General features: G+C 44.4%; 1 protein-coding gene and 1 pseudogene across 3 annotated transcripts; one reads left to right on the top strand and one right to left on the bottom strand.

Moving 5' to 3' along the window:
• Positions 1-3822: 3822 nt before the first annotated feature.
• Positions 3823-28283, bottom strand: LOC115158461 (dimethylaniline monooxygenase [N-oxide-forming] 5). Of its 3 annotated transcripts, XM_029707425.1 has the most exons (13): positions 27657-28283; positions 26578-26652; positions 23846-24212; positions 10993-11131; positions 9335-9523; positions 9067-9232; positions 8692-8834; positions 8264-8463; positions 8031-8166; positions 7709-7928; positions 7506-7578; positions 7027-7279; positions 3823-6901 (listed from the first exon to the last, which is right to left on the bottom strand). In XM_029707425.1, the coding sequence occupies exons 1-13, from the start codon at positions 28147-28149 to the stop codon at positions 6749-6751; spliced, it is 2607 nt and encodes an 868-aa protein (XP_029563285.1). In that variant the 5' UTR covers positions 28150-28283; the 3' UTR covers positions 3823-6748. The 3 variants fall into 3 exon arrangements, with proteins under 3 accessions (XP_029563285.1, XP_029563286.1, XP_029563287.1); XM_029707426.1 differs by lacking the exon at positions 26578-26652 and having other exon boundaries at positions 27657-28282; XM_029707427.1 differs by lacking the exons at positions 23846-24212; positions 26578-26652; positions 27657-28283 and adding an exon at positions 18264-19417 and having other exon boundaries at positions 3824-6901.
• A 4795-nt stretch (positions 28284-33078) lies between these two features.
• LOC115158962 (peroxiredoxin-6-like) lies at positions 33079-35445 on the top strand (annotated as a pseudogene).
• The last annotated feature ends 25503 nt before the right edge of the window (positions 35446-60948 follow it).

Below are 60948 nucleotides of genomic sequence, written 5' to 3'. Positions count from 1 at the left end.
CATGGCCAGTATATTATCTACCTCTTTGCTCTCTCTCAGGTGAGACCATGGCCAGTATATTACCTACCTCTTTGCTCTCTCTCAGGTGAGACCATGGCCAGTATATTACCTACCTCTTTGCTCTCTCTCAGGTGAGACCATGGCCAGTATATTATCTACCTCTTTGCTCTCTCTCAGGTGAGACCATGGCCAGTATATTACCTACCTCTTTGCTCTCTCTCAGGTGAGACCATGGCCAGTATATTACCTACCTCTTTGCTCTCTCTCAGGTGAGACCATGGCCAGTATATTATCTACCTCTTTGCTCTCTCTCAGGTGAGACCATGGCCAGTATATTATCTACCTCTTTGCTCTCTCTCAGGTGAGACCATGGCCAGTATATTACCTACCTCTTTGCTCTCTCTCAGGTGAGACCATGGCCAGTATATTATCTACCTCTTTGCTCTCTCTCAGGTGAGACCATGGCCAGTATATTACCTACCTCTTTGCTCTCTCTCAGGTGAGACCATGGCCAGTATATTATCTACCTCTTTGCTCTCTCTCAGGTGAGACCATGGCCAGTATATTACCTACCTCTTTGCTCTCTCTCAGGTGAGACCATGGCCAGTATATTACCTACCTCTTTGCTCTCTCTCAGGTGAGACCATGGCCAGTATATTACCTACCTCTTTGCTCTCTCTCAGGTGAGACCATGGCCAGTATATTACCTACCTCTTTGCTCTCTCTCAGGTGAGACCATGGCCAGTATATTATCTACCTCTTTGCTCTCTCTCAGGTGAGACCATGGCCAGTATATTATCTACCTCTTTGCTCTCTCTCAGGTGAGACCATGGCCAGTATATTATCTACCTCTTTGCTCTCTCTCAGGTGAGACCATGGCCAGTATATTACCTACCTCTTTGCTCTCTCTCAGGTGAGACCATGGCCAGTATATTACCTACCTCTTTGCTCTCTCTCAGGTGAGACCATGGCCAGTATATTATCTACCTCTTTGCTCTCTCTCAGGTGAGACCATGGCCAGTATATTACCTACCTCTTTGCTCTCTCTCAGGTGAGACCATGGCCAGTATATTACCTACCTCTTTGCTCTCTCTCAGGTGAGACCATGGCCAGTATATTATCTACCTCTTTGCTCTCTCTCAGGTGAGACCATGGCCAGTATATTACCTACCTCTTTGCTCTCTCTCAGGTGAGACCATGGCCAGTATATTACCTACCTCTTTGCTCTCTCTCAGGTGAGACCATGGCCAGTATATTACCTACCTCTTTGCTCTCTCTCAGGTGAGACCATGGCCAGTATATTATCTACCTCTTTGCTCTCTCTCAGGTGAGACCATGGCCAGTATATTATCTACCTCTTTGCTCTCTCTCAGGTGAGACCATGGCCAGTATATTATCTACCTCTTTGCTCTCTCTCAGGTGAGACCATGGCCAGTATATTACCTACCTCTTTGCTCTCTCTCAGGTGAGACCATGGCCAGTATATTATCTACCTCTTTGCTCTCTCTCAGGTGAGACCATGGCCAGTATATTATCTACCTCTTTGCTCTCTCTCAGGTGAGACCATGGCCAGTATATTACCTACCTCTTTGCTCTCTCTCAGGTGAGACCATGGCCAGTATATTATCTACCTCTTTGCTCTCTCTCAGGTGAGACCATGGCCAGTATATTACCTACCTCTTTGCTCTCTCTCAGGTGAGACCATGGCCAGTATATTATCTACCTCTTTGCTCTCTCTCAGGTGAGACCATGGCCAGTATATTACCTACCTCTTTGCTCTCTCTCAGGTGAGACCATGGCCAGTATATTACCTACCTCTTTGCTCTCTCTCAGGTGAGACCATGGCCAGTATATTACCTACCTCTTTGCTCTCTCTCAGGTGAGACCATGGCCAGTATATTACCTACCTCTTTGCTCTCTCTCAGGTGAGACCATGGCCAGTATATTATCTACCTCTTTGCTCTCTCTCAGGTGAGACCATGGCCAGTATATTATCTACCTCTTTGCTCTCTCTCAGGTGAGACCATGGCCAGTATATTATCTACCTCTTTGCTCTCTCTCAGGTGAGACCATGGCCAGTATATTACCTACCTCTTTGCTCTCTCTCAGGTGAGACCATGGCCAGTATATTACCTACCTCTTTGCTCTCTCTCAGGTGAGACCATGGCCAGTATATTACCTACCTCTTTGCTCTCTCTCAGGTGAGACCATGGCCAGTATATTACCTACCTCTTTGCTCTCTCTCAGGTGAGACCATGGCCAGTATATTACCTACCTCTTTGCTCTCTCTCAGGTGAGACCATGGCCAGTATATTATCTACCTCTTTGCTCTCTCTCAGGTGAGACCATGGCCAGTATATTACCTACCTCTTTGCACTCTCTCAGGTGAGACCATGGCCAGTATATTACCTACCTCTTTGCTCTCTCTCAGGTGAGACCATGGCCAGTATATTACCTACCTCTTTGCTCTCTCTCAGGTGAGACCATGGCCAGTATATTACCTACCTCTTTGCTCTCTCTCAGGTGAGACCATGGCCAGTATATTATCTACCTCTTTGCTCTCTCTCAGGTGAGACCATGGCCAGTATATTACCTACCTCTTTGCTCTCTCTCAGGTGAGACCATGGCCAGTATATTACCTACCTCTTTGCTCTCTCTCAGGTGAGACCATGGCCAGTATATTACCTACCTCTTTGCTCTCTCTCAGGTGAGACCATGGCCAGTATATTACCTACCTCTTTGCTCTCTCTCAGGTGAGACCATGGCCAGTATATTATCTACCTCTTTGCTCTCTCTCAGGTGAGACCATGGCCAGTATATTACCTACCTCTTTGCTCTCTCTCAGGTGAGACCATGGCCAGTATATTATCTACCTCTTTGCTCTCTCTCAGGTGAGACCATGGCCAGTATATTATCTACCTCTTTGCTCTCTCTCAGGTGAGACCATGGCAAGTATATTACCTACCTCTTTTCTCTCTCTCAGGTGAGACCATGGCCAGTATATTATCTACCTCTTTGCTCTCTCTCAGGTGAGACCATGGCCAGTATATTATCTACCTCTTTGCTCTCTCTCAGGTGAGACCATGGCCAGTATATTACCTACCTCTTTGCTCTCTCTCAGGTGAGACCATGGCCAGTATGTTACCAACCATCAATTCAATGATGGTGAATTGGTTAAATTCATAAACAGCGCATATGTTATCACTAATTTACTCATATCAATGTTTATTTGGTATATGCACAGGATACAGTGGGGTGTATACGGGAATATGACATTGCATTGTACTGTGTACTATTGAAGTAACAGTTTGTTTAATGTTTTCCCACACAGTGCCAACAACCTCCAAAGACTCAGACTCGTCCCACTACCAAACAAGGAAGAGTTTCTCCAGGAACATCAGTGCTAAGGGCTTGGTAAGAAACTTTTGTTCATACAGAATGGCAGATATTACACTTGCTACAAGTATTTGACCTTTTCCTGATGAAACTTGAGAAATGAATATACAATTACATTGAGTTTACAATCAATAATTTATTTGTGATTTCAATGCATTTCAGTGATGCTTTTCTCCCCCTTCAGCATTAACACTGCCGGAGTAACAGAACCTTGGATGACTTGGACTACTTGCGGCATAATAAAACATTTAAAAACGAATCACAAATCTTTTGTGTAAAAATCCTCAGTTGTGCACTGGGGCCTCCCACTCCTCTTTCTATTCTGGTTAGATCCAACTTGCGCTGTTCTGTGAAGGGAGTAGTACACAGTATTCTACGAGATCTTCAGTTTCTTGACAGTTTCTCGCATGGAATAGCCTTCATTTCTCAGAACAAAAATAGACTGACGAGTTTCAGAAGAAAGTTCTTTGGTTCTGGCCATTTTGAGTCTGTAATCAAACCCACAAATACTGATGCTCCAGATACCATCTTGGAAGCCTTGCAAGGTTTAATACTTTTAAATGTCTTACTCATGTCGGCCACGGAGAAGGAGGGCTCACAGTATTTGTGTCTGAGTATTTTTACTAAAGTACTTTATATCACTGTCTATGGCTGACCTTTTCCTCCATCCAACAGGCCTAAGCTATCCTGTGCATTATAGGTTGACATTTGGAAATGAGCAGAACTACCTGTTTTTTCCCTTAAGATTACCATGTGCCAGAAAAAAAAACTAAAATGTTTGTTCCTCTTCAAGAGACTAACACTAGGTTTAAATTTTTTATTTATTTATTAGGGTGTTTGGGATTTTCAGAGTTATGTAATTTGAGTTAAATGATATCCTGTTGTGTGAAGAGAGAATGGATTGAGTCCAAAAGGACAACTTTACAAATGTCTCTACAGTATTTAAAAATGAACAGTCACAAGAACAGCAAGTATAGAATTATCCCACATTGAACAAATCTACCACCTCTCAGACTTGCTTTCATTGACCACGTTTCCATCCATAGTTGGTATGCATGTAAAGTCATACTATATTAAGAAATGTATCAGTTTCAGTACACTTTTATAAATGCAGACAGAATTTGTTCGTTTGACATGGTGGGATCTTTTTGTATCAGTAACATTAATTATGTGAAAAATGGCGGCGTAATCACCTTTAAGCGCAAATATTGACATAACCATCATATTGATGTAAACTTGGAGTCACTAGATGATATGGTGTGTGGTCCTTCCACTATGACTCAGGAAACCATACAGTTTATCTACAGATGGAATCAATTATTATAACCTTCCCAGGGTGGTGAAAGTGCACGGTAATATTGATGCTCCTTTCCAATACGTAGAGGGCCTTATTCTGGTGACATGATAGTCGATGTTTGACTGCCATTTGACAAATAAAAAATGAATAATCTTGCTGTGTAGACTAGCCTACCCGCACAACCTACTCGCACTGTTTCTTCGAGCTGTTGACTAGAGCGCATGTGCCAGGACCAGAGAAGGCACATGCGATTTAATGCAACAGTTTTTGTGCGAGGTAGTTGAAAATGCGATGGAAACAACTTTTAATCGGCACATGAAAACTTAATTGGAAAAGTACATTTTGTGTGCACTGTCATCACGCTCTGATTTTTAGACGCAACAAGTCCATTTGGTGGAAACACCACCGATCGGAAAATGTGCATATTTTATTCGTGGATTGTAGAATACTCGCATGAAAATCTGTCGCCAATTGGATGAAAACCTAGTTACTGAGAATGACGTTTCTATAACTCCCGTTTCTATTGGATTTGGTTGGGTCACCCAAAAAGCTGTCTACTGCACCTTTAAAGGGAGAGTTGCTCACACATTGCTTTGGTTTGATTACTTTTCTTCAAAATCATGAAAACATCATGGAACAACACAAATACATTTGTCAAACAGTAAACTTTGATGTTGAAGAAGTTGTGCTTACCTCTATTCTATTGGACACAGGGAGAATCTCAATTGTTTACCCCTTGCTTCCTCAAAACCAATTGGATGAGAAAGCAAGGTCTCTCCCTTCTGACCTTCTCCAAAGGGTTTTGAGAAGGAGGCAAGGAGAGAGGAGTATGCAATCGAGATTCTCCCACAGGGGTGGAAACAAAGAGTATCTATTATATTGACAAGATAGTGGAGTGACCGCTCTAACAATGGAAATACATGTCCTCAAAGATGGAAGCGCTATTCTGTCTTTGATGGAAGGCAGATCGAGATCAGGTGGGACCATTCTAGCCAATGAGAGGGCAGATGTGTGTGAACAACAGGCAACTCCAATATAAAGTTGTATTTTTTTCAAAGTTGCCGAAATGCTACGTGTAAAGGCTTATATCAGTGCATTCGTAACAACCTAACCATTATGAAACTTATATTAGATCAAATAAGTCTCACGTAGCAAATTAGCAATCCAAAAAATTGCTAACCGAATTCGACACTCCTTGACCTCTGACAAGGTGAAAAATCTGTTGATTAACCCTTAATTGCTACTGTGCCTCCATTGATAATCGCTGACCCTGGCTGTGAACCCATTCTCCAAGGGTGTCTCAGGGGAAGGTGGGATATGCAAAAACAAATTTCCATTTAACACATGGGTATAATACACACTTGTACATGTACACGTGAAACCGGATAAATATAATCACCCACCAAGTTATTTATTATCTTTTGTAAACCTGAATAACAATGCCAACTCATCTAAATCTGTCACCCATAGATTGTACCCACCTGGTCCAGTGAGTGGACCCAGAAGCCTGTGTGTTGCCTGCTGTGTTCGCTGATGTGGAAAACCTCTGAAACTCTCAGTCAAAACCCAGATTATTATGTAACCCCAGTCAGTATGTCAGTCATGCAGTCAGGGGAATAGACTTTGCTCTCTCTCAGCTGGAGTAGTTTTGACTGGAACTGTGTCAAATGCAAATGTGCGTTCAGTTCGCTTAAACATTTGCTATGTTGGTTGAACATTGGGAAGGTAATCAACATTTATGAAATTTAATATGGGGTATTAAATTTAACAGAAGTTTTTTTTCTACCCAGTTATACACAAAGAGCAGTCCAGTTACAATCTTTAATAATACCAATAATATACTTCACAGCAGAGGAATGGCTCTGAGAATCATGAAGATCACATGAGGAGAGGAGTGGAGGGTGGTGTTCAGAAAAGAGAGGAGGGAGGTGGTTTAGGATGAAAAGAGGGTGGTGAGCCTGAACACCTCTTTTCATCCTAAACCACCTCCCTCCTCTCTTTTCTGGCTCTCTGGGGGTTGAGGGTGGAGAGGAGGGAGGTGGAGGAGGATGGTGTTCAGGCTCTCTGAGGTGTGAGTTTGGAGAGAAGGTAGGTGAGGGAGGAGGGTGGTTGGAGGTGGAAGTAGTAGGCCGCTGCTCCTCCCACCATCGCTGTGAGGCTGAGCTTTAACAGACGGCCCACCACAGAACATCCCTGCTTCTCCTCCACCTGGTACAAGGATGGGCAGAACAACACATCATAGTATAATAACCTTTTTGATACCAATGTACATTTATCTTAAATACAAATATCTTCGATGCATCTTCAGTGTGAATATATAATAAATATGTCACCTGTCTGGTCTTGAAGGGCTGGAACATGCGTTCAAACTGGGTGAAGATGGCTTGGCGTGCCCCGGACCATTTCCCTGGGCCGGTGATACGGTATTGGTAGGCGGTGACGGGACCCCACAGAACCCTCTTGAACAGGGGGTAGTCAGTGAAGAACAGCCAGGCCAGGCTGGGTCTGACCCCCACCTCCCCAGCGATGTCATCCATGTAGGACACAAAGTCCACCTGCAGCGGCACCAGCTTGGATACGATGTAGCTGTGGACAGGATAGAGCAACAGTCATCAGTTATTAGTTATTCAGGATATTGATTAGTAATACCAAGCTTTTATTTTTTTATTTAATCCATTTTAGAATAAGACTGTAACGTATCAAAATGTGCAAAAAATCAAGGGGTCTGAATAATTTCCGAATGCATTCTATTCATGTATGTATGAAGCTTAGATATTATATGGCTTTGGGATGGACAGCCAATCTATCTCACTTCTTGTCCATGTCCTTGGTGTCATACTCCACAGCCTTCAGCATGGCCTGGTTGGACGGTAGCTTCTTATGACCTGAGAAACACAAGACAGAACTAAGACCACTCCTCTGATCAGAACTACACAAGAAGCAGGTGGGGGTAGAAGCAAATGATGTGCAGTAATGGATCCTGCTACCTCTCTACTGGCTATCACTCAGTCTGACCTTTAAAGACACGTGTGACCCAGCGGGACTGCATCTCTGCCTGGGGCATGATGGCTCCCAAGGCATGGATGAAGCCTACTACGGCCATGGTGGGGTGCTCCAGGGTGGGGGGAAACACATGCTTGTACAGCCCCACCCGGTGGCCAGACTTATGCATTACGTTGGAAGGCAGGAAGGGAAAGTCGTAGTTGTAGCCCGTAGCGAACACAATCACATCCACCTACAAAACGAAACACACTTAGAGAGGTTAAACGTTAATAGGGTGTGTGAATGCGAGCATGTATGTTTCAGTGTGTGTATCTGTGTCTGGCTGTGTGTCCACCTTGTCCACCACACTCCCATCCTCAAACACCACACTGGAGCCTCTGATCTGTTGGACATTGGGTTTGACCATGACTCCACCGGTCAAGATCTTATTGGGAAGCTCATCATTGATTACTGGAATCGTACTGAACAACCTAGAAGAGAGCGGAAGGGATGAAAGGAGAGGATGTATACATGTATTGTACACACACACACACACACACACACACACACACACACACACACACACACCTGTGTTTGGGTTTGAGGGCGTACATGGTGTGGTCATACATGGCGTTGAGCTTCTTCTCTCCGAACCAGCTGAGCCAGTTAACTGGCAGCAGTTGGAACAGGATGTGGACAAAGCGTGTGTTATACTTCATGTCCACGGGCAAGCCGTTGTCCGACAGCACACGTATGACCCACGCACCGCGACGCGTGCTCAGATACACCTGCAGAACCGGAGAGAGGAGGGACGGGATAATTAATTTATGATTTTTATTATCATATTTAAGAGAACATTTTTCCCCCAGCTCACACTTCATTCACATACCAAGAAAACAGTCAATAATAAACAAACAACCCATACAAATAAACACAGAAACTATGCCAATTGAAAATCAGACCCTGTATTAGTGGTTACCTGCTCTGAATCTGACCTTGTATCAGTTGTTATTTACCTGCTTGGCCACCCGGCTGGACTCCACAGCGATGTCTCCTCCAGAGTTGCCGATGCCGATCACCACCACCCTCTTCCCATAAAGGTCCTCTGGACCCTTATAATCCCAACTGTGGAAGTACTTCCCCTCAAACGACTCAATACCTGAAACCAACAGAATAATCGATTGGCATGCTCTACTGTGTGTGTGTATGTATATATATATATATATATATATATTTGTCAGAAGATAATAGTCTCAGCTCTGAGAATGGTTCAAGGAGTTTTTTCTTGCCATAGTGCTAACTGCTTGCTCTAGGGGTTTAGGCCAGGTTATTGTAAAGCACTTTCTTATAAAAATGTGATTTTTATTTGTTGATTGATTGATTCTGCTGACCTGAGAAGTCTTTAAGTGGAAGGTGTGGGTAGGAGTAGTGACCAGAGCAGACGATGACAGAGTCAAACATGTGTCTCTCCTCCTGTCCCTCCCTGTTCTCTGTCACCACCTCCCACTGGCCTGAATGACTGAAGTCTGGCCTCTGTCTCACACTCCGCACACTGGTCTGAAACGCACGCACGCACACACACACACTTAACCAACCTTGAACCCACCAACCAACCCATTATTCCCCATAATTGGGTTTGTAAAGTCACTCTGCTGTTACCTGGAAGCTGATGTGCTGCAGCAGTTTGAAGTGTTCAGCATAGAGCCTGAAGTACTGAAGGATACGGGAGTGGTGCATGTAGTTGGGGTAGTCAGCTGGGATGGGGAAGTCGCTGAAACACATCATCTCCTTGGAGATATTGATGGTGAGGGAACGGTAGATACTGGCTCTGTTGGGCTCAGAAACTTCCTGGAAGGAGGCAGACACGTTTAAGTCATAGCGCTGTGATAATATGATCATCAATATAAATATTATCATCTGATAACTGACTGCACCCTCGTGCTTACAAAATACATAAGATCCCACTCTGTGATCATATTAGGTCAACTCAAACATGGGACTGTTTCACCCATTTATAATCATTACATTATTTTAGCTGCGCTAGGCACAACAGTGTGGTAACTATAGATTGATACATACAGATATATAACATGGATTTGGTCTCCTCCCCTTTGATTCTATAACACCCTCCACTCTTCTGGAAAGGCTTTCCACTAGATGTTGGAACATTGCTGTGGGGACTTGCTTCCATTCAGCCACAAGAGCATTAGTGAAGTTAGGCACTGATGTTGGGCGATTAGGCCTGCATTGCAGTTGGTTTTCCAATTCATCCCGAAGGTGTTCCATGGGGTTGAGGTCAGGGCTCTGTGCAGGCCAGTCAAGTTCTTCCACACCGATCTTGACAAACCATTTCTGTATGGACTTCGCTTTGTGCATGTGCAGGCATTGCAACGCTTGAAACAGGAAAGGGCCTTCCCTAAACTGTTGCCACAAAGTTGGAAGCACAGAATTCTCTAGAATGTCATTGTATGCTTCACTGGAACTAAGGGGCCTAGCCCGAACCATGAAAAACAGCCCTAGACCATTATTCCTTATCCACCCAACTTTACAGTTGGTACTATGCATTGGGGCAGGTACTGCAGCATTCTCCTGGCATCCACCAAACTCAGATTCGTCCGTCGGACTGCCAGATGGTGAAGCGTGATTCATCACTCCAGAGAACGTCTTTCCACTGCTCCAGAGTCCAATGGTGGCGAGCTTTACACCACTCCAGCCTACACTTGGCATTGTGCATGGTGATCTTAGGCTTGTGTGTGGCTACTCGGCCATGGAAACCCATTTCATGAAGCTCCCAACGAACATTGCTTCCAGAGGCAGTTTGGAACTTGGTAGTGAGTGTTGCAACCGAGGACAGAGGATTTTTACGTGCTATGTGCTTCAGCACTTGGCGGTCCCGTTCTGTGAGCTTGTGTGGCCTACCACTTCGCAAACTGAGCTGTTGTTGCTCCTAGACATTTCCACTTCACAATAACAGCACTTACAGTTAACCGGGGCCGTTCTAGCAAGGCAGAAATTTGACGAACTGACTTGTTGGAATGACGGTGGCATGTTGAAAGTCACTGAGCGCTTCAGTAAGACCATTCTATTGCCAATGTTTGTCTATGGAGATTGCATGGCGGTGTGCTCGATTGTATACACCCGTCAGCAAACGGGTGTGGCTGAAATAGTTGAATCCACTAATTTGATGACCACATACTTTTGTATATTCTGTCTACCTTTGGACTGTTGGTGCCAACATGGCGACCATTATAACAGCCTGAATAAATCTGAAAACTATGTTTGCCAAATGTACATCAGTCCCTGGTCCCAGGCCTTGCCTTGAACTTCCACAGCCCCCCGATGTCATCACTGCTCTCAAAGCAGGTGGGCTCCAGACCCTCTTCCAGACAGCTCTTGATGCTGGTCAGACCTGAGGGACCTGCCCCGATCACTGCTACTGTACGCACCATGATGGAACTACAGAGAGAGAGAGTTATGGTTAGTATGGCGCTACAGGGAGAGACGCACTTCAAGCCCCTACCCCCAGACAAGGGAGAGGAGAGAGGGAGGAAGAGTAGGAGAGGAGAGAGGGAGGGAGAGTATAGGAGAGAAGGATAGACAGCAGAGGTTGTAGGTAGAGGAACTCCTTTTAAAAGCAGTTTGTTGTGCAAATCTTAATTGCTCTAATTGAACTTACATACACTGAGTGTACAGAACATTAGGAATGCCTGCTCTTTCCATGACATACTGACCAGGTGAAAGCTAGGATCCCTTATTGATGTCACCGATTAAATCCACGTCAATCAGTGTAGATTAAGGGGGAGGAGAGGGTGAATGTCCAAGGCAAAAGATTTAAGTGCCTTTGAACAGGGTATGGTAGTAGGTGCCAGGTGCACAGGTTTGAGTGTGTCAAGAACTGCAACGCTGCTGGGTTTTTCCACGCTCAATAGTTTCCATTGTGTATCAAGAATGGTCCACCACCCAAAGGACATCCAACCAACTTGTGGGAAGCATTGGAGTTAACATGGGCCAGCAGTGGAATGCCTTTGACACATTGTGCAGTCCATGCCCCTGACAAATTCAGGTTGTTCTGAGGGCAAAAGGGGGTGCAGCTCAATATCAGGAAGGTGTACACTCTGTAGATGATGTCCGGCAGGAGAGTGGAGAGATGTTCTTTAGTTTTATGATAAAAATAGAATGCTGAAGATAAGGTCACAGCAATCTCTCCATGTCGTTTAGTTACATTTAAATCTGACAATCTGACTTTTGAGCGATAACTATGCCACACCCTGCAAACATTGACCAGTTTGAAATTAGGCTAAACATTAGAAAAAGCACAGACCAAACTTGCACGCCTATTGTAATACCAGGTGCATGGAGAAAAACTGCTTGCTGATTAGAAAACAAACTGCTGCATGCTGGTGATCTTAAAGGGGAACCCACCCACTGATTTGGCCTTGTCTTTTGGCTTGCTCCTCATGTAATGCTGGGAGCCGTGACACACCCATCTGTCAGAACCTGGCCCGCAGCAGTTTCCCCCCACTCAATCAAAACAAACAAACAAACAAACAAACAAACAAACCTCCTGCAGGTTGAGTTCAATTCACAAGTTTAATGACCAGACATGAAATGAGTTTAGAATATTTTTTGAAGGAATGGCATGTGACACAAAAAAGTGGAAGGAATCACTGTTTGGTCAGGTTTAAGTTGGGGGGTAGTGGTGATTAAGAAGAGTGAAAACAGGGGTGGAGATTAGCAGTTAGTAGCAGCTGGAGCTTGTTTAAGGAGTTACGTTCAAGGCAAACTAGTAAAGTGTTGCAAAAAATAGGCTGTTTTGCAATGGTTAACAGCTGGTGCTTGTTGAGTTGCTAGGCAACTAGTCTGGTCCCTTCTGAATTTGTTAAATCCTTAACACCATTTCACGAGTGTCAGGACTAGACATGAAATGGGTTTAGAATATTTATTGAGGAGATGGAATGGAAGTGAGAATGAGGATTCAGCGGGGAAATGAGAACGGACCGGATGAAGCCAAGGGCTGCAGATGAAGAATCAGGAGGGGTTGACTCTGTAGGGTGTGGCTTGGAGCCTCAGGTAGACATCACCGTCAGGTCGTGGTACAGTAGTTAGGCAGTATCCCCAATAAGAGAGCACCAAGTTAGTTGGACCCTGGATAGGAAGTGAGCTGTTCTGGACTTCATGTGCTGAATGGTTGGCGATATAGTTGAGGTGGAACAGTCATACGGACTAGGTGCCCATGGAGAAAACCAACCATAGGCCCCAGGAGAGCAAGCAGAAGCAACTGTGGCAAGGAAAAAACTCCCTTGAATGAAAAAACCCTTGAGGAACCAGACTCAGCTGGGGAACAAATCCTCTTTTTGCAGGTTGGGCAGGATACAGTGCGTGAAGTAGATGGTGTTCGTGAAATGAGGCAGAGACTGGAGGACTATGCCTGAGTTAATGCAGGTTCTGAGAGATTAGCATCTTGTGGGCTGTCCTGATGTTTATGTCAGAGCGGATGTAGGAATGATAGGCTTGAGAGGACCAGTGGCCAAGGAGTTGTATGGTGTGGTCTGCGATGCTGTGTCGGGATGCCATGGAGGTGGCAGGTGTGTCCAGAGAATTGGTCAACAAGATAACCGGACAGGGATAGTATTTGTCTCAGATGGGAATGGAATCATTGACGAGAGGCGATGGAAGCAGAATCAGTAATGAATAGTGGGTCGGATGGAGAGGCATGTTGAGATTGTCTGAGCTGCAGGAAGTAGGTAAGTGGTTCATAAGGGCTGAGGGTAGATGGTAGCCGGAACTGGTAGACTGATGTGGTCCTGCCAAACTGATTGAGGATGGGAACGTCTGACACACAAGGATGACGAGAAAGTTTGTAGATAGTAGATGAGGATGTAAACTCTGAACATTGCAGGAATCCCAAAAAATGTCAAAAGATACATTGATTATAGTGTGGAAGAGACTGTGATGGAGATGTAACCAGACCGCAGCATCTGGATGCAGGCAGACAGGTTGTTGAGTGTTATGGACTGGCGGCGAGGGGGGTGGTGGACTTCTTTGCGTTGGAAGCCCTTGAGGAGAAGGGAGACTGCAGGTGAGTGGAGGAACATGAAGACCCAGTGAGCAACTTGAGAAAGAATTTGATCCTGGCCAGGTACATCCGAATGGATGATATCCGCATGAAGAGGGATGAGCTGGCATGGGTGATGAAGGCAGACATGGTGACCAAGTCATTGGAGGAAAAAGGCAGGTGATACAGTGCATTCAGAAAGTATTTAGACCCCTGGACTTTTTCCACTTTGTTACGTTACAGCCTTATTCTAAAATTGATTAAATAATTTCACCCCTCATCTATCTACACATAATACCCCATAATGACAAAGCAAAAAAAGTTTTTTAGAAAATGTTGCAAAAAATATAAAAATGAAAAACTGAAATATCACAGGACCAGTGATTACTTTTTTAAACCCTGTTTTCTCCCCAATTTCGTGGTATCCAATTGGTAGTTACAGTCTTGTCTCATTGCTGCAACTCCCATACGGACTCGGGAGAGGCGAATGTCGAGAGCCGTGCATCCTCCGAAACAGAACCCAACCAAGCCGCACTGCTTCTTGACACAATGCCCACTTAACCTGGAAGCCAGCCGCACCAATGTGTCAGAGGAAACACCATGCACCTGGCGACTGTGTCAGTGTGCACTGCGCCTGGCCCGCCACAGGAGTAGCTAGTGCACGATGAGACAAGGACCTCCCTGCTGGCCAAACCCTCCCCTAACCCGGACGACACTGTGCCAATTGTGCGCCGCCCCATGGGTATCCCGGTCGCAGCCGGCTGGACTTGAACATGACAGAGCCTGGACTTGAACACAGAATCTCTAGTGGCACAGTTAGCACTGCGATGCCGTGCCTTAGACCACTGCGCCACTTGGGAGGCCCAATTTCACATTTACATAAGTATTCAGACCCTTTACCCAGTACTTTGTTGAAGCACCTTTGGCAGCGATTACACCCTCGAGTATTCTTGGGTATGACGCTACAAGCTTGGCACACCTGTATTGGGGAGTTTCTCACAGTCTTCTCTGCAGATCCTCTTAAGCTCTGTCAGGTTGGATGAGGAGCGTCGCTGCACAGCTATTTTCAGCTCTCTCCAGAGATGTTCGATTGGGTTCAAGTCCAATCTCTGTCTGGGCCACTCAAGGACATTCAGAGACTTATCCCGAAGCCACTCCTGCATTGTCTTGGCTGTGTAATTAGGATCTTTGTCCTGTTGGAAGATGAACCTTCGCCCCAGTCTGAGGTCCCGAGCGCTCTGGAGCAGGTTTTCATCAAGGATCTCTCTGTACTTTGCTCCGTTAATCTTTCCCTCTATCCTGACTAGTCTCCCAGGCCCTGCCACTGAAAAACATCCCCACAGCATGATGCTGCCACCACCATGCCTCACCGTAGGGATGGTGCCATGTTTCCTCCAGACGGGACACTTGGCATTTAGGCCAAAGAGTTTAATCTTAGTTTCATCAGACCAGAGAATCTTGTTTCTCATGGTCTGAGATTGCTTTAGGTGCCTTTTGCAAACTCCAAGCGAGCTGTCATGTGTCTTTTACTGAGGAGTGGATTCCGTCTGGCCACTACCATAAAGGCCTGATTGGTGGAGTGCTGCAGAGATGGTTGTCCTTCTGGAAGTTTCTCCCATCTCCACAGAAGAACTCTGGAGCTCTGTCAGAGTGACCATCGAGTTCTTGGTCACTTCCCTGACCAAGGCCCTTCTCCCCCGATTGCTTAATTAGGCCAGGCGGCCAGCTCTAGGAAGAGTCTTGGTGGTTCCAAACTTCTTCCATTTAAGAATGATGGAAGCCACTGTTTTCCTGGGGACCTTCAATGCTGCAGACACTTTTTGGTACCCTTCCCAAGATCTGTGCCTCAACATAATCCTGTCTCGGAGCTCTACAGACAATTCCTTCGACCTCATGGCTTGGTTTTTGGTCTGACATGCATTGTCAGCTGTTGGACCTTATATAGACAGGTGTGTGCCTTTCCAAATCATGTCTAATCAATTGGATTTACCACAGGTGGACTCCAATGAAGTTGTAGAAACATCAAGGATGATCAATGGAAACAGGATGCTCCTGGGTTCAATTTTGAGTCTCATAGCAAAGGGTCTGAATACTTAAGCAAAGGTATTTCTGTATTTTTTAAGGTCATCATGGAATAAGGAGGGACTGGGGTTGGTAGGGGTTCTGCATTTGGGGCCAAGTGCCGTAATCTCTGAAATTGGAGACGGGACAGATAATCAACGATTGAGTTACATTGGCCGGGTACATGTACAGCTCTGAGAAGGAACTGACAGATGTCTAACCTGGCTGTCTTAGGAAACTCATGATAGGGAGGGAGTCAGAACGGCCCTGGTTAATGATGGCTCTTCTGGACCCTTCATTCCCCCAGAGAGAAGCGGTTACGGCAGCAAACCAATGACCGCTGTAGAAACCTCCGTACCCAATGGAAGAGGCAGTGTGGTGAAAAGCTGCAAGTCTTCAGGAGAAGAGACAGTCATCATAGAAAAAGGTGATACTGTTCCAATGACTGAGGAGAAGGTGCCAAAGCCTGAGCTCCGAGAGGCACGAGGGATCGAAGACCACGGTGTGAAGCAGGGAAGGCACGGAGGTGGCCAGGGAGAGAAGGTGGGACAGGAAGGAACTGCCTTGAGGGGTGATCCTGATGGCAGAGATCAGGTGGCCCAGCAGTGAAATCCGCTGACGTTTAGTGCAGTGGGGAGATTACAAGTAATTGGACAGCGGGAGGGAAATGCGTTGAAGTTTGTAGAGAGGCCAGGAGGCCTGAAAGGAGACTGTGTCCAGTATGATTCTGAGAAATTCGAGGTGAGTGGAGGAGCCTTCGGTCTCTCCTCAGAGAGAGGTACACCAAGGGGGCTGATGTTGGAATATTGAAGAATCTTAAATATACATGCACACTACCATTCAAATGTTTGGGGTCACTTAGAAATGTCCTTGTTTTTGAAAGAAAATATCATTTTTTGTTTATTAAAATAACATCAAATTGATCATAAATACAGCAGAGACATTGTTAATGTTGTAAATGACTACTGTAGCTGGAAACGGCAGATTTTTTTATGGAATATCTACATAGGCATACAGAGTCCCATTATCAGCAACCATCACTCCTGTGTTAGCTAATCCAAGTTGATCATTTTAAAGGCTAATTGATCATTAGAAAACCCTTTTACAATTGTTAGCACAGCTGAAAACTGTTGTTTTGATTGAAGAAATTAAAAACTGCCCTTCTTTAGACGAGTTGAGTATCTGGAGCATCAACATTTGTGGGTTCATTTACAGGCTCAAAATGGCCAGAAACAAAGACCTTTCTTCTGAAACTTGTCAGTCTGTTCTTGTTCTGAGAAATGAAGGCTGTTCCATGCGAGAAATTGCCAAGAAACTGAAGATTTCATACAACCCTGTGTACTACTCCCTTCACAGAACAGCGCAACCTGTCTCTAAACAGAGGACAAGTACATTACAGTGTCTAGTTTGAGAAACAGACGCCTCACAAGTCCTCAACTGGCAGCTTCATTAAATAACACACACTGGACAGAGGAACTCTGCCTAGAAGTCCAGCATCAGAGTCGCCTCTTCCCTGTTGGCATTGAGACTGGTGTTTTGCGGGTACTATTCAATGAAGCTGCCAGTTGAGGACTTCTGAGGTGTGTTTCTTTGAAAAATAACTTTCACAGAACGTTGTGGGAACATTTTTTTTTCTATAGAACCAAAGGAGAACTTTTAGGGAATGTTCATTTCACAATGACGGTCAAGGAACAGTGGGTAAACTGCCTTGTTCAGGGTCAGAACAACAGATTCAGCTCGGGGATTTTATCTAGCAACCATTTATTTACTGGCCCCACGCTCTAACCACTAGGCTACCTGCCGCCCCAGACTTGAGGACCGACAAACTCCATACTAGGGTCCTTTGGCAGGGTATGCAAACCATAGAACTTTGGCTGTGGAGGCATGGTCAATCTGTAGCTATAGGACACATGATCCTTTGAACGCATTTGGGGGCGATGAAACAATGGAGCCCCATTCAATGAAGGGAAGCGAAGTGGGCGGAGGGGTGATTTGCACAGAGCTTGGCAAAAGAGGGCATCATTGTAATCCAAACCCAACCTTCTTTATGACTAAAATGATCCTATTTACACGTAACTTTTAACACTAGAATAAATGTTTCTGACTCATATCAATGTTAAATAGGCTGTTTTGAAAAGGATTAGTTGCTTTTTAGGGGCAGTCACTCTTTAATGCACCACAGAATTGATGGCTCTTTTTTACCCACATTTCGAATTCAACATTCATTGTTTAAATCAAACATGAAATCTAAAACTCATTAAGACTATCCTACCTGCAACACTTCAATTTAGACAAAAGGCTTTTCCATCATTAAGACATAAATCTAATAACAGAACATCTACAGAATTCTTTATTCCACTGTAATTGCAGTATATTTTCTGCATAATAATGTACAGTGCACATGACATTTCTACATAGATTCTAGACAATTCCATATTGTGAAGCAGTAATGTCTACTCTAATGCGACTTACCTTTGTGTTGTGTGTCGGCAGGTGAGGGTTGTGTGTGTGTGTGTGTGTGTATGGGTCAAAAGGGAAGAGCTCATCACAGCCTTTTATGCCGAGCAAAAACAGTGACGTTTTTTTAATCATCACAAGTAATAAGACCTGGATTAAAGTCAACATGTTTAACATTGACAGGAGTGCAATGATCTGGGTTATATTGGTGGAGGTTAGATATTACAGTCAAAACAAATATCTGGCTTCGCACCACATCTGGTAAATTTCTATGACGCAGATTCTACCATACTACTTATTCTATATCAGATTTAACTCAAACAATTCTGCAGAATAGCATCAAGGTCCATTTAAAATTCCACTTTGTCATTTCTAGTTTTCAGCTACTTATATTAAGCCACAAAAGATAAACCTGCTGTAATTTTGTCCCAGATAACTAAAAATAAACCACATGGCGAGTCAAGGTCACAACTTGACACATTTAATTAAAAAAATCAATAAATACAAAATTAGTGCAATCATTCTGGAGTACGCCTCCAAAATCCATAGAATAAAGTCAAATTTGCTACCATATACAGTCAACCCAAAATAACAATGCTGTATTCATCTTACCATTTATGTGCATACATTGACATTACTTCAGATGAAGGATTATACAATAAAACAACACTACAATAGATGAAAGTTAGAAGTCAGTGTATAAAGCTGGCGAGATCACGTGAGGAGGTGTTTGTGTCTGCAAACTTTGTCTTTTGACTGTACAGAGGCTGAGATGGCCAAACTGGTGGCGCACAGTTCCAAACAGACTACTAGCTCCAAGCCCGGGGCCTATAGAGTTCTGGCCAAAAGTAGTTTGGGACTAAAAGTTGTCAAAAACTCCAGTCACCCAAGTCATAGACAGTTCTCTCTGCAAGCAGTATCGATGCAGTCTGGAAGCAACAGGACCTCCTCCTCACAAGCCATAAGACTGCTGAACAGATTGTTAAATAGCTACCCGGATTAACTCTTTTGACTCATCACATACGCTGCTGCTACTGTTTATCTAGCCTGTCACCGAGACACTTTATCCCTAACCACAGTATTATTTATTTATTTATTTAACCTTTATTTAACTAGGCAAGTGAGTTAAGAACAAATTCTTATTCACAATGACGGCCTACACCGGCCAAACCCGGACAACGCTGGGCCAATTGTGCACAGCCCTATGGGACTCCCAATCACGGCCGGTTGTGATTCAGCCTACCACTCAAAAGTTTGGACACACCTTCTCATTGCAGTTTTTTCTGTATTTTTACTATTTTCTACATTGTAGAATAATAGTGAAGACATCAAAACTATGAAATAACACATGGCCATGAGGCCAGTGGTGACTAAAATAGTTACAGTTTAATGGCTGTTATGGGAGAAAACTGAGGATGGATCAACAATATTGTAGTTACTGGAGTTAAGCACAGGCAAAATCCTAGAGGAAAACCGGGTTTAGTCTGCTTTCCACCACACACACTGGGAGATAAATTCACCATTCAGCAGGACAGTAACCTAAAACAAGGGCAAATCTACACTGGAATAGTTTACCAAGAAGACGGTGAAATGTTCCAGAGTGGCCAAGTTACAGTTTTGATTTAAACCTGCTTGAAAATATATGGCAAGACCTGAAAATAGTTGTCTAGCAATGATCAACAACCAATTTGACAGAGCTTAAAGAATTTTAAAAAATAAATAAATGGGCAAATGTTGCGCAATCTAGGTGTGGAAAGCTCTTCGGACTTACCCAGAAAGGTGGTTCTAACATGTATTGACTCAGTGTTGAATACTTATCTAAATTAAAATATATTAGTGTTGAATTAATGACTTTTTTAAAACAAATGTTAGAACTTTTCTTCCACTTTGACAGAGTATTTTGTGTAGATCGTTGACAAAGAATTACAATTAAAACCATTTTAATCCCACTTTGTAACAAAATGTGGGAAAAAAAACTCAAGGGGTGTGAATACTTTCTGAAGGCACTGTATCTACCTCAATTACCTCGTACCCTGCACATCAACTCGGTACTGGTGCCCAGTATATACAGCCAAGTTATCGTTACTCATTGTGTATTTATTCTTGTGTTATTATATACTTTTTTGCATTGTTGGGAAGGGCCCATAAGTAAGCATTTCACTGTTAGTCTACACTTGTTGATTACGAAACATGTGACAAATAACATTTGATTGGGCATAATATTCTCAAACATATGTTAGTGAGTAGATAGATAACACAAAACAGAATGAGATGCATTCTTCCTTATTGCAATGTTAAGAGAACCATGATTGCTTTGGCTGGTTGTTTCTCATCAGAAGATAACAGGAAGCAGTTTCTGGGGATGCCATGTCATAGGTCGAATCGTACCGATTCAAGAACCAATCACTGGTTAGCTCTAATCTCTACTACTGCATTATTGCTGAAGAAATACAGCTTGTATGTGTGTGAGAGAGTGAGAGTGAGAGGGAGAGAGAAACTGTTGTTTACAACAGTCAGAAAAAAAGGCCCTACTGATGTAGACCATCTCTCAGGGAATAGTACATGAAGACTAATCAAGACCAACTCATGTGTAGCTGCACTCACTGCATTGTAACATATACCAAATCTTCCCCAGAAAAATACTTAATGTTTAGTTTGGAGTCATACTTGAGCTTGGATGCAACATAACAGTAGATGAGCGAGGGGGAGTCAAGGGAAAGGGTAGTGATTCAGCTGGAGGGAACACAAGATAAATGGTGAAGAACAGCTGAGGAATGGAGCGGTAATGGAGTCTGACTCTTCTCTCTGAGCAGAAATAGACACTGGGGGGCAAGAGAGGGAGAGAAAGCTGTAATAGCGTGAGGGTGGGAAGGTAAGAGAGAGAAAGAGAGACGGGGCTAATAAGCTGCTCCTCCATATTTAACCACGGCGGACGTGTTTGAGTGGGTGGTCTCCTCACTCACTCTCACACACACCTCTTCCAGGTTTCTCTCAGTTACAGCAGAATCCACTCAGCTGAGAGGAGGTTAGGAGAGAGAGGTGGTTTTGGTCTCAGAGTTTAGGAGAGAGAGAACAGTGGCTGGGGGATAGAAGAGGGAATATTAATCATCAGAGTCAACAAAAGATTGTTCCGTCTGCCATGATTAGGGTCTGTGCAGGATCTTCACAATGTGACAACAGCCAAATGACAACAGTGGTAACGGCACAAAATGGCCACCGTCTGTAAACAACCAGAAACATTCTAAACACCCAGGACACCTGGGAACTCTCTGACTGGGTCTCTCACTCCTGCCTCACATGCACCAGAGAATGTACATTCATATAGAGGGGAGGCCATGAGTGTGTCAGAGCAGAGAGCAGTTTAACAGTAGGGCAGTTAAGGACACGGTGGAAAGCACTTGGCCACTAGATCCGGCCCACAGCTAACCAGTGGCTAAGGCACGCACCATGGTTACACCATTACCACCCTTAGCGGAGTTGCCAACAACCAGATGTATCCCTTAAACATTGAAGGGGGATTTGTATTTTTTACCTTAGAGCAGGAACAGCACCATTTAGTGGTCAGAACCTGGTAATATCAGAATGTAGGATGGGATATAAACCTAACAACTTCAAAGACTAATCTCTCTGAACAGGAGAAAAGAAATCATCACCAAATTCACTGAGAATGTATTACATAGGATGAAGAAACAATACTCCGAGCCGCAGCTCCATACCACTTGTCAAACATATAAAACTGGTACTGTATACTTGTTGGGTTGAGAGTGGCGTGGGGTGTGGTGGTCCGTGGGTGGCTTTTCACCATTTCTTTGGAATCCCCATGTCTAACTCATTGTTCAAATTTTTGGGGGTCCAAATCAGATGTTATGTAGTATATTTAATGAATCCTATAATTTAAAATGGCCAATTTGGGTGCAATCACACAATGTGTGTGTGTGTCAGTTACACCTGTAACAAAACAGTACAGCAGTAATGAGCAACCAGTCTTGGACATTCACCATCTTGTGATCTCAAATACGGAAGACACATTTCAGTTGAAGGCATTCAGTTGTACAGCTGACTAGGTATCTTCCCTTTCTATCAGAAAGACAAAAAGCTATTCTACTTCTACCATCTCTGGGACTGAACTATAAAACCTGCCCTGGCCTCTCCGGTTTTCCCTCCAACCACTGCAAACCTGTTGCAAACCTATTTAGACAGTTACTATAAGGAATCAACTCTCCACAAGATGAGAACCATCTCCAGGATCAGGTCTCAGAGCCATAGATAAGGAGAGATCACGTTTAACACATTAAAAGGTTATAAAATGAATGAACTACATGTTTGATGTCAGCGTAGCTGTAAAGTTGTTGGGTAACCTAATTTGGAATGAAAACCATGCTTCCTGTCTCTGGTTAAAACATCATCAATGTTAATTATTTTTTAGCATTCACCCATCTGTAGAAAACTGGTGTTATTCCTCAAGATCCGCAATAACACATTCAGGGTGACTATATTTCAGTAAGAAATAAAAAAGTGGTCAAACAAGTTAATTGTTCCAAACATTTTTCCACCATTCATTTTAGAAACACTTAAAATAAGGGCTGTGTATCATGTAGGCTTACCTTGGCGTGACATTTAGATAACCGTGTAAATCGCTCTAGGACAAGGTGACTTTTATCAATATATTTGCCTGTATTTACCCCCCGAAATGTAAGCGTCAATTAGCTGCTAATGTGACTATCTTAAAAAACTACAAATGCCATGATGATGTGGACGAGACTGCCGAATCGAGGCAAAGGTAAGAGTCTCTAGATTAACTATCTAATGTTAGCTAAATATAGTAATGAATAAATTGGCTACATTTCTTTAAAATTGACAATTCTGTGAACGGTTTGGTGCAAGTTTTAAATTGACACAATACCTGTTAGCAAAGGTGTCAGTTAGAGATGACGTGCTGGAGCTTACAGGGATTTGTAGTCTTGCATGATATCTAGTTTGATGCCAATTAGCATTTTCAAATCAGAGTAAATAGAGCGGAATATATTAATAAAAGTCACCTTGTCCGAGAGAGATTTAAACACAGCCCTAATTTAAAGTCTTTCGAAAATTCCCTATGGGAAAAATGAATGGTGGAAAAAACGATTGGAACCATTTCCCTGTTTGACCGTAAGGTTCTATGGCTGTTATGACACCTCCACTGTGAGGCTCTATACCTTACAAGTTTAAAATAAGTCAATACATGATGTGTCCTCCATAAATTACATTGCTCTTTTCAGAGCACCCCACAGACACCATAATCAATTCATAAGTTTTAACCTATAGCATTCATTCTCCCCTTTGAGAACACATCTCTCTGAGACACACACACAGACACACTTTCTCTCACTCCCCCTCTCTTTTATCGCAGTATGGAAGAGCACCCTGCTCCTAGGTACTTCTGATTGCAGTTACATATGGGTGGATGGTTGGTAGGCTTTGTTGTAGTTGTTTGTCTTGAACAGGCAATGATGAGTGACCACAGTGTCAGTATGGGACAGGATCAGTCAATGTTTCATACATATTGGGACAGGGAATCTGTCTCCCACCTACCACACCCTCCCATCCCCTCCTCTCACCCCTGGATGAGCCCCAGGAACCCCTGCATGCCCAGCGATGATACCCAGAGCATCTCCACCAGGTTGTACTGGCAGTAGCCCATCAGGAAGCCAAACAGCACATCGGTCATGTTGTGTCTTCCCAGCAGCACCCGGCTCAGCCCCACCAGACCAGACCACAGGAACACAAGCACCCGCAGGGGGGCGGCCAGCACCAAGTGGGCCAGCAGGAAACGGGCACACATGGTGGACCGGGTGGCGTGCCCCGAGGGGAAGGAGTAGCGGTCCACGGAGAAGGTGGCGAACATGTCCATGTGGTTGTGGGATGGGCGGCGCCGACGGACGACCACTTTCACGATGCCAACCAGGATCAGGTCAAGAATGAGAGCTGAGGGGAGAGGATGCAGAACGGGGTGGGAGATATGAGAGAGAGGGGGAAAGAGATGAGAGTAATTACATGGTTGGCAAACAGACCAGTCAGTAAACAGTATACAGTACCAAAACAAACAAATGTATGCACACACAAATACACTAACACCCAGCATATAGTATTAGCAAAAATACACATTGCACCCACACAAACGTATAATGTTATCACAGTATATGAGACAACAAACTCTACGCCTGATTGAGCCGAACCTCCACACAAACACACACTGACACACGCGCTCAGTAACAGCTTTGGCCTTTTGCCAGGAAGGGAAAGACAGACAGAAGATGTGTGAGGAAAGAGAAAGAAACAAAGAGAGAGCTGCAGTCTTTTTCTCCAAGAGGTGTCCTTATCTGGGCTGTAAAGGAGCAGCTGTCATTGGCTCCTCCAGCCCTTCTGGCTGCATCACACAGTCACACAACAGGGACCGCCTCTCCCGTCTGCTTGCGTCACAGAGCAACAGACTTCTGCCGACTGAGTGGTACCGGCACACTCTGCTACTGTACTGTAGATTCTAGCTCCGGCTGAACCTTGTGAATACTTATACTGCACAGAGGACCCCTCGCTCTCTGTAACTCTGTTTATTTTTCTGACTGTGAGACCGGCAGACATTCACTCTTTCACCCCAGGACCACTACACACCAACAGGGGACATTCTCTGTCTCTTCTAGTGTCTGACTGTTCATAGCGTTGGAAGACTTGAGACGACAAGAGATGGCACACTCTGCCTGATCCCCCCTGGATGTGTATTTCTAGCATCAACATTGTAAGTGTGTGAGAGAATCTGGCACCAGCATCTGAAGAGTGTGTGTGCGTGTTTACTAGTGATGCGCGGGTCAGCCGTTTGTTCACACGCATTTGTTAATAACCCATCCGCAACCACCTGACTATGTGATGAATTGAAAAGCTGTCCTGCACCCAACCCTAACCTGCAAATAGGCCGATAGAAAATGCTCTGTACAGTCGGAGACGGCAGAACAATTTTTGGACAGGTGGAGCGTGATACATTTTTTATACTTAATTTAGATATGTTTTTGCTTATAATTTCTGACATTTTGGTAGAATATTTGTTAGTCAACTTATCTATAATTAGATACATGCAGTTTCTCTTCTGTTATTATGCCCTAGAAGAAAAAAATAAACCCCTTGCTCACTATAATGTCATAAATCGATGAATGCTTTACTCTAGTTGACATTGGTAAAGTTCCCTTTCATCTCTGCTTCTCTTGCGCAGCAGCCATTTAGGGACCGGGGAGAAAATGCAATACCAAAAACACTTTCTGTGCAAAATATTCTAATGACATCAGTTTGACCAGTTAGGGAAATTAAAAGCAGTGAAAACCACCCAACATGTTTAATGAAATTTAAATTCGGCTTGGATGCATATTTTGTGGTTGAAATACTATCAGCTTTTATGACGCTGATAAAGATGGCACCTTTACAGACTGTCCCTAACTGCACATTCATTCTTTAAAGATGCTGAAATAAATAAATATTTCTCCACTCTTGCTCCCGAGTCAAAATGTACATTTGGTGTATCGTTTTACTGCAAAATAATGTATAATTCTGCAGGAGTTGATATTATATTAGGCTATGTGAGAGTTTATATTCAGGGTCCAGACTTCAGTTACTATTCAATTTAAACCATCTGAACAATAGGCTACAGTTTCCTTGATGTGCCATATTTGAAGTCCCCATCTTGTGACTCTCGAATTTGTATAGCGCCTCACAATCATCACACATAATATAACTTTGGTGAAGTGATATCATGCTCTTTTACCACTTCACCAAATCTTTCCCAAACATTACTGTCCTGGCCCTCCCTTTTCTTTATTTTCAACTCTCCATTTCACAGCTTTTCTCTTATTGAATTCAACTCCGACCTTATGCTTTTTCCCTGAGTGGATCGACATGATCTTTTTCTGCCCAAGTTCCCAAAAGCATTTGGTGATTGCCGTGCATTTGGTGTGCGTAGTTAGGCCCTAAAGCATAGGCTTATGCAATTATTGAAGATAAAAATGATGCAAGAAAAACCTCAAATGTAGCCTATAGATATGAATTGCAAAATTATTATACATGTGGATTTTTAATGCATTGCTTTCTCTTTATTCAACCCACCCGCCCTTCATCCATACAATATTTCATGACCCTAAACCCACCTGCCCCGTGGATATAACCACAGGGACGGCTGGTTATGAGTCAACCTGTGCTGTAGTATTCAAGATAGATGCTTGGAATTAAGCCTCCAAAATATTTCCTTAAGTGTGCTAGATACACTAGGGCGCATAATCATATGGAATTATAATACTGTACTGTGTGTCACCTTGCCTGAACTGTTGTGAAGAGTGGAGCAGAGAGACAGATCTGCTGGGTGTGGGGATGGAGAGAGGGATGGCCTCTGGACAGGAGTGAAGGAGAGAAACAGATGGATCACAGGATGAACGGAGGGATGACCGTTACAGGTAAGGAGCTGGCACCAAAGGAAAGGAAAGAAACGGAGAAAATAGAGAAAATATTGTGAAGGGAGGGGTGAAATAGTGTGTGTGTGTCTCTGCTGTAAGGCATGGGTAGATGAGGAGGCATATGCAGGATAGGCCTAATTAGAATAAGGTGCCAAATCCTTTCCTCCTCTCATCTCAGACTAATCTAATCTGTACTGCCACTGATCTGAAAGCACAAGACGGGTGAAAAACAATAGGGTGGGTTGATTCCTACCAAGGATGTGCTTTCATCTTCTACCTCTTCTACCATCATTGCAAATGGAGGAGGGAGAAAAGGAGCCTCTACAAACTATAAATATGTAGGCTACCTACTGATCTAATAAAACACCAATATAGACATTCATTATTAAGCATGGCATCCTCCTTGTGGTCTGTGGGTGCAGTGATTGACTTGTACTGAAATAGGTGCCAGTACTATTCATATTTAGGTGCAGCAACTCCTCAATACTGTTCAGCTAATATTATATATGAGGTGCAGCAACTCCTCAATACTGTTCAGCTAATATTCTATATGAGGTGCAGGAACTCCTCAATACTGTTCTGCTAATATTCTATATGAGGTGCAGGAATTCTTCAATACTGTTCAGCTAATATTCTATATGAGGTGCAGGAACTCAAGCAGATGATTACTTCAGGTGCTGGTACTCAGTTCCAGTGAGCTCCTGTCCAAGTCAAACACTCTGTGTGTGTGTGTGTGTGTGTGTCTGCTGTAAAAATGCAGGGGATAGGGATGAGTGGTGGGATGCATGACAATTACAATAGGTGGTATGGTGGCAACCTTAACATTTGAATTCTATTTCTATGGAAGAAATCTAATCGGAGCCTTCCGGCTGTCTACACTGGAGGCTGCCTGTCAGAATTACTATGAATAAACCCATTAATATGACATGATCATATTTACCCATGAAGAGATTGAACATAATTTCCTGTCCTGCGGCACTGTCAGCCTTGTACAGGCAGTAGGCTGTCCCGACCAGCCATGGTATTCCATGTCCAGAAATCTCTATCAGTTTCATCAATGGTCGAATGCTGCCCCAGGATGAATCTTCACAGGCACACACGCCAAGCCGCTTGGAGAGCCACAGGTCTATGGCGAGGAGGGAGCTAAGGGCTATCCCGATAAAGGAAGGGTTGAGCCGCATACAGTCCTCTTCGGGCATGCCTGTGTTGGAGGAGGTGGAGGACCCGGAGCCTCTTCGCCGGGTAGGGCTCTCTGAGGCCCGCAGTCTGGCTGCAGCGGTTTGGTCGGAGCCCTGCCGCTGGAAGAGAGTGGCTGGAGGGGTTCGGTTCAGCGACATGAACTCGTAGCGTCCGTTGCCATTGGTGCTGCCACTGAGACCTGGACTCCCACCTCCACTTCGATTGGAGCTGTTTTTGGCTTTAGGAGAAGGCATTTTGTTTGGCTTCTGTGTTTGAAATTAGGTTTAATGTCACCGCTTCACAGGTGACAATGCCTCTTACGTCCTCAACAACTTTCCTGAAACGCCATTTTTGTTTTTCCTAGCGCAAGGCACACTGGGAGATTTGCTGTCGTTGAAAGATTGCGAGTGAGGTAAACTGAATAATTACCTGACTATTGTAAATGTGTATAATTATGATCAAAACACGGTTATTGAATGTTCAATCAAATCCAATTGTATTTGTCACATGCGCCGAATACAACAGGTGTAGATCTTACAGTGAAATGCTTACTTACAAGCCATTAACCAACAATGCAGTTTTAAGAAAAATACGTGTCAATAAAGTATTTACTAAAATAAACTGAAGAGCCAATAGGCATAACAGCAAGCAGAGGTTTGGGAGTGGAGGTGCAGGGACTTTTTTATTCGCAAATGGCGAGGAGGATGGGGGGGGAGAATTGTTTTTCCGTCTCTACATACGGCTAAATTGGTCACTAATATAGGAATAGTATAGGCCCAGTGCACTACTTTTGTGGGGGTGGGAACAACATTTTATTTTATTTATTAATAAAAATCAAAAAATTGATTTTTCAGGATGTGCTGCAACACCCCTACCTCCCACGGCTATGCCAATAGGCTGAGTTTAGAGTGCATTGACTGCAATACATTTTTCTATTAGCGCTAGCTAGTAATCGAGCCTAAAGGCCGTATTAGCATGGGCATCGCCATTTAGGGCTTTCACAATTTTTATGTAGTCAACTGAGTGGGACTACCACCTTCATTAGCTGATCCTTTCTAGTGACCTGGTTGGAGTCATGTCCAACTGGGTCATCAGGAGGGATCAACCAATCGTGAAGAAGAAAATGGACTACTTCAAAATGGAGATTGCCTCACTGCTGCCCATGCAATCACCGATGCTATAAATGGCACAGATACAAAGATGAGTCCTCCATCTATCTATCTCTATGAGCCAGATTTATGTCTGCTACATTAGGTTACCAAGCCATGGCAAGCGGTACCGGTGTGCCAAGTCTAGGACAAAAAGGCTTCTCAACAGTTTTTACCCCCAAGCCAAGAGACTCCTGAACAGGTAATCAAATGGCTACCCGGACTTCAGAGGCCAGCCAGCAGTGGGATACGCTGGCTGTAAATGTTTAGTCATTTAGCAAACAGTACTTACAGAAGTAGTTAGGGATAAGTGCTTTGCTCAAGGGCACATTGACAGATTTTTCACTTAGTCAGCACAGGGATTCGAACCAGCAACCTTTCAGTTACTGGCCCACTGCGCTTAACCGTTATGCTACCTGCCACCCCATGTAAAATTAGAGGTATGTTTTTTCTAGGCTAGCCCTATACATTGTAATTCTTTCTGCAAAAACATCCCATTTAAATTCAGTCGTTGTGACCTGAGCGTGTGTGTGCGTGCGTACAGCTATATCCAGCTGCCCCCTCCTTCATTTATAGGTAAAAATGTTTAGAGGAACACAATAACACCAGCCTGTTAAACCAGCCTGCACTGAGAATGTGTGACTGACCAGACAAGGCTGCCATTGTTTAGGGGTGTGTCTCAGTGCTTCAATTCACTTTTGTCTCCAAGCCAGGTGACCATCCAAAGTATTTTTCTTTCAGTTTATTAATTTGACCATTTAATAAATAAAATGAACAAGCACACAACTTGAAAAAGCTTAACCTCTCTAGGGTAGGGGCAGTATTTTCACGGCCGGATAAAAAACGTACCCGTTTTAAACTGGTTACTACTCTTACCCAGAAACGAGAATATGCATATAATTTATAGATTTGGATAGGAAACACTCTAACGTTTCTAAAACAGTTTGAATGGTGTCTGTGAGTATAACAGAACTCATATGGCAGGCCAAAACCTGAGAAGATTCTGTACAGGAAGTGCCCTCTCTGACCATTTCTTGGCCTTCTATACTCTCTTTATCGAAAACAGAGGATCTCTGCTGTAACGTGACACTTTCTAAGGCTCCCATAGGCTCTCAGAAGGCGCCAGAACGTTGAATGATGACTTTGCAGCCCCTGCCTGAAAAAATCAAATCAAATCAAATCAAATTTATTTATATAGCCCTTCGTACATCAGCTGAAATCTCAAAGTGCTGTACAGAAACCCAGCCTAAAACCCCAAACAGCAAGCAATGCATGTGAAAGAAGCACGGTGGCTGGGAAAAACTCCCTAGGAAAAACTCCTGAGAAAGGCCAAAAACCTAGGAAGAAACCTAGAGAGGAACCAGGCTATGAGGGGTGGCCAGTCCTCTTCTGGCTGTGCCGGGTGGATATTATAACAGAACATGGTCAAGATGTTAAAATGTTCGTAAATGACCAGCATGGTCAAATAATAATAATCATAGTAATTGTCGAGGGTGCAACAAGCACGTCCGGTGAACAGGTCAGGGTTCCGTAGCCGCAGGCAGAACAGTTGAAACAGTAGCGCATTTGGATAGTGGTCGATCTGAGAACAATAAGACGGGTGCGCGTGCGCACGTGAAGAGGCCATTTTACATTTTCAGTCTTTGAATGAAAAAGACGTCGCCCGGTTGGAATATTATCGCTATTTTACGAGAAAAATCGCATAAAAATCTATTTTAAACAGCGTTTGACATGCTTCGAAGTACGATAATGGAATATTTCGAAATTGTTTGTCACGAAATGTGCCCGCGAGTCACCCTTCGGATACTGACCTCAACGCACAAACAAAACGGAGCTATTTCAATATAACTATGGATTATTTCGAACCAAAACAACATTGGGTGTTGAAGTAGAAGTCCTGGGAGTGCATTCTGACGAAGAACAGCTAAGGTAATCCAATTTTTCTTATAGTAAATCTGAGTTTAGTGAGCGCCAAACTTGGTGGGTGTCAAATTAGCTAGCTGTGATGGCCGGGCTATCTACTCAGAATATTGCAAAATGTGCTTTCGCCGAAAAGCTATTTTAAAATCTGACACCGCGATTGCATAAAGGAGTTCTGTATCTATAATTCTTAAAATAATTATGTATTTTGTGAACGTTAATCGTGAGTAATTTAGTAAATTCACCGGAAGTTTGCAGTGTGTATGCTAGTTCTGAACATCACATGCTAATGTGAAAAACTGTTTTTTGATATAAATATGAACTTGATTGACCAAAACATGCATGTATTGTATAACATAATGTCCTAGGAGTGTCATCTGATGAAGATCATCAAAGGTTAGTGCTGCATTTAGCTGTGTTTTTGGTTTTTGTGACATATATGCTTGCTTGAAAACATGGCTGTGTGGTTATTTCTGGCTATGTACTCTCCTAACATAATCTAATGTTTTGCTTTCGCTGTAAAGCCTTTTGGAAATTGGACAGTGTGGTTAGATTAACGAGAGTCTTATCTTTCAAATGGTGTAAAATAGTCCTATGTTTGAGAACTTTGAATTATGACATTTTGTGGTTTTAAATTTGGCGCTCTGATGTGTCACTGGCTGTTGAATAGTGCGGGACGATTTCGTCCCACCTACCCGAGAGGTAAAAAAAAAAAAATGGGCCTCAGGATCTCGTCACTGTATTTTTGTGCATTCAAATTGCCTTTGAAAAAATGCAGTTTGTGTTCATTGTCCATATCTTATACCTGCCCATACCATAATTCCACTGCCACCACTGCCACCATGGGGCACTATGTTCACAACGTTGACATCAGCAAACCGTTCACCCACACGACGCCATACACATGGTCTACGGTTGTGAAGCCAGTTGGACATACTGCCAAATTCTCTAAAACGACAGAGGCGGCTTATGGTAGAGAAATTATCTGGCAACAGCTCTGGTGGACATTCCTGCTGTCATTAGCCAATTGCATGCTTCAAAACTTAAGACATCTGTGGCATTGTGTTGTGACAACTGCACATTTTAGAGTGGCCTCTTATTGCCCCCAGCACAAGGTGCACCTGTGTAATGATCATACTGTTTAATCAACTTCTTGATATGCCACACCTGTTAGGTGGCTGGATTGACAGCTAGTTGCCATTTAGGTAGCACAAAATTCACAGCAACTTCCAGGCAACTGCCATTAAGTTGCTGTGAAATGCACACTAACCTCTTATCAGTGCAGCTCTTTGTCATATGCTCTTAAAACGATAGCAGAACTGAGTGTTAAAATAAGTGCTCAAGCTTTGACAACCATCAACCACTTAAACTGGTACAACACTTCCACCAATGGTTGGCACAAATACACAAAATGCATTAACTTGTTTACCGTACTATGATTGCGACCAGTAGCCTATAGTGTACTGTAAAATTATAGGAACTTTTTAAGTGCAGCATTTCATTGAATAAAGGAAAATGTGAAGTAAAGGACAGGATGGTTCTTTACTACCATCTCAGCAGTAAAGAACCCTTCCTGATATGCAAATAAACATTTGGTGAAAGTGATTACACATCACATTCACCCCTGACAAAGAACCCCTCAAGAACACTTTTCTTTTTAGCGTTTGGAGTCAATGTGTAATTTAGCCTATTTTGAACACAGTGAGAATTGGGCAGGTCTGTTGCCAAAAAAGTACCGTGTAGTTAGCTACACTACTACATGGCAAAAAAGCAATCAACTACTGAAAACACTACCAAGATTTAATTTGACAACCAAGTTACCTCAATGTAATTAAATTACTAGTTAAACTACTTGCCGTTCACTACTCCCCAACACTGAATACAGAATGATGTGCAAATTGTAGTACTTCAGTAAAAACCTCAGACAGTGGTCACAATTACTGTCTTGACCTGTATTGTCCTACCAAAGACCACCTGTTACAGTACTTTGAACAATTTTTCCAACCTCCATTCTGTCCCAGTCTGACACAATGAGTGGTGAAGGGATGGGAGGAGAGCAATGTTTAGAGAGCTTGCTTTAATAACCCATGACCCAGTCTATTGTTTTGATGTAATATGATACTAAAAAGGTGTGGTTCTACGAAGCATCTGTTACCAGTACCACAGGTTTTCCTGTTATTTTCTTCACACACTGTTGCATCATTGGTCAACCACATATTCCAGAGACTGGTCACCAAATGTTCAGTCTTTCCATCCACCTTCCCTTACGTAGTCTGACGTGTTAACGGCTAAAGTGAAACACACACTGTAATGATTTAGGCCTGAGTCTGTTCCCACCCCTACCCACTTGTTGCTCTCTGGCTGAAGAGCATTTGGACTAGTATTTCCTCTAGTCTGTCTTGAGACCTACTGATGGCTTCTCTCCTCCAGATGGGGAGTCCTGTTCTCCCACCCCCAGGACTTTACCCCAGTGTAAAGAGCTGGCCTCTGCTGCCAAGATCAGCGACGAGTTTAAGAAATGCAACGTTAAGATGATCGCTCTGCCCATCGACAGCGTGGCCGACCATCTTGTCTGGAGCAAGGTTTCTCTACCTGTCTCTCTGCATCCATTGCCTAAGTGGTTAAAATGTAGAGCACATTGCCTAACTACAATATGGACAGCCTCTCTCACAGATTTACTACCATATTGTAACACTGTCAGCCATGTCTAAATCAATATTACATGCACACACCCTGTGTACTCCCCCTGAGACTGGTTTAGTCTGCACAGCTGTTACTCTGGCTCAACTGCATTCACAGATGGCCATTTCTTTACAAAAATATATTGTGTAGAACATGTTTGTCTGTCATGTACAACAGGGAATAATGTTAGCTCTATTCATTACATTTTCTATCTGCAAGGTCTTAAACATTTCACCTCCCGCCAAAGCCTCTCTCAGATCCAACAGGGACAGAGTTCCTCTGGCCTGGCAAGTTATCAAATCTTACACTGGGGTATTGGTGATGGGCCATATGGTTAGGTTGCTAGGTTACAGCAACACCACCCCCGTCTTCCAAAGTTCGCAACAAGTTTTTGGGATGAAAAGTTAACTAGGTAATGAAAATCTGTCCTGTGAAACCACTTGCCCCAACCCCCTCTCCCTACACACACATTTCTGTAACCGTGTGACTAATGGCAGCCTTCCTTCCCACAATGAGGAGCAGTATTCATTTCATCTGATGTCCAGCCATTCTGCTGCTGTGAACACAGGAACTTTCTTCACCATTTTACACTTGAAAATAAAAACATGCACTCTGGCCACAACCTGCTCTAACCCAGTCACCCTAATGTTGCTGTGTCTGAAAGCGCAGTGTTACTTTGAAGACATTGGACTCTGATCGGAGTGTCAGGTTCTATAGCTTACATTTCAGACTAGTTCTCAGGTCTGTAGATTAAACTACAGATAGTCTGTTTGTAGTTGACACCATGATTACATGAGTGAGTTACTGAACAAAGAACGGACGCTTTTACTCTACTAGCAGTGGAAGTCTAAAGATTTAAATGATCGAAATCGGAGCCACTAAAGGTGATACGGTCCCCTGCCCTTCCCCATCATTGCTGACCCCTGAACTCTAACCTCTGTCTGTAGGATGTGATGGTGTTTAACAGTGAGAGGGGGTGCTCTCCCCTGCCCTTCCCCATTATCGCTGATGATGAGGGAGCTCTGTTAAACTGGACCCTGATGAGATTGACATGGATGGCATGCCCCTCATTGCACTCTGTGTAAGTGAGGTCACACACATCCATGAGACGTAAAGGGCAACATATTTTTGCGGAAGAAAATTAAGATCCAATTGGTGTTTGTGACCCTCCCCCAGGTGTTTGTGGTTGGTCCAGATAAGATGAAGCTGTCCATGTACCCGGCAACCACTGGGAGGAACTTTGACGAGCTGCTCAGTGTCATCGACTCTGCAGCTCACTGCTCTCAAGAAGGTGGCCACACCTGTTGACTGGAAGGTACACACATACATGTCGACTGGAAGATAAACACTCATTCTCATTTCGATATTGAAAAGGTATGACACATTTTATGAAGTGACCTTTACAGGTGCCATCTTGGGTTTTTACTTCATATTTCTCCTTCTGTGTATGGTTATTCCCTCTCTCTGGTGCCGAGGCCGCTGAACTGTTCCCCAATGGCGCCACCACCAAAGAGCTAAGAGATACCTGCGCTACACGCAGCCCTAAACTTTTGGGGGGGGGGGTTTAGGGCTGAGTCACAGATGGGCCCACTGCGAGCGTATCCACTGCTATTAATCCAGTTATTTTGTGACTTTTCATAGTTGACAATCTTGTATGTTTTAGATGCACTAATCAAAGTATCTCACTGATACTTACATCTCGACTACGCATCCATTCATAGTCATGTCTTCTGTGGAGCAGGGCTTTAATGTCCGTATCATTGTACAGTGCCTTACTACCCCAATAAACACGTTTGTAACGACCACTGTGGGATGTATTTGTTTTGGTGGAGAAGTTGGAAAGCCATGTTTAACTGGGTAAAATACAGGTCTGCTTCAATACTTAGTTAAATTACACCAAAGAGAAGCCATGAGCTTACCACAAAGGAAATCAAGCAATCTCATGAATTGATGTAATGTATACAAGTGAGCAGACACCTAAGGCAATTTATTCATGAATGGTTCACGCCTGATGCTCTCAATTGTCCTTCATGACTGCTCCCATAACCTATAATTCAGTATTTCTTTGTGACTAACTTGTAGACCAGAGAAGCCACATCCCTGATTGGCAGATGAGTGGCAACCCTGATTAGAAGCACCTGGTGCTCACCTGTGTTCACTACAAATGCTGTTTTGAATTAAGACTTGTACCTACACACTGGAAAAAAGCTGAAACGTCTGTGTACACTATCTGTGATGCAGTGAAAACACTAAAAATAAATAAAATTGAACTAAGCTTTATGCAGCATATGATTGTGGTCCATCCCAACTTTGTTTGTCTGCTTCAATACTTGGGGAAGGCATCCTTCTTTCCGGTAACTGAATAGTAACTTTGCTTTCACTTGCTCACTTATGTAATCTCCTACAGATCATTGATGACCTCAAGGAAGGATCAATTTGACCAGTATACAAACAGGCCCAGTCCTTTACTCTGAATTACCTCCTGTAATGATTGTTATCAGCTGGAGTACCGAGGCCTTAGAAAATAACGGACAGTCCATTAAGTGTTTTTGATAGAGGCTAGATAAGATTGAACACACCGTCCACCCACAGGTGTATAGTCTGTGGGCTATTATTCCTGTAGAGCACTGGTGCCTAAATTATGGGTTGGGTCCCTGCAGAGGTGGGCAACTCCAGTCCTCGAGGGCCTGATTGGTGTCACACTTTTCGCCATCCCTAGCAAACACAGCCGATTAATCAAATTGCATTCTAAACTGATTAGGTGATTATTGGAGTCAGGTGTGTTAGCTGGGACTAAACTGTGACACCAATCAGGCCCTCGAGGACTGGAATTGCCCACCCCTGCTAGTGGGTTCTCCTGGGTCACAGCACACTACTGAGTTATGCATGGAAACATGAATTTGGTAAGTACTTGAGTCACAAAGACCAGAAGCTTTAGTTGGGTCCAAGCACCCTAAAAGATAGGAAACCACTGATCTAGAGCTGTTGCTGACACACTGCTGAAACCCTCCAATGCTTTACTGTTTTACCAGCAGATGGCAGTAATCCACTAATGTAAAGTAGGACTTTAGAGCCATAGAGGGCTACAGTAAACTTGAGTTTGGCTCTGTTTTTAGTCTGAGATGTAAAAGTTTATAACTCACTGACTGGTAATACTTTTTTCTGGAACCAGATGGAGAATAGGGAATAACCATTTGAAATTGAGTTATTATATACTGTATATAAGTCCAGGAAAATACTAACTGGGAAAGTAGCTTTCAGTGTGGCATGAGAGGAACTCTAGTTAATAATTGACATGTGAACCTGATCAAGTGTTATAACTACCATTTTGTGTGTGTGTGTTACCTAACAAAGGTATTCAACCCACAGAGCATAGTACTGTAAAGGACCCAGAGGCCTGAACACACGCACCCATAGAGGACACTCGCTGCCAAGGATTATTTTTCCTGCTGAACTCCAAGGACAAAGAGGGGATTCCATTTGTGTGCGGAACGATAGAATGTCTTTGAAGACTTAGGCCATGCCCCCTGACCCATTCTGTTGCCAGGACACTGCGAATCAGAGAGCATGGCATCTTTTCAGTTTTACTCCACTTATCTCCACTGCCATTCCCACAAAGTTTAAGTGCAATACAGTTAACCAGTCCCCTATATTACATTATTTCTACTTGCTCCTGATCACTACATGCTCTGGTGTAGTGCACACTGTCAGGATAGTCCCAAGTACCGGTAAGCGCATGGAATCGCCTGTCTTTGTATTACCAAAGTCTTCTAGATCCTGACTGTTCTGAGAAGGGGTGTGTATGGACAGTAAGCCTTTCCTTATATAGTATATCCTCTAGATGGCAATGGTGCAAAAGTTGACTCACTGGGGCAACAGTACATGCATACTAATAATTTGATATTAAACTGATTATGGCGTTAGTCATGTAAACACCTTGCTGTGCTTCTCAGTCGGCATGAAGTCATCATTGCATTTTATTCAACTAATCAAGTCAGTTAAGAACGAATTCTTATTTACAATGATGGCCTACCAAAAGGCCTCCTGCAGGGATGATGTGCTGGGATTAAAAAGATAGGCAGAAACACACCTCACGACAAGAGAAATACCACAACACTACATAAAGAGAGACCTAAGACAACATAGCATAGCAGCAACACATGACAACACAGCATGGTAGCAACACCACATGACAACATGGTAGCAGCACAACATGGTAGCAGCACAAAACATGCTACAAACATTATTGGGCACAGACAACAACACAAAGGCAAGAATGTAGAGACAACAATACATCACACGAAGCAGCCACAACTGTCAGTGTCTTTGAATGAAGAGATGGAGATAAAACTGTCGAGTTTGAGTGTTTTTTGCAGCTCGTTTCAGTCGCTAGCTCCAGCGAACAGAAAAGAGGAGCGTCCCAGGGATGTGTGTGTTTTGTGGACCTTTAACAGAATGTGACTGGCAGAACGGGTGTTGTATGCGGATGAGGGCTGCAGTAGGTATTTCAGATAGGCCTCACTCCCCCTAAGAGGGTTTTATAAATAAGCATCAACCAGTGGGTCTTGCGACGGGTATGCAGAGATTACCAGTTTATGGAGGAGTAGAGTGCAGTGATGTGTTCTATAAAGAGCATTTGTTGCAAATCTGATCGCCGAATGGTAAAGAACATCTAGACCCTCGAGAGCACCCTTACCTGCCAATCTATAAATTACGTCTCCATAATCTTGCATGGGTAGGATGATCATCTGAATCAGGGTTAATTTGGCAGCTGGGGTGAAAGAGAAGCGAAAACAAAAGAGGAAACCAAGTCTAGATGTAACTTTAGCCTGTAGTTTTGATATGTGCTGAGAGAAGGACAGTGTACCGTCTAGCCATACTCCCAAGTACTTGTATGAGTTGACTACCTCAAGCTCTGAACCCTCAGAGGTACATTTACATTTTAGTCATTTAGCAGACGCTCTTATCCAGAGCGACTTACAGTAGTGAATGCATACACTTATTTTTTATTTTTTTTATATATATATTTTTTCCGTACTGGCCCCCCGTGGGAATCGAACCCACAACCCTGGCGTTGCAAACACCATGCTCTACCAACTGAGCTACAGGGAAGGCTGTATTAGTCACACTGGTGGGGAGAGGGGTATTCTTCTTACCAAACCACATTACCTTTGTTTTTGGAGATGTTCAGAACAAGGTTAAGGGCAGAGAAAGCTTGTTGGACACTAAGAAAGCTTTGTTGTAGAGCGTTTAACACAAAATCCAGCGAGGGGCCAGCTGAGTACAAGACTATCATCTGCATATAAATGGATGAAAGCGCTTCCTACTGCCTGAGCTATGTTGTTGATGTAAATTGAGAAGAGCGTGGGGCCTAGGATTGAGCCTTGGGTTATTCCCTTGGTGACAGGCAGTGGCTGAGACAAGATGTTCTGACTTTATAGACTGCACTCTTTAAGAGAGGTAGTTAGCAAACCAGCAAAAAGACCCCTCAGAGACACCAATACTCCTTAGCTGGCCCACAAGATTGGAATGGTCTACCATATCAAAAGCTTTGGCCAAGTCAATAAAAATTTCAGCACAACATTGCTTAGAATCAAGAGCAAAGTTGACATCATTTAGGACCTTTAAGGTTGCAGTGACACATCTCTAACCTGAGCGGAAACCAGATTACATTCCAGAGAGAATACTATAGACTTCAACAAAGCCATTCTATACCAATTTACAGAGAACAGGTCATGGAGGAAAGCTTGCTCATTAAAGTTTTTTAGCAAGTGTCTATGACAAATCAGGACAAGTCGTTTCACTGAGGAGCCATTATGAACACAGGCTGTAAAACAGTGATCACTAAGGTCATTACAGAAAACACCAGACTGATACCTATCAGGATTATTTGTGAACATCAACAAGAGTAGCCTTTTCTGGGTGTTTGGAGTCATACCTTATGGGATTGGTAATAATCTGAGAAAGATTTAGGGAGTCCCATTGCTTTAGGACTCGGTCAGGTGGTTTAATCATGTCCCAGTTTAGGTAACCTAGCAGGACAAATTCAGACTTTGTGTAAGGGGCCAGGAGAGAGCTTAGGGCAGGTAGGGTACAGGCCGGTGCTGATGGTGTACGATAACACCCAGCAACAGTCAACAAAGAGCTATTTGAAAGTTTAATGCTTAAAACCAGCAAATCAAATTGTTTGGGGACAGACTTGGTGGAGACAACCGAGCACTGAAGGTGATCCTTGGTAAAGATTGCCACTCCACCACCTTAGGAATATCTGTCTTGCCGAAAAAGGTTATAAACAGAAAGGTTAACATCACTGTTCAAAACACTCTTTCTTAACCACGTCTCAGTATTGACCAACACATCTACAATTGACTGTATGTTTGTTAATTCCATGTGTAACTCTGTGTTGTTGTATGTGTCGAACTGCTTTGCTTTATCTTGGCCAGGTCGCAGTTGTAAATTGTTGGGTTATATTTTCTTAAACTAGTTGTGGTGCATAGCTTATGAATACATTAATGTTAAACATAACAGGTTTGTGCTATGCTGACATAGATTGAGCACCATATAATACGATGTGACTAATGAGAGGGCTACTAGGGTGTAGGCTGAGTAGACTCGTGACACACACACACACACTATCTCTGTCAGAGTATTAAAAAGAACTTTGTGTTTGAACAGTTAGTTCTCTGTTTGCCCTGTGTGGTGTTACAGTGAACCCGTGTACACAAAGATTGTATTTACCATTTATTAACTAATTGCTAATTATAGCTAATAAAATCAATTCAAATTAATAAAAGGCTAAGAATATATTCTGTGACTTAGTGTTAAGTTCTGTTCTGATACCAGGTTCGATTAACGCAACCTAACAAAATGAGAACTTGTTCTCAACTAGTCTACCTGGTTAAATAAAGGTGAAATAAAAAATAAATAAAATGTTTAAGTTTTAAGAGTCAACAACAACAAGATAATTTGAGAGAGTAGCTTCCTATGAGTCAAGTAGGCGATAAAAGAATGAGATCAAGTAAAGAAATAGTGGGCCTATAATGTTAATTAAAGTGTTTCTGAGTAAGCTCACATAATAAGCTTCACAAGTTAATTAGCCTACCTAAAATTCCAATCAGTCCAAAGTCTGCGGTGTGTGTTTAAGTGTGTGTGTGCTGGAGGCAAGTGAAAGCTCAGAGGAGAAGGGGAACTTGTACCAGACAGGGGGAGACAGGCCAGGCCAGACAGTCAACAGATTGCCAGGTGGAATCCAAGCAGCGGTGCTGCAGGCAACTGGAGTAGGTGTCACACCCTCTTGGGAGAAGCTTTTTTTCCAGGAGGCAGATTCCTTGTAGAAAATCCCAGCTAGCTAGCTAACGTAGCTAGCAAGTCTCAGTCCACCGTTTTTTTTCCAATGTGCAAAAGGAGGTTGTTAGCTAGCTATATCTTTTCAATTTTGGCGAATGATCCTTTACGACGTCCAAACAAAGTTGTCCTGTGGCTGTTGTATTTTGGAGATTGCAAGGAGGATATCTTCTGATGTGATCCAAGCAACAATATTGTTTCTTATTGAGGTAATTTACAATGGAAGTGCATATCAGTTCAAAATATAGATGAATCCAAGGGGTACTGTATTGTAATGACCTCTGCACAGAGGGAGGGCGCTTCAAAGGCCTCTGCATTTGGGTGAAGGAGGCTGTGAAACTCTCCTGCCATTGTTGGGCTCAAGGGCTTTGACACCTCTCACTTCACACCTCAGTGCTAATTGAAGATGCAGCCGGATTTGTTTTGCCCTAGCAAGCTTGGTAGCCTTAAATTAGCATTCAGTCCTTATAAAGTAAAATATGTCATTGTAATTTATTTTTCTTATTGGCTTTAAAAGTAGCTTCAGACTAAACATTACTCACTCAGTTCCAGGTTGGATGGTGTTTTCAGGTTTCTGTTCTGCTTATTTTGCTGGTCATTAGCTGTATAGTACTTGGAAATAAAAATATTTGGTAGTAGGATTCCTTCCAGGTAATTTTGTCCAAATCAGGTTGTAGGTTTGTAGTTTTGTTTTGGAGTGAAGGTTATGTTGTGGAGTGTAGTATCCTGTATATGTCCTTGTGGAAAAATCTATATTTTTGTAAAAACATGCTCAAAATGCAGGATCCCATCTGCTCATGATCTCTCTCTATTCTTGGCAGCCTTGTAAACATACACCGCTTAAAACAACTGGTTTCTGAACAATCTTTTGAATTATTAGGACAAGCGAACAGCTTAAAGAGATTCTACGGTCATTTTGTATACTTAGCCAGTAGTTCTGAAAGTAGCTCTCACTGGCCAAAAATGGTCCACCACATCATTGCTATCATAGATTATGCATGAACTACACATTGACACATCCGGCCCAAAGGGAGGTTTAAAACATATTTAGTAGTCGCCAAAGTTCTGGAGCATATCTTTAATCGGAGATCCAGCAGTGTATTTGATCTGTGCATGTGCCAGCACTAGCAGTGCAAGCCTCCCTCTTAAATCAATGTATGCTTACTCTGGCAATGCGGTCTGGAGGCTCCATATGGAGAGTGTGACGCAATTGCGGAGCCTCCGTAGGCTTGCAGAGGCAAAATAGAGCTCCTTACCGCATCCCTGTGCGCCTCCCAAATTTTTTACAATGTGGAGGGCTCCGTATTGGTCCGTATAGCTCCACATTGACATGATTGGTTGACGGGAGGTGGAGGCGGGAGGTCCTGTATAAACACAAACTCACTTCCTTGACAACTTCCTTCACAGAAGGAAGCATGGAGAGGTCAGAGATAGCCCAATTTACAAGTCTGGCTAAGGAACCGAAGTGGAGTTTTGGAGAAACACCATCACACATCTGCAAGCAATGCAGCGGATGAAGGCGTGGCAAGAGCGTGGGGAACGGATAGATGTGGTTATGGACAGCGAGGAAGAAGGAGAAGAGCCGAGAGTAGTGGGAAGATGTGTGTTGAGGAAGAATGGCGCCAGACATGATAAAGAAGAATCTGAATCAGTGACGGTAACTTGGAGTGGACTTGTAACATTCGTTTGTTCTTTCTTACCACAGGGAGCAGGCGCTCCGTGTCACGCAACTTGGGTCAAGATCTGTTTCTTGCTTTGCTCTTAGGAACAGGGCACCATTGAAAGGAGTGATTTCTGGGGTAGCGTTAAGTGTGAAGGTGGAGTAATTGAAGTTGAACATTCCTGGTGTTTGTGACACCCAACCTTTGGTGCGATGCAGACCCGGTGGGGAGCATGGTGAAACAGAGGAGTCACTGTCAGTACTTTTGAGTTTTGAGTCAGCCTCTACCAGGCAAAGTAGAGGTTCAGGTGCAAAGTTTATGGTAATGTTCAATAGTATGTAGGAGGGATATTCCAAGATCTGGGAAGTGTGCAGGAGGGCATGGGACAGGGAACTGTGTAGTTTCGGTGGGTAAAGTTGTGTGTGCCAACTGTCTGGGTGCTCATGTTGCTGGGGATCGTAAGTGTCCGGTGAGAGAGAGGCAGGTTGAAGTGGCCAGAAGGTATTGTATGCTGAGGCAGTGAAGAAAGTAGCGGAGGATGGGTCAAAGGTGAGGGATCCTGAGAGGATCCCAGTGAGAAGTAGATTTGTGCCAGCACACAGGAATAGGTCAAAGAGTGATTTATAAAATAGTGGAATATACACTAAAGTTCAAAAGTTTGGGGTCACTTAGAAATGTCCTTGTTTTTGAAAGAAAAGCAATTTTTTTGTCCATTTAAAATAACATCAAATTGATCAGAAATACAGTGTTGACATTGTTCATCTTGTAAATGACTATTATTGCTGGAAACTGCTGATTTTTAATGGAATATCTAAATAGGCGTAACGAAGTCCATTATCTCAACCATCACTCCTGTGTTTCAATGGCACGTTGTGTTAGCTAATCCAAGTTTATGATTTTAAAAGGCTAATTGATCATTAGAAAACCCTTTTGCAATTATGTTAGCACAGCTGAAAACTGTTGTTCTTATTTAAAGAAGCATAAAAACTGTCCTTTAGACTAGTTGAGTATCTGGAGCATCAGCTTTTCTTTCAAAAACAAGGACATTTCTAAGTGACCCCAAACTTTTGAACGGTAGTGTATGTGTAGGGTTAGTTGGTGGTGCAATTTTTTTTTTTTTTTGAGGAACAGGAATAATGAAGATAATTTAATGTAGGTAGTCCGAGACTGGCCTCACACTTCAGTACAGTAGGTGGCTGTGTATGCACTTTAAAGTTGGATGCGATCCGGCAACCCAATCCCAAAGAAGAAGAACTTCCTTCACAACAGCTCTGCTCCGCGAAACGCAAGAAGTATGAATGCTCTGACTTCTGCTAAGGCCCCATCAAAGTAAATGTTGTACTGCCAATGCAGAGCCATGCACAAGTTCAGAACAAAATGAAGTATGCATGTTAGCCCTCTATTGCACATCGTTGCCCTCAGGCAGCAACAGAAAATATTTTTGCCCCTCACACCCGCCTATATATATATTTTTTAACAATTTCTACACATGACAATATGTGATGACATATCCATAAACAATCTAATGAGGTGCAGAAGTTGGTATGATGTATCAATTAGGGAAGGGTCCTTCTTTCAGGAAGCAGAGTGACATGAGTGCAATGTGTGAGAAAATATTTGCATTTAGTTACATAGCATGTTTAAATAGATAACTTCACAATAAAATTATGCTATTGTGTAGGAACCTCCAAAATAATCATTTGATAGGTTTTGAACATTTCTAGTTTTTATTAGAAAAACATTTAATTTATTTTTGTGGCCCCAGGGCACATTGCAGTTAAAGGCTGATTCAGATTTAGGAATTCTCACCTTTTCTAGCATGCCTTTTCTATGCACTTCTCAGTATTCAGACTTACCTTATTCAGCCGTGTAACACGCTCTGCAGGTGTGGCTACCTTGTGCGCTCTGAATACATTTCATTCAACCGCTGAATACCCTCCCACTTGCTGGCCAACAGATTTTCTTATGGAGTTTTCATTCAATAGTGTTTTCAGTAAAGGTATCTTAAGCCATCCCTTTAAATACAGTGTACCTTTTAATTAGAATTTTGACTACAGACTCTAGAATATATTGAGATAATGGGTACATAATTTTTGGGATCAATGAAAGAAAGCCATCTAAATATATGCATATTTGTCTCCGTTTTAGCACCAATTGGTAGATTTAAAAATACTCTAACCATGTATTTTATTTAGGTTAAGGTAAGTATTTATGAATCATTTAAAAAAAAAAATCGAGAGTCTTTACACACAAAAAGAAAGAAAACGGTGGTTTGATTAATTCTGAAAATTGCCACATTCAGTTCTTCAACCCATGGTAATGTTGGAAGATAAGTGTACGTATAATTATTTTAGGGAGAATATTGTACAATAGTAGGCTATACCCTAGTCTAATGCCTGCACTAATAATGGAACTGTGGGATGTGTCGGGTTCAAACATTTAGGATTTGGTCTGCGCTCTGCTCCATAACAATTTATTTAGCATACATGTTTTAAAAAATAAATATATTATCTACTGTTACTAATGATCCTCAGCAACAACCATACGGCAGTGACTGTGTTTACAGAAGAAGCAAATGAAGGTAAACGAAACAATGTAATTAAATGGAATGATAATGTATGCTATACCAACTGAAGGGAACAAACAGTAAATTGGCAGTTGAATGTGTGGTTATTAGGCCTACTGACAGTCGATACTGGTTTGGGCTCATTTTTAACATGATAGAAATAGGAAATAGAAAAAGTCTGGGCAGCCCATAATTGAGACATTCAAGAGTGCCCATCCCTGCAAGTTAAAAGGCCTAACAATTTCAATTCAGGATAATGGCACAGCATTTCATAAACTTTACTGTAGGAAAGTTGATATGTTGTTGATATGCTTCAGTTTGCTGCCATTTGACTGGTTTCACATTTGTTTCCAGCGATTTTAAGGTCAAATAGATCTAGAACAAGTGTAATTTATATGTACAATTCCTTTATCCAAACGGAGTACTCACTTACCTAGCTTTTATCAATAGCTAAAATTGTAAATTATACAGTGGGTGAAAAAAGTATTTGATCCCCTGCTGATTTTGTACGTTTGCCCACTGACAAAGAAAGGATCAGTCTATAATTTTAATGGTAGTTTTTTTGAACAGTGAGAGACAGAATAACAACAAAAATATCCAGAAAAACGCATGTCAGAAATGTTATAAATTGATTTGCATTTTAATGAGGGAAATAAGTATTTGACCCCCTCTCAATCAGAAAGATTTCTGGCTCCCAGGTGTCTTTTATGCAGGTAACGAGCTGAGATTAGGAGCACACTCTTTTAAAGGGAGTGCTCCTAACCGCAGCTTGTTACCAGTAAAGCAATCAATCAATCAATCAGAAGCAATCAATCAATCAGATTCCAAACTCTCCACCATGACCAAGGCCAAAGAGCTCTCCAAGGATGTTGGGGACAAGACTGTAGACCTACACAAGGCTGGAATGGGCTACAAGACCATCGCCAAGCAGCTTGGTGAGAAGGTGACAACATTTAGTGCGATTATTCGCAAATGGAAGAAACGCAAAAGAACTGTCAATATCCCTCGGCCTGGGGCTCCATGCAAGATCTCACCTCGTGGAGTTGCAATGATCATGAGAACGGTGAGGAATCAGCCCAGAACTACACGGGATGATATTGTCAATGATCTCAAGGCAGCTGGGACCATAGTCACCAAGAAAACAATTGGTAACACACTACGCCGTGAAGGACTGAAATCCTGCAGCGCCCGCAAGGTCCCCCTGCTCAAGAATACATATACATGCCCGTCTGAAGTTTGCCAATGAACATCTGAATGACTCAGATGACAACTGGTGAAAGTGTTGTGGTCAGATGAGACCAAAATGGAGCTCTTTGACATCAACTCAACTCGCCGTGTTTGGAGGAGGAGGAATGCTGCCTATGACCACAAGAACACCATCTCCACCGTCAAACATGGAGGTGGAAACCTTATGCTTTGGGGGTATTTTTCTGCTAAGGGGACAGGACAACTTCACCGCATCAAAAGGACGATGGACGGGGCCATGTACCGTCAAATCTTGGGTGAGAACCTCCTTCCCTCAGCCAGGGCATTGAAAATGGGTCGCGGATGGGTATTCCAGCATGACAATGACCCAAAACACACGGCCAAGGAAACAAAGGAGTGGCTCAAGAAGAAGCACATTAAGGTCCTGGAGTGACCTAGCCAGTTTCCAGACCTTAATCCCATAGAAAATCTGTGGAGGGAGCTGAAGGTTCGAGTTGCCAAATGTCAGCCTCGAAACCTTAATGACTTGGAGAAGATCTGCAAAGAGGAGTGGGACAAAATCCCTCCTGAGATGTGTGCAAACCTGGTGGCCAACTACAAGAAACGTCTGACCTCTGTGATTGCCAACAAGGGTTTTGCCACCAAGTACTACGTCATGTTTTGCAGAGGGGTCAAATACTTATTTCCCTCATTAAAATGCAAATCATTTTATAACATTTTTGACATGCGTTTTTCTGGATTTTTTGTTGTTGTTATTCTGTCTCTCACTGTTCAAATAAACCTACTATTAAAATTATAGACTGAACATTTCTTTGTAAGTGGGCAAACGTACAAAATCAGCAGGGGATCAAATAATTTTTACAATTCCAGACAGAATAACCTACTTATTTTTGGCAAACTCCAAAGTCCTCTGATAATACTAGTCACAAGCGAATCGACGTCCCTGTGTTCTCTACACCACAGGCTTCACGCCGATCCGATGTGTTGAGAGTATCAGCGCTATGTCAACACTCCTTGATTGAATGGCCAATGCCTTCCAGGGACCCCTCCCCAAAGAAGTCTCCTACTCCCCTGGAAGATGGAGCAGGACCAGGGCTTCTGGTGGACTTAGCAAATGATACTGTCACCAATCCTGCTGCCCAACCATGGAAGCACCTCACGCGCCGTAGACCAAATGGAGAGAAGTGGCCTGTGGTAAGTGGGGCTTCTTTGGCATTGGGAATCCCGACCCAAATTCAGATGTCGAACAGCTTCGCCCTCCTGGCTTCGGAGGTGCCGTGCCATTGTGGCTGGCTCGAGGTGCAAAAAATGCCGGACCTCCTCTGCCATTTCACCAGCTGTTATCATTGGCAGCTCTATGGTGAGAAACATCTCAGTTCCCTGGGCAAAAACACTGTCCTATCCTGGAGCACAGGACATTACTAGGCTGTTTCCTACCGTTCTACGACTGCTGTCGAGGGCTGATGCTGTCGTAGTCCATGTGGGGTCAAACGACATTAGGAGGGCTAGCTCGGAACTGCTGAAACTAGATTTTAAAGAACTGATTCAAGCTCTGAAAAACTCCAAAAAGCACCCAAAATGCGGTCCCGGCCACTGCTGGGCCTCAGCAGTGAAAGATTCAGTAGGCTACTGGCATTACACATCTGGCTAAAAGACTACTATGTTGGCATAACTCTTATAAATAACTTTGACACCTTTTGGAAACAGAAGATGCTCAACAGAAATGACAGAGTCCATCTAAATCGTCTTGGTGCCTGGACCCTGTCCTCACATTTCAAGGCCACGTTGAGACAATGACTTATCAGTGACCCAAACCCTGCTCAGATAATCCCTATCATTTTGAGCTGTTGTGCAAATGTACATTTTCCCAGGGGTGTTGGCATTCATAATGTAAGTAACCTAATTTATGTTCCTCTAAATGCCTGTCAATCCGATAGCTATTGTTAGCACTGAGACGTTTTGCCCTAGTAGGAAGCCCACTGGGAGCAGTTCATCCTGCGCTATCAGCTCAAATATCAATATCGGTGTCATGTCTACCTCTGATAAGCCTCCCAGTAAAGCAATAGAAACAATCAAGAATCCCAGAAAAGAGTTTATCTCTGAAACTCACTTAGATAATTCATTTGATGATACAGTGGTAGCAATACATGGTTATAACATCTACAGAAGAGGCAGGGATGCCAATGGAGGTGTTATTGCAGTTTCTATTCAGTCATATTCATGTAAAGCTTAGAGAGGATATTATGTCAATGCTGTTGATGTAATATGGCTACAAGTTCACCTGCCTCACCAAAAGCCTATTCTTGTAGGAAGTTGCTATAGACCACCAAGTGCTGACAGTCAATATCTGGATAATGTGTATGAAATGCTTGATCATGTATGTGATATCAACAGAGAGGTATATTTTCTGAATTACCTAAATATTGACTCGCTTTCATCAAGCTGTCCACTCAAGAAAAAGCTTCAAACTATAACCAGTGCCTGCATTCCTGGTTCAGGTCTCAGTCAACCTACCAAAATATTTGCATTTTACATTTTAGTCATTTTAGTCATTTAGGATTATTTAAGATACTGTTTGAAGAGGTAGGGTTTCAGATGTTTTCAGAAGATGGGCATGGACTGTCCTGGTTTCAGGGGGAAGCTGGTTCCACTATTGTGGTGCCAAGACAGAGAAGAGCTTGGACTGGGCTGAGGGGGAGCTGCCCTCCTGTTGGGGTGGGAGGGCAAAAAGACCTGAGGTGGCAAAACGGAGGTCCGGGTTTGAGCATAGCTCGAAGGTAAGGAGGGGTAGTTCTTCTTGCTGTTCAATAGGTAAGCACCATGCTCTTGTAGTGGATCCGAGCTTTGACTGGAAACCAGTCCTTTATTGTATTTTGTTTCAATCAAAGCATATATCCTAACTACTGGCTCTGTTGAGTTTTGGCGCATGATAATTGTTTTGGGACTATTCAGCTTCAGCTAACCATCCTAAAATCTCACTGGAAATGAAGTGTTTTCGCTGTAACAATAACTTTATAGGCCTACTATGCTATTGTATTTGTTTCTGTTATGTCAAATATTCATTCATCTTTATGAGATCTTGCGAGACATTGATTCAGCTTTGATCTAACTTTAAAAAATGAGCACCACTGTGAGAAGTGATAATCTTCTATTTGTTATAATAATAAGTGATGAGTAGCCCTATTAGGCATATAGGCAACAGATCTTGATGAGTGTTATTTTAAACAATTGGAGCACCCTTTGTGGCTCTAAAAGTACAGCACTAAATAAACTTTGATTTGATTGAACACATGGTTGCAATATACCCTACTACAGAACAAAAGAAAACAAAGAGGTGAACTATCAATTCATAGAATTTATTTGCATAGATTTAATAATCAAATCAATTGACCAAGTAGTGAACATAAATCATTACTACATAGAATTGCAGAAAATTCATTTTAAAACAGCCATAAAAATTAAGCTTTTGGTGTGGTGTATCAATGCTTCTTAAACTATATATAACCTAAATGCATTATTACCTCTTACTTGGCCCAGTTCACATTTCCAATTTCCCACCATGACATACCAAGCTAGCACGGGCCCTGCGTCTCAACCAATAGCCAAGAGGGGGCCATGGAGATTCAGGAACATTAAGGCAGACACCTGAATTTAGATTTTATTTTCAACGTTTTGATTGGCCAAAGTTATCAAGCCTCCAACAGGCCTCCGCAGTGCACACATGTAGCCTACAGTTCTTCATTATTCTTGCCACCGCCAAAGAGAAGACAAGGAAGAAACCACCATTTACCTACCTCTAGGCTGCTGTAGCCTAAATATTTATTTGGTTTGTCATTCTATTGTTATTCATGGATTTTTTGTGCCAACTAAGGGAAATATAATTTATTTCGAATTTATCAGAAAACATTTTCTGTATACTCTCAAATTGAAAAAAGTGATGGAGCGCTGCTGTGTGTAATGAGGAACATCCTGAAATGGCTTCTTCCGGTTACTGACAGGCATGCGCCCATAAAGAAAGTGACTGTTAAAACGGCCAAATCCCCATGGATAGATGATTAATTGAAAAACTGTATGGCTGGGAGGGATGAGGCTAAGTGAATGGCAAATAAGTCTGGCAACACAGCAGATAGCCAAACATACAGTAAATTGGGAAATTATGTAACTAAACAAAAGGAAGAAAAAAACTATACTATGGAACAAAGATAAATGATATAAAGAATGATAGTAAAACGTTTTGGAGTACCGTAAATGAAATTCTAGGCGGAAAAGCTAACTCAGCTCCATCCTTGTAACGGCTGTCTTCGGGCAGAGAGGACCAAGGCGCAGCGGGTTGCATGCTCATCTTAATATTTATTTTAAATAAAGACTGAACACGGAAAAACAATAAACAAAGAAACGACGACAGGAAACAGTTTAGCAGGCTATACACTTAACAGCAGTGCTAAAGACAACTACCCACAAAAACCCAAACCAAACACACACCTATATATAGGACTCAATCAGAGGCAACTAGAAACACCTGCCTCCAATTGAGAGTCCAACACCCAAACCTAAACATAGAAAAACTAAACTAGACAGAAAGTAGAAATACATACAAAACACAAACCCTCTGCCACGTCCTGACCAAAACTAATACAATTACTCCCTCTGCTGGTCAGGACATGACAGTACCCCCCCCCCCCCCTAAAGGTGCAGACCCCGAACGCACCTAAAAGAAAACACAAAAACCCCCAAACAACAAAAATATCCCCCTAAACTAAAGGGAGGGAAGGGAGGGTGGCTGCCGTCAATGACGGCACCTGTGCAACACCCCCCCTCCCCAACCCACCTATACTGGAGGTGGCTCTGGCTCCGGCCTACTGTCCTCCAGACTGTAGACAGAGTCTCTTGGTTCTGGACCGTAGGCAGACTCACTCAGTTCCGGGTCGTAGGTAGACTCATTCGGTTTCGAGCTGTAGGCAGACTCACACAGTTCAAAGTTATATTTAAAGTCGCTCGGTTCCGGATCACATGCAGACTCACTCGGTTCCGGATCGCAGGCAGACTCACTGGGTTCCGGATCGCAGGCAGACTCACTGGGTTCCGGATCGCAGGCAGACTCACTCGGTTCCGGACTGCACACTGTTGCCGGATACTCTGGACAAGGCACTGCTGCCAGATACTCTGGACGAGGCACTGCTGTCGGATACTCTGGACGAGGCACTGCTGCCGGATACTCTGGACGAGGCACTGCTGCCGGATACTCTGGACGAGGCACTGCTGCCGGATACTCTGGACGAGGCACTGCTGCCGGATACTCTGGACGAGGCACTGCTGCCGGATACTCTGGACGAGGCACTGCTGCCGGATACTCTGGACGAGGCACTGCTGCCGGATACTCTGGACGAGGCACTGCTGCCGGATACTCGGGCCTGGTCTGACGCACTGGAAGCCTGATGCGTGGGGCTGGTAGTGGAGGTACCAGCCTGGGGACACGCACCTCAGGGCTAGTGCGAGGAGCGGGAACAGGCTGAGTAGGACTAGGCTAACTTTTTGGAAGCTTGATGCGTGGTGCTGGTACTGGTCGTGCCAGACTGGAGGTACGCACTTCTGGGTCAGCACGAGAGACGGGAACTGGAAAGACTGGGCCCTGGAGGCACACAGGTGGTCTTGCTCGCACCTCCTGCACAACCCGTCCTGGCTGGATGGAACTAGCAGCCCTGTACGAGCGGGGTGCTAGTACAGGGCGAACTGGGCTGTGCAGGGGCTTGATGGTTACCGTGCGTAGAGCGGGCATAGGGTAGCCTGGTCCTAGGAGGCTTACTGGTGACCAGACACGCTGCGCAGGCATCCTCCTACCAGGCTGGATGCCCACTCTAGCACGGCATCTGCGAGGGGCTGGAAAAACTCGCACTGGACTGTGCGTACGTATGGGCGAGATCGTGCGCACTTCTTCATAACTCGGTGCCCTCCACTCCATACGTTGCTCCCTGTAAGCATGGGTAGCTGGCTTATGGCTCTTCCTTGGCCTAGCCAAACTACCCGTGTGCCCCCCCAAAACATTTATTGGGGGTGCCTCTCGTGCTTCTCCCTCAGTGCGTACATGGCCTCATATCGACGCCTCTCTGCCTTGGCCTCCTCTATTTCCTCCCTTGGGCGACGGTATTCCCCAGCCTGGTGCCAAGGTCCAGCCCCGTCCAGAATCTCCTCCCAGGTCCATTTCTCCTGCCAGTCCATATCGAATTCCCATTGCTCCTTACTCCGCTGCTTGGTCCTTTTGTGGTGGGTAGTTCTGTAACGGCCGTCTTCGGGTAGAGAGGACCAAGGCGCAACGGGTTGCCAATAAAGACTGTGAACACGGAAAAACAATAAACAAAGAAACGACGGCAGGAAACAGTTTAGCATGCTATACACTTAACAGCAGTGCTAAAGACAACTACCCACAAAAACCCAAACCAAACACACACCTATATATAGGACTCTCAATCAGAGGCAACTAGAAACACCTGCCTCCAATTGAGAGTCCAACACCCAAACCTAAACATAGAAAAACTAGACAGAACGTAGAAATACATACAAAACACAAACCCTCTGCCACGTCCTGACCAAAACTAATACAATTACTCCCTCTGCTGGTCAGGACGTGACAATCCTTCATTGAGACTGATGACTCATTCATAACAAACCCTTTGCTATTGCCAACCACTTTAGTAACTTTTTTGTTTACAAAATTAGAAAATGTAGGCATGACATGAAAACAACAAATGCTGAGCCTTCATGAATAACGGACCAAATAATGAAAGGCAAGCACTGTAGCCATAATTCCCCAAGGTTGGTACGGAAGAGGTGAACAAAAATATTACTATCTATAAATAAGGACAAACCACCCAGAACCGACAACCTGGATGGTAAATTACTGAGGTTGGTAGCGGAATACATTGCGACTCCTATTTGACACATCTTCAATCTAAGCCTAGAAGACGGAGTGTGCCTTCAGGCCTGGATTGAAGCAACGGTCATTCCGCTGTCCAAAATTAGCAAAGCACCCTTTAATGGTTCAAATCAGCTTGTTACTGGTGCTTAACAAACCTTTTTTTTAAATTGTGTTTGACCAAATAAATGTTATTTTACAGAAAACAAATGATCAACTGACTTTCAGCATGCTTATAGGGAACGGCACTCAACATGCTCGGCATTGACTCAAATGACTGATGATTGACTGAAAGAAATTGATAAGATTGTGGGAACTGTTTATTAGACTTCAGTGCAGCCTTTGATATCGTTGATCATACCATATTACTGAAAAGAACGTAGGTGTTATGGATTAACATACTTTGTGTTATCATGGATGGACAGTATCCCATCCAATAGAATACAGAGTTTTCTTTAATGGAAGCCTCTCTAACACAAATTCGGTTGAGTGTGGTGTACCGCAGGGCAGCCTGCTTGGACAATCTTTTTTCTTCTGTATTTATTAATGACCTTCCACTGACTTTGATTAAAGCCTGTGTAATAAAGTCTGTGTGAGCTGGTGTGGAGGAGTCAGGCACAGGACAGCAGATATGAGTAAAAAACGTATTTACTCAAAATACAAACAAATACAACGCAATAATGCGAGCCCACAATAACGGACCGTATTACATACAAACAATTACTCACAAACAAACATGGGGGAACAGAGGTTTAAATAATAAACAAGTAATTGGGGAATTGAAACCAGGTGTGTAAGACAAAGACAAAACAAATGGAAAATGAAACGTGGATCGGCGATGGCTAGAAGGCCGGTGACGTCGAACGCCACCCGAACAAGGAGAGGGACCGACTTCGGCAGAAGTCGTGACAGTACCCCCCCTTGATGCGCGGCTCCAGCAGCGTGCCAACACCGACCTCGGGGACGACCTGGAAGACGAGGCGCAGGGCGATGCGGATGGAGACGGTGGAACTCCCGCAGCAATGAAGGGTCCAAGACGTCCTCCACCGGCACCCAGCATCTCTCCTCCGGACCGTACCCCTCCCACTCCACGAGGTACTGAAGGCCCCTCACCTGACGCCTCGAGTCCAGGATGGCTCGAACAGCATATGCTGGGGCCCCCTTGATGTCCAGAGGGGGTGGAGGAACCTCCCGCACCTCAGACTCCTGGAGTGGACCAGCCACCACCGGCCTGAGGAGAGACACATGGAATGAGGGATTAATATGGTAATCTTGGAAGCTGTAACCTGTAGCATACCTCGTTCAGTCTCCTCAGGACTTTGAATGGCCCCACAAACCGCAGACCCAGTTTCCGGCAGGGCAGGCGGAGGGGCAGGTTTTGGGTCAAGAGCCAGACCCGTTTCCCTGGTGCAAACACCGGGGCCTCACTGCGGTGGAGGTCGGCGCTCGCCTTCTGCCGTCTCACGGCCCATTGCAGGTGTACATGGGCGGCGTCCCAGGTCTCCTCTCAGCGCTTAAACCATTCGTCCACCGCAGGAGCTTCGATCTGGCTTTAATGCCAAGGTGCCAGAACTGGCTGATACCCCAGGACGCACTGGAAGGGAGAGAGGTTAGTGGCGGAGGGAGTTTTGGGCCATCTCTGCCCAGAGGATGAACTCCGCCCACTCTCCCAGCCGGTCCTGGCAATATGACCACAGAAACCTACCCACATCCTGGTTTACTCTCTTCACCTGCCGGTTACTCTCGGGGTGAAAACCTGAGGTGAGGCTGACCGAGACCCCCAGATGTTCCATGAACACTCTCCAGACCCTGGACGTGAACTGGGGACCCCGATCAGAGACTATGTTCTCAGGCACCCCGTAGTGCCGGAAGACGTGAGTGAACAGGGCCTCCGCAGTCTGTAGGGCCGTAGGGAGACCGGGCAAAGGGAGGAGACAGCAGGACTTATAAAACCGATCCATAACGACCAGGATCATGGTGTTGCCCTGTGAGGGAGGAAGATCCGTCAGGAAGTCCACCGACAGGTGCGACCACGGCCGTTGTGGAACGGGTAGGGGTTGTAACTTCCCTCTGGGCAGGTGCCTGGGAGCCTTGCATTGGGCGCACACCGAGGAAACATAAACCCTCACGTCCTCGGCCAAGGTGGACCACCAGTACTTCCCAGTAAGACAACGCACTGTCTGACCGATGCCAGGATGACCAGAGGAGGGTGACGTGTGTGCCCAATAAATCAAACGGTCGCGGACAGCAGACGGAACGTACAGACGCCCAGCTGGACACTGGAGAGGAGTAGGCTCTGTACGTAATGCCCGCTCGATGTCCGCGTCCAGCTCCCACACTACCGGTGCCACTAGGCAAGAGGCCGGGAGTATGGGAGTGTGATCCATGGACCGCTCCTCTGTGTCATACATCCGGGACAGTGCGTCTGCCTTAGCATTCTGTGAACCTGGTTGGTAGGACAGGGTGAACACAAAACGGGTAAAGAACATGGCCCACTTTGCCTGGCGAGGGTTCAGTCTCTTTGCCGCCCGGATGTACTCCAGATTGCGGTGGTCAGTCCAGATGAGAAAAGGTTGTCTCGCCCCTCAAGCCAATGTCTCCACGCCTTCAGAGCCTTGACGACAGCCAACAGCTCCCAATCCCCCACATCATAGTTTTGCTCCACCGGGCTGAGCTTCTTCGAAAAAAAGGCACAGGGGCGGAGCTTCGGTGGGGTACCCGAGCGCTGAGAGAGCACGGCTCCTATCCCAGCCTCAGACGCGTCCACCTCCACTATGAACGCCAAAGAGGGATCCGGATGAGCCAGCACGGGAGCCAAGGTAAACAGAGCCTTCAGGTGACCAAAAGCCCTGTCCGCCTCAGCCGACCACTGCAATCGCACCGGTCCCCCCTTCAACAGTGAGGTAATGGGAGCCGCTACCTGACCAAAACCCCGGATAAACCTCCAGTAGTAGTTGGCAAACCCTAGAAACCGCTGCACTTCCTTTACCGTGATAGGAGTTGGCCACTTACGCACGGCTGAAATGTGGTCACTCTCCATCTCCACCCCTGAAGTGGAAATGCGGTACCCTAGGAAGGAGACGGACTGTTGGAAGAACAGACATTTCTCAGCCTTGACGTACAGGTCATGCGCACCAGGGACACATGCTCGGCGCGTGTAGCGGAGTATATCACAATGTCGTCGATATACACCACTACACCCTGCCCATGCAGGTCCCGGAAAATCTCGTCAACAAAGGCCTGGAAGACTGATGGAGCATTCATCAACCCGTATGGCATGATGAGGTAGTCATAGTGCCCTGAGGTGGTACTAAATGCCATCTTCCACTCGTCCCCCTCCCAGATACGCACCAGGTTGTAAGCGCTCCTGAGATCCAATTTTGTGAAGAAGCGCGCCCCGTGCATTGACTCGATCGCACAGGCAATGAGAGGCAGTGGGTAGCTGTACCTCACTGTGATCTGATTGATACCCCGATAGTCAATACACGAGCGCAGACCTCCATCTTTCTTCTTCACAAAAAATAAACTCGAGGAGGCAGGTGAAGTGGAGGGCCGAATGTATCCCTGCCCCAGGGATTCGGAGATATATGTTTCCATAGCCGCCGTCTCCTCCTGTGACAGAGAATACACGTGAGTCCTGGAAAGTGCTGCGTCTACCAGGAGATTTATCGCACAATCCCCCCGTCGATGGGGTGGTAATTGAGTCGCCTTCTTCTTACAGAAGGTGATATTCTGAGGGGATGCGCACGGTGGAGACCTGGTCTGGACTTTCCACCATAGTCTCACCGATGGAAACTCCCACACACCTCCCTGAGCACTCGTGACCACCCCTTGAGAGCCCTCTGTTGCCACAAAATAGTGGGGTCATGACAGGCCAACCAAGGTAGGCCCAGCACCACGAGAAATGCAGGAGAATCAAAAAGGAAGAGACTGATTCTCTCCTTGTGACCCTCCTGCGTAACCATGCTTAGTGGAGCGGTGGCCTCCCTAATCAGCCCTGACCCTAATGGTCGACTATCTAGGGCGTGCACAGGGAAGGACATATCTACAGGAACAAGGGGGATCCCTAAACTATGAGCAAATGAACGGTCAATAAAATTCCCAGCTGCGTCTGAATCTATGAGTGCCTTTTGCTGGGAATGTGGAGAAAACTCAGGAAATTTGATAAACACATAGATGTGAGCAACGGGGCTCTGGGTGAGCCTGGTGCCGTCTCACCTGGGGTGACACGATAGTGCCCTGCCTGATGCCTCGACTCCCTGAGGAACCCCCCCCAGCACCGACCAGCAGTGTGCCCTCCGCGGCCACAGATGGTGCAGGGATTGGCCCCTCCTCCGGTCGCCCTAAATGCAGCACCTCCTAGCTCAATGGGCATCGGATTGGAGGTGCTGGGGGATGGAACTGACGGGCCCCGATCCGGACGTCCGCGGGTGGCCAGCAGGTTGTCCAGCCAGATGGAGAGGTCCACCAGCTGGTCCAACGTGAGGGTGGTGTCTCGGCAGGCCAACTCCCAACGGACGTCCTTGCACAGACTGCACCGGTAGTGATCGATCAGGGCCCTGTCATTCCATCCCGCGCTGGCGGCCAGGGCCTTGAAGTTCAAAGCAAAATCCTGCGCGCTCCTCGTCCCCTGTCTCAGGTGTAACAGATGTTCACCTGCCGCTCGACCCTCAGGCGGGTGGTCGAAAACTGCCCGAACGCGGCGGGTGAATTCTGCGCTGGCCCATTCCAGGGCTTTACCTGAGAGGCAGGAGACGAGGGCGGACACGCTCTCACGTCCCGAAGGAGCCGGGTGGACGGTCGCCAGGTAGAGCTCCAGCTGGAGTAGGAAGCCCTGGCATCCGGCAGCTGTCCCATCATACTCCCTCGGGAGTGCGAGCCGAATCCCACTGGGACCGGATGAAGGAGGGGTGGACAGTGGAGCCTACTGTAGTGGGGCTGGTGGAGATGTTGGAGGATCTCCTTCTCTCTCCCATCTATCCATCGTCTGCAACACGCGATCCATGGCGGTGCCCAGACGTTGTAACATGGTCGCGTGCTGCTGGACGCACTCTTCGACCGCAAAAGGGGGGTCGTCTGCTCCTGCTGACTCCATTTCAGGTGAGTAATTCTGTAATAAAGTCTGTGTGAGCTGGTGTGGAGGAGTCAGGCGCAGGACAGCAGATATGAGTAAAAAACATATTTACCCAAAATACAAACAAATACAACGCAATAACGTGAGCCCACAATAACGGACCGTATTACATACAAACAATTACTCACAAACATACATGGGGGAACAGAGGTTTAAATAATGAACAAGTAATTGGGGAATTGAATCCAGGTGTGCAAGACAAAGACAAAACAAATGTCAAATGAAAAGTGGATCGGCGATGGCTAGAAGGCCGGTGACGTCGACCGCCGAACGCCGCCCGAACAAGGAGAGGGACCGACTTCGGCAGAAGTCGTGACTGCCTGTGTGTCCATGTACACTGACAACTGTACCACATACACGTTGGCTGCAACAGTAAAATAAATAACTGACACCCTTGCTCAACCCTAGACCTCATCTGGATCTATTATTGAATAATGTGGCTATTGATCAAGTTGAAGAGACTAAACTGCTGGGTGTCACCCTAGATAGCAAGCTATCATAGTCAAACTAGACTCAATTGTTACTAAAATGGGAAGAGGTCTGTCCATGATAAGGCGTTGTTCTACTTTCTTTCTCAGTCAACCAGACAGGTCCTACAGGCCCTAGTTTTGTCGCACCTGGACTGCTGTCCAGTTGTGTGGTCAGGTGTGTCAAAGAAGGACACAGGCAAATTGCAGTTGGTCCAAAACAGAGCAGCACGTATTGCACTTAGATGTACACGGAGGGCGAATGTCAATGACATGCAAGTCAATCTGTCCCGGCTCAAAGTTGAGGAGAGAGTGACTGCATCACTATTGGTCTTTGTGCGAGGTGTTGATGTGTTGAAGGTACTGAACTGTATGTTCAAGCAGTTGGCACACAGTTCGGACACTCATAGGTATCATACAAACCAATCACCAAGAGGTCTCTTCACAGTCCCCAGGTCCAGAACAGAGGCTGGGAAACACACAATATTAAATAGAGCCATGACTAAAACATTAATCTAATCTAAGGATTTCACATGACTGGGAATACAGATATGCATCTGTTGGACACAGATACCTTAAACAAAAAGGTAGGGCGTGGATCAGAAAACCAGTCAGTATCTGGTGTGGCCACCATTTGCCTCATGCAGCGCAACACATCTCCTTCGCATAGAGTTGATCAGGCTGTTGATGGTGGACTCTGAAATGTTGTCCCACTCCTCTTCAATGGCTGTGCGAAGGTGCTGGATTATGGCGAGAACTGGAACATGCTGTCATACACGTTGATCCAGAGCATCTCAAACATGCTCAATGGGTGACATGCCTGGTGAGTATGTAGGTCATGGAATAACTTTTTCTATATTTTTTGTTTTATATATACACTACCGGTCAAAAGTTTTACAACACCTACTCATTCAAGTGTTTTTCTTTATTTGTACTATTTTCTACATTGTAGAATAATAGTGAAGACATCAAAACTACGAAATAACACATATGGAATCATGTAGTAACCCAAAAATTGTTAAACAAATCAAAATATATTTGAGATTCTTCAAAGTAGCCACCATTTGCCTTGATGACAGCTTTTCACACTCTTCATTGTGCGCCGCCCCATGGGTCTCCCGGTCGCGGCCGGCTGCGACAGAGCCTGGACTTGAACCAGGATCTCTAGTGGCACAGCTAGCACTGCAATGCAGTGCCTTAGACCACTGCACCACTCAGAATTATTATGCTGAAATATGCGGCGATGGATGAATGACACAAAAATGGACCTCAGGATCTCGTCACGGTATCTCTGTGCATTCAAACTTCCATTGATAAAATGCAATTGTGTTCGTTGTCCGTAGCTTAAGCCTGACTGTACCATAACCCCTCTGCCACCATGCGGCAACATTGACATCAGCAAACCGCTCGCCCACACAATGCCTTTCACGCCTGTGCCATCTGCCCGGTACAGTTGAAACCAAGATTGAAACCAAGAAGAAGAGCATACTTCTCCAGGGTGCCAGTGGACATCGAAGCTGAGCATTTGCCCACTAAAGTTGGCTACTATGCCAAACTGCAGTCAGGTCAAGACCCTGGTGAGAACAACGAGCACGCAGATGAGCTTCCCTGAGACGGTTTCTGACAGTTTGTGCAGAAAATCTTCAGTTGTGCAAACCCACAGTTCCATCAGCTGTCTGGTTGGCTGGTCTCAGATGATTCTGCAGGTGAAGAAGCCAGATGTGGAGGTCCTGGGCTGGCATAGTTACTCATGGTGTGCAGGAGGCCGGTTGGACGTACTGCCAAATTCTCTAAAACGACGCCTTGGCTTATGGTAGAGAAATTAGCATTCAATTCTCTGGCAACAGCTCGGGTGGACATTCCTCCAGTCAGCATGCCAATTGCATGCTCCTTCAAAACTTGATACATCTGTAGCATTGTGTTGTGTGACAAAACTGCATATTTTAGAGTGTCCTTTTATTGTCCCCAGCACAGGGTGCAACTGTGTAATTATCATGCTGTTTAATCAGCTTCTT

This window comes from Salmo trutta, chromosome 22, assembly GCF_901001165.1.
Source record: "Salmo trutta chromosome 22, fSalTru1.1, whole genome shotgun sequence".
NCBI classification, from domain to species: domain Eukaryota; kingdom Metazoa; phylum Chordata; class Actinopteri; order Salmoniformes; family Salmonidae; genus Salmo; species Salmo trutta.
Note: the sequence above shows the minus strand (reverse complement) of the source record. Positions and strands in the feature narration are given on the sequence as shown.

What these genes read in the sequence shown, in the direction of transcription:
- LOC115158461 (XM_029707425.1), bottom strand. Translation starts at nt 28,149, where the DNA reads ATGCCTTCTCCTAAAGCCAAAAACAGCTCCAATCGAAGTGGAGGTGGG. An exon ending in TTCACAACAGTTCAGGCAAG is followed by an intron (nt 24,213 to 26,577) that starts GTGACACACAGT and finishes CTCTCCCCTCAG; the next exon opens with CTCTCATTCTTGACCTGATC. An exon ending in GCCCTCAAACCCAAACACAG is followed by an intron (nt 8,167 to 8,263) that starts GTGTGTGTGTGT and finishes GCTCTCTTCTAG; the next exon opens with GTTGTTCAGTACGATTCCAG.